The 72,089-nt window shown below is 44.2% G+C and overlaps 1 protein-coding gene and 1 long non-coding RNA gene across 9 annotated transcripts in view; both read right to left on the reverse strand.

Annotated features, from left to right (window-relative positions):
* LOC144143618 (uncharacterized) overlaps positions 1-2,464 on the reverse strand; it is a 5,628-nt gene extending 3,164 nt beyond the window's left edge. The window contains exon 1 of the long non-coding RNA XR_013317132.1: positions 2,119-2,464. This is a non-coding gene — a long non-coding RNA (uncharacterized LOC144143618). The remainder of the gene's footprint in view (positions 1-2,118) is intronic.
* A 2,386-nt stretch (positions 2,465-4,850) lies between these two features.
* Positions 4,851-45,395, reverse strand: LOC144143619 (uncharacterized). Of its 8 annotated transcripts, none has more exons than XM_077675457.1 (14): positions 45,262-45,395; positions 41,144-41,381; positions 34,318-34,422; positions 33,842-33,964; positions 32,173-32,235; positions 27,653-27,679; positions 27,516-27,572; positions 27,297-27,323; positions 27,162-27,218; positions 14,044-14,103; positions 13,908-13,964; positions 11,297-11,356; positions 8,641-8,736; positions 4,851-5,014 (listed from the first exon to the last, which is right to left on the reverse strand). In XM_077675457.1, the coding sequence occupies exons 2-13, from the start codon at positions 41,375-41,377 to the stop codon at positions 8,665-8,667; spliced, it is 942 nt and encodes a 313-aa protein (XP_077531583.1). In that variant the 5' UTR covers positions 41,378-41,381; positions 45,262-45,395; the 3' UTR covers positions 4,851-5,014; positions 8,641-8,664. The 8 variants fall into 8 exon arrangements, 7 of the variants coding, with proteins under 7 accessions (XP_077531583.1, XP_077531585.1, XP_077531588.1 ...); XM_077675459.1 differs by having other exon boundaries at positions 8,641-8,719; positions 45,262-45,394; XR_013317133.1 differs by having other exon boundaries at positions 4,867-5,014; positions 8,641-8,719; positions 13,908-13,987.
* Between the last annotated feature and the right edge of the window lie 26,694 nt (positions 45,396-72,089).

Consider the following 72,089-nt stretch of genomic DNA (forward strand, 5'->3'; position numbering starts at 1 on the left):
TCTCATCCTCGTGGTATACCACAATGCAACACCTAGCTTCCACGGGCGGCGCTGCATGTAGCGCAGGCCACGCGCTTGCAGTGTCGCGTTTCAATCCGTGAGCACTGTACATACATGACAATCCTTACAAGGCTTTCAGCCATACTTTAAAGGAACGGAAGCATCCTTACACTGAATTAATGTTAAACTAAGCCTATTAAATATCCCTAGGTGGTAGAAATCTGTGGCCCCAGATTCCACTGTGCAAGCATATTCTCTGGTCCAGAGGGTGCGAAACGTGGTTACGGCTTTTAAAGGAGCCATGAAGAGAAAACACAAGTTTGGTTCATTCAAAGGATTCCGTTGCTAGAATCACGCTGACACCATTTTTAACATAAACTCCACTCAAATAAGCTACAAATTAGGAACAAAGGAAATGGCCATGCGACCCACTAGTTCATTTCCCGCAACAGAACCTATGTCATACCAGCCAGCTCTGCTGTTAGCGGAGGGCAGCAACAGCAAACGCGAATTAGGCAGAGGCTATAAGCTTGCCGAACGAACCATTTGCGCTTAAATTTAGGGCACATTCTTTTTACAGTAGTAAGAATGGTGGGACCAACAGTAAAGGTTAGGAAAGCACACGTAAGCATAGAAGTACCGATGCGTACTGCTGTTGGTAGTGCGCGCACTATGCTTGGTTTAGCTGCACAGGACTGCGGGGCTTTGGGGTTGTCTCGGACAACAATGGCCGATTGACACAAGCAACGGTGTCTTACGTGACCATATTTGTGGAGCGAGCACTATGTTTCACGAAACGATTATTTTCTCGCTGAACAAAAATAAGCCACGTTTAAATACGGTAAAAACAAAACAAAAGCAGAAAGCGGCTTGCCACGGTATGGTGGCACCATCTAGGTTAACTAACGGTAAAGAAGGTTTCCCGATCGGCTGCAGAGCGGTCGGTTCCTCTGATGTCATTGCAGACCCTGAAAATGCACGATTTAGCGGGAAAACCAAAATTTTAGCTTAAATTAATGAATTTCTCAGTGAATAAAGCATCGTTTGCATTTGGACAAGTGCTGGGGGCACCATACCACACGAAATCTTTCGAATAACACACACTTGTATTTTGTCTTCATGGCGCCATTAAAATTCTCTCTGGGGCACATGGTGAACGTCTCAGCGTGCCAATACCTCCAAGGGGTAGGCAAGTTGAAATGCTGACGAAACGAAAAAACAGGATGGTGAAGGAGCACGGTGGCAAGCCCACGCCCTGTTGAATCTTTTTCGCACCGTGATTGTATCCCCATCACATGCATATTTGTAAGAATCAACATGTTTAACCCATGCTCAACATGTTACGGTCAACACAATTTATGCAATCCAGCTACAAATAATGTCACACCACACAAGAATTTCTGTCTGATCATGACGATGCTGGATGAGCTTAGGAAGGTGGAAAAATTTCTTGCATTAAAACAGTGAAAGCTGCCCTGTGACTGCACCAGCAATGCAGGCTGGAACAGCATGTTTTCAAGCTGCGACGTCTAAACAATTATCTGGTCAAATGTTCACTGCCTAAAGACCTTGTGCATGTGGTACTACTTATAAAGTTGCTAGCAATGCTTAAATGTTGAAAATTCAACGTATATGCAACTCTTACGTATTATAACTACAAATGTAATGCAGCCTCCTTGCTTTTCTTTACCCGTAAACGAAAACTACCCGTTAGAACAATGCTAAGCTGCCTACGTCCTGTAAAAAAATATACTGTGGGTCAACTGCCTCCTAAAAAAAAAAATCGGTGAGTGGGCGTTTCGTTTTACAACCATTAACGCAGTTTTTTTTTTATGCAACAAGCTTTAGCGTCGAATCCACCCAAGCCAAGCGGCGGCCGCTGGGCCGTCAGCATAATGTTTTCGTTGCCGGCAATGGCAAGGGGGTCGATCACTCACACAGCATACTGGCCGCCGCTCCTGGAAGCTCATTATGACCGCGCCGACGCAGCCGGTAATTTACAATAAAAGAAGCGCGGCGAGCCGAACACCAAGGAATATACTCAACACGTTTCACAAAACAGCACTGCGGCAACGCGTAATAAAATTTTAACATGCACCACGATAAACAATCACTTACGGCAGAACACGCAGCATTTTTCACACGTCGCGTCGACAGACTGGAACTTGCAGTAGAGACTCTTGATTCACGTAGGCACGCACAACTTGTCAGGTATTTTGTCAAATGGCGACCTCGATGTGCGTTTGCTACAGCAGCGCAGTACGGCGACGACACAGACGCTTTGCCAGCACTCACGATGTTTCAGGTGGCACAAGAGCACTAACACGTAATATTACGGCAGGAGGAGCACGTAGTAATTCACGTAACACCAGCAAATCGAAAACAAACCACCAAAACCACGCACAACGAACAAACCACGTCTTTTCTTGCGCACCGATAACAATGACTGCATATATGCTAGCCTAGACTAGACTTATTACTACAGTTGGCTATCTAGCAGTCATAGAGTTTTAGCAGTTACTTTCTTCCTTCATCATCACCCCTGAAGCAAACTGGGCAGACGCCATTAAAGTATTTTGTTAAAGTTGATAATAGCAAACATATATATAATGGCAGTATATTTTCTTGATGCGAGCAACGTCTTTTGTTGTCGTAAGTTGTTGCTACTCAAAAGCGAATAAAAATGGATTAACAAACGAAGTTAATATCATCGTCATCTACATCTAGATTGACTGTTTTGTGTTTTGTTCAGCGTCCAAGCATTCACCATTCACTGTTTGTGGGCTTTTCGCAAACAGAACGGCCGGATAAAAAAATTATTCCCCGCAGACATACGCAAACACACGCGCACACGCATACGCACACACACACACACACACACACACACACACACACACACACACACACACACACACACACACACACACACACACACACACACACACACACACACGCTTGCGCGCGCGCGCACACACACGCACGCACGCACACAAAAGCACCGTGCGTCAAATCCACGCAGGCAAACAATTCACTCAACTGGAAGCTTAGCAAGACTATGGGAGCTCAAGTATTTATACCTAGGTTTACGACCTGATCGTGTACTGTTTTGGTGGCTTGGAGGTTAATTACTCGCATACTGATTCAAAGGGCGGAGGTTCGAAATCCGCTCAGTGACCTTTTTTTTTTTTTTTAACCTTGCCTTAATAAAGTTTTTCTGCCTTAGGTTATATTTTGACATTGTTGTTGCTCTTGGTGCTCTCGTCTGGCTGTGTCCCTTTTTTTTCTGTCGCAATATATTTCTACCGCAAGCTCTGCTCCAAAAACAGTACACCGCTCAGCATTTAGTTGCAAGGATAAGCCATTTTACAACGACCCTGAAGGAAAGCACAGACTAGGACAATCGGAAGCCACTTTTTAGATTGTTTTTGTTTTCATTGCTTCGTTTTCTATACGGCTTTTTGTGTTCTTTTTACTTTTTCTGGTCTGTATATTCTTCTCCCTCCCACTTTTTTTTCGTAATGGGAGGGACGAGGCACTTCGAACAGCCTCGTTCAATATGTATCCTTCTTACGCCACTGTTTCATACAAACGTACCAGTTGGTAATATTAATTCTGCGAATTTATCAGACCTCACTAGCACGAGATTACGTATACAGTGCTGCAGAATTTCCACAAACCATCGGCATTGTTTCTTACCATCTCTAGCCAAGCCAAAAAACTTAACCTTTCGAGTATAATTAAGGCTTACATGCTCGACTTTATGTTTACTAGAGGAAGCACAATCTTCAGAAAGAGAATGTAAGGCAACAAATAGTTATCCTTCCTCCCAGTGTCCTAGAGGCAACACAAAAGACATAAGTCAGTCTTTTGAGTTCATTTTGCCTTCAGTACATACATAAGCAACAGCATTACGGCACACAGAAGAATTAAGACAGCAAATTCAAGTTCTATCTTAAAGCCTTTGTCCTAGAGGCAACACAGGGGAAACAGGCCAAAGTCTTTTGACTTCATTTTGCTTTGAGTACACACATGGGCAATAGCATTGCGGAACTCAGAAAGAGAAGAAAGCAAGTCATTTTTAAAGTTTTATACCTCTCATCCGAAATAAAATTTTCGTATAGAAATTTAAACTTTGTCTTTACCATAGTACATATAAAGGTAAAACATCATGGCTGTTTATCCGGCAGTCTATAAAAAGTACACAGCCTGTTTATGTCCTAGAGGTAACACAAAGGAAAAGTCAAAAGAAAGGCCACACAGTCAACATGCAGGAGACACAAAGTAAACAGAAAGGAAAAGTTAATTTTCATAAGGGAATAGAAGTTTGTATTATTGGGAAGGTTGCTTTCTCCTGATAAAAATAATGACGATTTTATCGCAAACTTCGGAAAACTAACGCAGCTATTAAAGAAAACGTGTGCAACTGTAGCAAATCGCTTAGCAGTTTCTGGCAACGGTTCTATGACGTCACAGAATCTTGTTTCGACGATTGACGGCGGCCAAACTAATCAATCGCCAGCACACATGGCTGGATGATTGTAGTGGGGCCGCAACTTCTGTTTCATCAAATCACTTGAATGCTAACGCGCACCTACCCCACTAAAAACTGTGTTTTTTGTGCTGCCCCATATCACGTCACTCGCCCCGGTAAAACGCCACTGTGTCGGGAAATTTGGAAGTTCTTCAGTGTTTCTTGCGTTTTTGTCGGTTAAAAACGTCTTTTGTGACCGGAATGAAGCTGAGTGAGGTACTGAAGCTTAGCTCTTTAAAGTTACACAAAGTTGTATTTTCTCTTCGTGGACCTTCAAAGAAGTTCATTCTCTGTCTCAAAATTAGTTTTCAACAGAAAATTTTCGGAAGACCAGATTCTTGTGAAATTTATTTCAATAATCTGAATTGATCGGCGTGCGGTCCTCTCAATCGCACATGATTCCGACTGCAGGAGGTGTCACACGAAAGTTTCCGGTTTTTGCCCACGGTTTTTTCTCGTTACGGTCTTCCATCCACCTTTGTCCTGTAAATGAGAAAAGTTTTCACTTCCTTACGCTGGCAGGTTTACAAGTTATTATTAGGCACGTAAAAGCATTTTTGAACGAGCTAGGGAAAGAAAAGACACATGGTATTAACAATTTTTTTATTCATGAACTCAAGCCTATTGCACCGTAGTTTGTATTACCGTACTCTCTTCATGCCGGACGTTAGGAAGACATAAATGAGAGAAAAACTATGAATTTTGTATCCTAATGGACCTAGGCTTCACCAGTGCTTCGAAGCGCGCCATAGTGGTCAGGTGGGTAAAAAAAGACGCCGCTTGGGGATACATACATAGTCTCTCTACAACCAACACGCTTTATACTATACATCGCTTCATTAGTAGTAGCCCCTGATCCCGAATGCTGTTTATTGAGGGAAATCCACCTGAGTTATTGAAGAAGTTTTTATTATAAGGACGTTGACCTCTTGCACGCAGAAAATCCTTTCAAATATGGTGCATTTTAGTCAACGAGCCACGGAATAGCAACAAACCTGCCTTTTCCTTTGCCCTCGCCAGCCACCTTACTTCTCCCCCTCAAACCCAACTACTGCTGTGGCGTCCCGGACCATACCGTTCTCTTAGGTGCTGCATTAGAAAGCCTTGTTATCCTAATGAGCCAGACAAATAGTGTATCATGCTTTTTTCGAAAGTTATATGAATCTGAACGCTTTTAATATACCTGCCAAAGAACCCATGCCTTCCCACGCGGGAAAGACCGTGCGTGCGCCCCTAGACCCCTTTTGGTGAGTGCCATTCGAATGATTGAAAATTGACAAAAACAGCCATCTTCGCCTCTACTGGTGAATTTTTATTACCACAAACTGGAAATCACATCGTCCTAATATTATTTGCACGAAACGTTTATATATGTGGTGGAAAAATAAAATCAGATTGCAATTTTCTAGTGGCTATCTTTTGGTAATTTTTTTTTCTTTCCTTTGTTACTACTCTACCTTTATCATTCATTGTGTTCTCTATTTCAATGAATGCGCAGAAGCAGGAGCAAAAACGCTGCATGTGGCAGCTTAATAAAGCCTCAGCCACCTTTACAGAAGGTGACTGGGTTCTTATTCACATTCTAGATAACCGGAGAAGGGGGTGAGGCTTGCTTGGAATTTTTGACTTTTATTAATGGTGCTGTATTAGCCAATCTTTTACTTCTCGCTGCTCACTGGACTTTCAAATCCTCAGGGTTGTCTTTCTGACATGCAGGTAAAGTATTTGCTTTCAGGCTTTAAATGTACGTGATGAATTCGGAAACCACGAGAAACACAACCACTCGCTATTAAGAAGTCTACGACTGTGTAACTGCCCATTTTGTTTCGCATGAAAATATGCTGGGGTCTCCTTCTGATGGATGGATCGTGTGCATGTTCCGACGCACGCATTTTCCCTCATTTCGTCATGGTCTCAGAAAACTGTTCAGATTAATTTCCCCCAAAATATTTTATACATTAGGTCACAGTCCTCTAAAACAAGTAGAACTTCTCACAGTTCTGATGCCAGTATTATTCTATTAAACCTGTATTAAACGTAACAAATGCATTGCAGACAATTCCTCTAGGTACTTAAGTCCGCCTACTTAGTTAAAGCATTGTGGCTTCCCCTCGTGACATTTTTCAACAGCTTTACCCTTCTATGTTGTGCACACGTATTTTTGTTGTTGATTTGTTCTTTTGGCGACATTTACCTCTAAAGGCAGAATAACGACACTTTACAACGCGCCTTCAACAGAACCAGGTTGCACCGTGCTTGTTGTGCGGCTTTTCAATTATGTGCCGTCAAGTTCACCGGTCACGTGATATCATGTATTTGCAACACGCACTTGACAAACTATTTCTGCGGCTCTGGCAACCTGCTTAGGTAATGAGGTAGTAGCGCAATCGGCCTCTACTCTAAAGAAACAAGTTTAATTCCCATAGAAAGTCGTCTCGTTCTTATTACAACACTTCATTTTTTATTGGACAACGAGAATGCCAGGTATTTTCTCACTTACGCACGTTAGACTGGGACCCTGACACCATGAGGTCTTTAGCCACGTACACTGCAGGGAAGTTCTGCCAAGTATTCGACGTTACAGAACTTCTGCCACGGTTACATGTGCTTTATTGTGTAAGAGGATGTGTACATGCCTTCTTTTCAGAATTTTGCATTTAAAGTGGAAGCCAAACACTTGGTGTCTGTACCTGAACGCATTGTTAGCAATGGGCGGAAAATTGTAATTAACGCCTGTTGGGGTGGGAACACGTGAAATTTAGAGCTCGCGTGTTGCGCAAATACAGTGACGTTGCTGGTACTAGTGCTGGGATAAGTGAAGTTGGCCCGCGGCTGTGCTATTTGTTATGTAAGCGAGAAACCAGAATCTTCGTGAGGGTACATTTAAACACGGCAAACACGGCCTAAAAGAATGAATGTATTCGAACTCTTTTAACTAACCTGCGTCATGGCAAAGTTGTAGCTTGTAAGCCGAAAACCACAATTTCATAAAAAAGTATATAACTAGCAGAGTGGTAGAGCGATGGTGCCTGGTTATCTGTTTCAATACGGAACTAATTGTGAGCTAATATTGGCGGGCCTACCATAGAACAGCCAACGCATTGCAAACAGCAAATTACGTGAAATGATCGCTACACACCTAATCGATAGCGTTAAAAATGGCCTGATAAAATTTTAAAATCTTGCTAGAAGAGCGGTATTTCCAAGCCTGCTTAAAAGATAACAGCGAACAGGGAACACAAAGGAATATTGCTGAGAATCAGCATGCAACAGGACATTTGCTCATCTTCCTTGCAATATTTTTCTACTTAAGATCCAAATAGATACTTTCTTTCCGTACGTTGAGCTTCTTAGGTGTTTTTCCTGCATGATGCCAAATGTTTTTACCGAAGCACATTGTACCAAACGAATTTCTAAGAAACCATCAAAAAAAGGAACAGATCCGCCGCAGGCCCAGCAGGTTTATTTTCCTAAGCTTTCCCCTACACCTTCGCTTATTATGTAGTGTAAGCTTATAATATGTGTTTTGATTAGCGCAAAATTCCCGCCTTTGTTTCTACATAAATTTGTAGAATATCAAACTAGCTCTCTTTCTAATCCAACTCCTCATTAAAGATATCACCTACAAGGAGTAAAAGACATAACTTTTTATTTTCTGAAAACGAACGGGTTGATATTTTTCCCCCACGCACTAAATCAGAATGCAACTGATCAACCCAACCACGGTATATATAGACACTGAGGGAGAACGGTTTGTTTTGTACGTGATATAATAGTGTTCTTCATCTTGTACCCTGCCCGCATGTTTGCCCTTTATTGTGCCCAGCAGTTTGTATTAACTAAAAAACTACTTGGCAAACGTTTATAACAAATATTTAGCATTACTATGTCTTTCGTTTCACACCGTTTTGTTAGTGGCTTCGCCAAAGATATCACTACAACCATATAAAATATAGGTAATCATCATAACTACCATCATTACTTATCTGTTTAATTTATTTGCTGTCGTTTTGCAACTGCGACAGTGCAGTCAGTGTATTTTTAAGTACGGTGCTGTTTTGAGCTGGGTAACAGGGCTGAACAAAAAAGAGTTCTACTTTTCCGGTTACCTGTCAATAACATTGTTGGAAGAGTTAGGGGGCTGTATCCTTGTCTTCACTGGACTGAGCAAGTGTTCGGGTGCAAGTGCTGCAAGCAAGGAAAGACTGCGGAAAATATCCTCTAACTGAACGAACAATTAGAGCTATGCGAAGTTTACACGAAAATCTGTAATACTAGCTCACTATCTTCAAAAAACGCCTCGTAAAGAACTAAATCACGTAATTTCAAGATTTGAGGAAAATATTTGTTTTTTGTGACCTTAGTCTGCCGCGTGTACATACTGTTCATGTGTTGCTGCCATAAAAACAACAGAGATAATACAAACATCGTAAAGGAAAACAAAGCTACGCACACAGAAGATATCCTGACCAAAGCATAAGTAGGGCTCGCACAAGCTTCAGGAATGCAAGCCATGGAGTTATGTCGGTGAATTTATTCTTAGTGCTGCTGCGCGTGTGCTGCCGAGTGTCGCATGGCTGTTTCACGAGCACCACATCATGGAGGCCAGCTTGGACATCTAGTGGATCGGCGTGGGGTCCGCGTCCAGTGACGTGCACAACACCATTAAAATGTCTAGGATAGTATATGCTTGACATTATAGCATCATGTTGGTCTATCTCCGGTTCAAAGTAAGCCGCCTACGCCAGCTGGCGCCATGTTGTAAAATTGCCTGCTTGTCTGAGTCCATTCGTGCTGCTGCCTCGTGTATAGTTTACTAGATGGTGACGTCATTATGTTCTGCCCTTTCCACCAGAAGTTTCTTATGTAACAGCAGTTTTTGCATACCATTAAAAAGTATTTATTTTTATTTATGGTAAAAATATTGCGGCTGCGGTTTTTTCTCGGTTTCACGATAATGTAATAGATAGTAGGGAAACTCCTCCCTAGAGTCATGATTATCAACGTCACTGGCATTGGCCGAATCATTGCGAGATCTAGTTGCGCTGGAAGACTTACACACATTATTTGTAAATGCCGCAGTTACAGCCTTCTTCACTTAAACTCACAATGCAAATGTTTTTGAGGAAGGAAGCTTTTGAATTTTCTGTATTTTGTGTGTAACAAAACGATCGACGAAGTTTTTAAATTAAACTTTGACTTTACACAGGCCAGCTGGCATCGACTTTTGCTTACTCTGGTTAAACAGTCTTTTATTTTTGAAATCAGCAAGAAATAATAGATACAAATTTAGGCACATACACACAACCTGTTGGTATAAAAATAGGTTTGTGAAACATTTGCAGAGTTTGTTGGAAGCATATATAATTTTCTTACAGTGTTCTGGTGTATTCAATGCCTTGAAAAGGTGTAGTTATTTTACATTGTTTCAGACTACAGTGCTTTTACTTTACGTTACAATTGCTTTTATCAGCTATTTCAGATGCTAAGCTACACAAAACACAAGAATTCCGAAGATAAACCCAAATTTTAGGAGCAGTCGTCATAGGGCTTGTTTTTTATCTGTAGCTTCAAGGCCTATAGAAACATGCCACCCGTCCAACAGCAGATGAGGAAATTCATCAATGGGGAGGATTATCCTAAATTTCTGTGTAAGGGTTTGCTGCGAAAAAGATTTCTGGCATTTATAGTTGTAAAGAAGTTCCTTGGAAGAACATTCGAATAACCTATCGGGTATTTGCAAACGTGTTAAGAGACTCTTTACTGCTTATTTATTCAGTATTGGTGAGGAGCTGCGAGTGACGGATGTAACCGAAATTGAGATCCATCAGCTGCAAAGCACTTTTTTTACTTATTACAAAGCACAACAGTACATTTTAAAATCAACGAAACAAGAAAGTTTCACTCACTGCACTTCGAATGCCATACCGGTTTTCCCGCTTTTAGGAATTCCAATCAAAACGCCACCAATAAAGCCATCAATGGTAACGTGGGCATCGGATCCCTCCAAAAAAAAAATTCCACTACGGCTGCTATGACACGGCATTTGTACAGTCTAACAAGTCTGAGTAAGACCAATTTCTCACTAAGCTGCAGAACGAGCAATCAAATTGGCCTAGTGCATACATTTGGCGAATAACGTTGCAGAGCTTTCAATTTAAAGAAAAAGGCCATCATCGCTAGCACATTGCACAAGAGAAAACACAAGTTACGCGTGGTGTGACGTCCCTGCGCCCACGCACTTCCTTTAGTCTAGTTATTTGTTGGGCTTCGTCATTAGCGAAATTTTACACTTGGTCACTTCAAGTGGTCATTGTGGAGTGCTGTGAAAAATGATGACCTAAGGACACTCCCAGTCTAGTCACGCTAGTGGGACAAAGTTGGGAGCGGCTTTTTGCGATACCACCAGGGTGATTAAAAATACTTTCTTTGAAAGCATATTCAATACAGCATCATTGTCCTCAGTAACACCCAGGAAGTTAAAATCCTGAGAATAGTGGCCTTAACGAAATCTCATATTGAATTAAGGTTTCCCTTTTCACGATTTCAAAAAAAAAAAAACAGAATTTATCGCACCTAAATTACTGTCCTTTCATTTCTCTCTTTTGGTAAGTCTGTTCTACATGCGGCGTGCTAAAAGCTAATGATAGCTGTTCTGTGTTCGTCGGAGCTAGAAGCCCTCTTGATAAAATTACGCGCGGAAGTTTTTTTTGCACTGCTTCAGAAACAGACCTAAAAAAGGCTGACTGCGCACAACGTACTTACCTCCATTTCAACGATCTTCGCTTGGAAAGAGGCGCGCATGTCATTCATCATGTCAAATAACTGAAAACAATATTCAGCATTACACATACGCCAACATCGAGTAGTTTTATGAGTTTTTTTTCAATTATCTAAAGCAAATGTCGAAATTGTGAGACAGGTTTTGAAATGGCAGTACGAAAGCTGTAAAACTGCATTTAAAGATAATATAAAAACTGTTCTGAAGTGGCAATAATCGAAGAATGACTTAATCCACCCTACTATGCAAACCCGCTTTAGAGTCAGCTGGAGTGCAGCCCCCCTCCTTTGCTAGCAATACTTTTCGGAGGCGCCATTTAGGAACTCTTACGTCCTCTCCCTTGTCTTTCTTCGCTCCTCCTGCCTCCCTCTAGTCCTAGTACTCGATTTCGAGCAGTTTTACTTTTTGTTAAATCAAAGTTACAATTCCTTGGGGTCTTTTTAATATTTTCAGTAACACCACGTAAGCTTATAAAACACATATAATGGGCCAATATAAATTGGCCCTTCCAACTGCACACAAAAGAATTGCTGCAAAGACCTTTTATGAGGATGAAATGTTCTTGGCGCTTTGAAATTACTAGTGCCTTGTAATGATTGTCAGCCTAATAAATCTCGCGGTCCCAAGAGGCCGCATATACGCAGCCCTACTATATTCGGCTTCAGTGCAACGCAAAATTTATTGTGAGGAAGTCATTATCATGTGAAAAAAGTGTCATAAAGTATGTTGACCCAAGGTCCCTCTATGAAAGCCTTTTCTAGCAGATGAAAATTATATACACGAAATGTTGCCGACTCAGGGCTAGTTGCTCAAGTTGTGCCGACGTAAAATTTATAAGCGTTTCTGAAGCGACTTTATGGAGAATATCAGAAACAATAAAAAGTGGCCAGGGAAGATGACACTACTAAGAAGGAGTAGGCAACCAGGGGCAAACGGCTGCGAAGGTAGATATTTCTGCCAATAAAATTCAGTCATTTAAATGCAAAAGCGGGGCACAGCTTGTTTACATAAGCAGGAATTATTAGAGGAAATGGTTCATGATTAAAAAAATTCACAGCATATCCACGGGGTGAATGATGAGGAGTGGGCGAAGTTCCTAAGGGGAAATCATCGGTAAAACCCGCCGCGGTGGCTCAGTGGCTAAGGCGTTGCGCTGCTGAGCACGAGGTCGCGGGTTCGATTCCCGCCGCGGCGGCCGCTTTTCTGATGGAGGCGAAAAGCAAAAACGCCCGTGTGTTCGAGATTTCGGCACACGTTAAAGATCCCCAGGTGGTCAAAATTAATCCGGAGCCCTCCACTACGGCGCGCCTCATCGCCTGCGTTGCGTCGGCGCGTTAAACCCCCACAATCAATCAATCAAGAAATCATCGGTAAAACCGTGACTCTTCAGTGAATGTTCGCCCACTACATCTGTGTCCGAACGTAACGTCTAGAAAGTCTCGCGTCTCGCTTAAACCGCGCGTCGGCACCTTGGGGCTGAGCTCGCCTGGTGCGTGTTGCAGACGCCTCAGGAGCTCTCACTGCATCGGGGTCTGCCTGCCGATAGGCGCGCTTTCTCGCCGCTTCCCGTTCTCTGACGTTTTGGAGATCCTCTTCGCGCCGCAGCCATGCCGCTTCGCGTACGGCAGGGTCCTCGCGCCGTTGCCGTGACGCTTGGACATCTCGTTCTCGAACGCTGGGATCTTGGCGGCGTCGTCGCGCAGCCAGACGACACGCTTCGGCCTCCCGCTCTCGTACGGCAGGATCTTGGCGGCGGCGTCGCGCAGCTTCACGGAGCGCTTCTGCCTCGCGGGCTCGCACATCTGCAGCCTTATCCATCGGGCGACTCCGAGCGCGCGCCAACAGCGAACGGATTTTATTACAACGCTACCCGCCATCTAGTAAACAATCCAAGCGCATCTTTTCATCATATACAAGTACCGCCATCTAGTAAACAATCCAAGAACTAAACTAGAGGTAGCCACGCCATCTAGTAAACAATCCAAGAACTAAACTAGAGGTGGCTACATACATACGTCGAGGATGGACATACCCACGCCCTAAGGAGCTTCGCCCCTAAAAAAAATATTGTCCCACTTGGCGTTGGTGGAAAACTGAGAAATTTAGAACTAAGAAATATAACATAGTTTATATAATGCTACTCATGCACATTCTTGAGTAATAAGTTGCTAATCTCATTTTGTCTGCCTTAATGGTACGTTTGGATGGGATGATCCCACTCTCAGCAACACAAAGGAGCACATTTTCGGTTCAATGAAGTGTCGATCCCTGTGCTGCCGGAAGAATGAAATAGATTTTCTGAATGTACAAAACAACTAAAGCAGACCAAATCACCTATACGACATTTGGTTGAACTCTTTCACATTTTTCGTCTTCCTCATTACCGCGAGTACAAAGCATCAGCGTACAAAAAATCAACGTACTAGGCGAATATACAGATGCTTCACGAGAGCTGGAAAACGTGCCCCTTAGCTGCTTCCTTCGAGCAAAAATACTTCTAAATGTCGCAGCCAGTTTTTCACCCTACCGCGCAACTCCCCCTTTCTATTTAATCTCCTTCTATTCCCGACCTTTCTCTCCGGATTCCTCTCTCACCTTTTTTCGGTCTTCGTCGTTGATAGCGACAACCTGTTGCAGGTAGTCACATTGTTCCTAAAAACAGAATAAAAGAAGGTCTGTGGCAGCTGAAAACCGCGGTAGCTATCATTTTATATTGCGTCGTTGTTTTTACCTTCAATTCCGAAATATTTTTTTCTGCTGTCGCGATGCGGGTTTCACACCGAATTTGCACCTGTAAAGAGAAGAAAACAATTTATTGCTGTTTGCATACCTAGCAATTGCAAATTCCAGAGCGCTTGAGTACCCAATGTGGCAGTGCCCTTTGCGGGTTTGCTGGCGTTTATGGTTTGCTGGCGTTTATGGTAAGTCCTTAACATTATTCCCGAACCATGAAAATTCGGCATCCCAATGGTAAGGAGGCTCGCAAGGTCCCTTTAGTTCTGTTAACGTTGGAAACTTATTTTGTTTATTTCTAATACTTATAACCTTGCGTGCTGTTCCAGTCATAAAAAATGGCTACCTGCAGAACTTTCTTTCCAGTTCCCTTTAACAAAACGATGCTTGCGACAAACTCATAATGAGATTATCGGTTAATGAATCAGTTTTCTGTGCGTTGGTAATTCCACTTACGTCGAAGCTGTTCCAGTAGACAACGGTATCATGTGGCACATAGGTAATTACAGCCTGAAGTGACCTGTTACGTGGGGACACTTCTCCTATGGGGTGCAAGTACAGTCTAGACTCGAATTCAAATTTTGAGTTATACCAATGGGAGAAGTTGAACCTGACATTTTCCCTTGATGTTGAAAGGGCGGGGGAACCCTCACGAGGAAATAAGGCAGGTACAGACCATTCTGATTGGTAATCAGTAAGCGTAAACTATTCAGGTATTTATTCTAAATACGTTCTATTTGATACAAAAAATCGACTCGATGCGGATCCCACACTATACCGGCGTACTACACTCTCGGCCGTGTGATTATTTTTACCCATGAGGATTTGCCTCGGATGTAGCATATTTCAACATTGACTATCACAATCAAAATTTCAGTAGAACTGTCTTACGAAGGCTAGCAATGAGTTATGTTTTTTAAGTATTAAAGTTTGCGTGATTTTGACCACCTATTACTTAAGAACATTCTTGAAGTAGGGTGATTGAACATTTATTTATTTATTGATTGGCCCAAGCCTCTGAAGACATTCTACGCTCCAATCCTGAACAAAACATCCTAATCATGAGTACGCTGGTGCTTGCTGGAGCGGGAAAATATGCAAAGATCTCCGAGGTGAGAATAGGAGAAGCCCAGTACGCTGCTGTGGCTTATACCACGTCACTCGATGATTCAGTAAAAGGAGACATCCATAACGTACAAAGCTACGACTCGACAGAAGACATAGCGAGAAGCCTAATCTACTCGAGGAACCCCGCAGCGTTGCACGCAAGAAGAATGGTGAAGACGAACTCGGTGATTATAGCATTTGCGGGTGCAAAAGGGCCGTGCGGGTACAAGGGCCATACCAAATAATATTATCTTGATAATGACAATATCATCTGTATCTACAGATTGCTACGGGTTCCAATCGAAGTTATTTGGCGCGAGTAACTTCTAGGTGCAAATAATGAGTTGAACGAGCTGTTTATACAAATCTGCAATGCCGAAATTTTCATCGCCCTGAACCTATTCCATGTGAGGCTAAAACAAAGATCTATGGGGCCTGAAATTCGTTTTGAGGGTATGGGCACTGCTGGGTGCGGCTCGGGCACCCGATAGTACTCTGTGTAACATTTACACTAAATAGAATCAGGCCATTTTTGTTGCTATTGTAATGAACTTTTCCGCTGAGTTTCAAGCTGAGATGCTAATGCTTTTGGTAGAAAATTTTATCTTTTAAAATAGACGCTCCGTTTATACTCTATGACTGCGAGCTCAGCTGCACATGACTTCTAGGCAGCGTCTCTGCCTCGAATACATTAAAAGATAGGCGAAGGGTAATGCTAGTAATGTTGTGGTGGCAGCCGTACGCTATAAAAGTAAAGCATTATACGCCTTCATTAAATGGGATCACAATAAAAAACTAGCGCCCTTCCACTCTTCGAAAAAGGATGCCTTGCAAAGCTGGACGCAGTCCACGGAATAAAAAAAAAAATACGTTCATCGTAATTTGCGATAAAGCATTCGTCCTACCTAAGTAGCTCAATGGACATCTGAAGGATTCAAGCTTTGTTCTTGTAGAGAAACATATAACTGGCTGTGTCCCTCCCCCGTCGTAAGCGTCTTACTGTTCGTGTAAGGCCTGAGTGAGGCTCTTGCCGCAAGTCCCGTAATAACTTTAAAGAATGACGTCATTTCACGCCTTAGGCAACCCAACTGATTGACATGGCATTTCTTTACGCCCACAGATCACGATACGGCTTTTGTGACGGTTGTGTGAACATAGCATAACACACAAACCCAATCCGCTCTACCACTGAGACTCCGGACAGGTCCCTTCGGGAGTATAACATACGTGTCTAAACCTCCCACCCAAAGAACACACACGCCATCCTTCAGTACCGGCATGAAACCTTTACCTGCACGTGTGTGCCCTTCCCCTCCCTCTAACTATTCTACACTTCAAACCTACGCACGCATAAACCGGCAACCGGTCACATGGGCGTGTATAGAAGGGACAGACGCGGTAGAAAATATCCCCTGAAAGCCCTCTGAAGAAGTTATATTGGCTCATCCCGGTGTTCCAAGCCGGCAACGTGTTGTTCACCCGGGAGGAATTCGCCGCTAATCGATGAGCTGAACTTGAGGTGGGAATGACGGTGCCAGTAGCTTTGCGTTGTTTTTGCGCCCATTCGCGCTGGTGTTCTGGCCAACGCTTCAACTCTTGCTCTTCTTCATCCAATCGAACTGCATGCATTCTCCCCTAACGATTTAAAACCTAGACGCCCTTGACCTCTATTGTATCTTAGCAACATGTGGCTGGCCGTTTTTTTTCTCGTATGCTTAATACTGCTTGCGTGGATGTCTGTAAAACACATCAACCCCCACCAGAACATCTAAAATAGGGAGGACAGTGGACTAACCGCATGAAGCCATGCAACTTCGATATCTCAATCTCTCAACAGCACAACGAGCATTTCATCGGTAGCGGCATAGATGCTAGGTGTGCGTCCACTCCCCCTTTTTTGTACCCGAAAATCGTCTTCGCATAAACAGGCAACCGATGATGGCGCATACTTAGGCGTGAAAAACACCGGCGAAAATGTCGCTGGGAAGGCCTTCCAAGCTGAAAATAATGGTCTTATACCGGCGTTCAAACTGGGGAAGATTCTCTTCTACTTGGAGGGCTTTGCAGCTACTTGGCGAAGTAGATTTTGAGCGGATACAGCGACGGCGGGTTTTGGTCGTTTGATGGGCTGCCCTTTGGCAGCCGTTACCTGGGCTTTGTGGGAGCGGCTTCTGTATATGCCCGCGTAACCAAGTGAGCAAACGCAGCAGCGATAAAATAAAGAAAACAGAGAAGAGCGTCTAGCGAAGGATGAGGTGGACTACGACACGTGCGGCTACGGCGTCATGCCTTTCACTACCCTTCCCTGACACGTCTCATGCGTCATCGCCAAGGAGCGCCTTCTCTCTGACACTTTCTCCATACGCTGTTCTATTATCCGCTAATCCAAACCACGTAACGTTTGTGCGGGAGGTTCAAGCATGATATGCTACAAATGCTCACTGCTGCCTTGTGCGGGGCCAAGCCGAACCTGGCTACATTTGCGTGGGAGGTTCAAACAGTATTTGAAACATGCTGGCCGCCGGCGGCGGCGCACTTCGAGGTGGCAGGAGAGTGCCGCACGGTGCCGTGCGTTCACTGATCACCCGAACACTTCTTGCGACGCAGCAAAAATGCGCCGTGACCGAGAAGACTCCAGCTGACGGTGAGCACAAAGTTTTTATTAGGGAGTGTAGTAATGGTCAGTGGATTTTTTACACCCGTCGTTGCTTCTGTTTATTATTCGCTGTCATCTGATAACCTCACTACCGCCGTTAGCTGCCGATTGCGCAACTTTTCAAAGGGCCATCGGCGGAGGCGAAGGGGGAAATACTTGTGAAATAGTTGTCAGCGGGGGTGAATAGGAGCCCTGGAGTGGCGCCAAGTAACTCGATGACACAGCAAGGAAAACTGGGGGGTTAGACATGTACTGTTTTGCGTTAAAAGCAATATCGCGCCATGCGGTAACAATTCAGCATTATTCATTTGACGTCTAGTAACCCCACCCTAGTTTTCCCCTAAAACAAAATATCTGGCGCAATGTCGCGAAAATACTAGCACTAGTTTTTATTTGAAATTATTCCGCCATAACGCAGCCACGGCGGAGTGATAAAGGTGCTGAGACCAAGAATTATTAGCTAAGGCCCACCATCCTTCTTAATTGGTTATGTCTTTAACGACTCCTTTATGTTTACACAGACTTTTATTTTTTTATGGGGGGGGAGCATTCACCACGCCTCTCATGAAGGCAAGAAGCGAAAGAAATTACAAATACAATTGTTGCAATTACCATGAAACTGACTTTTTCTGTAACCTCAGCTATAAAAATAACGAGTCTATACAAGAGTAAGCACGGACATAATTTTTCATTCGGAGAGACATATTCCTACGGTAACAGTAGCTGCACCTTTTACAAAGAAAGAATTGATTTATATAGTGGATCAGTACGAAAATGATAGGGATATGCTAAAAGTAAGTAGAATTCATTTTGCACACACTGTAGAAAAAGAGGATGAAGTAATACGAGAGAAAGATCCCCCCTCCCCAGTGGGTACACGCCAATAAGTTTTGGTACCAACCAACTAATCAAGAAGCAGCAGCTTTGAACGGTGGCCTCCGGTCTCTATCTTGTCTTCCCCGTTCCTTTCAATATATTTGATGCTGAAATCCCGCGCGGCAACGATTTAATTCTAAGCACGCAGCGATGGGTCCTTTCTTTGATCTGCTCGGCCACTTGGCACTGCGAGAGTGCGAGGCAAGGTTTAACGGAGTGGCCCTGGAACGTCACGGGCGGGAGGACCATTTGCTGCAGTGTGCCAGGCAATGGAGCGCCTCAAGAGCAAGTTGTCTCCATGGAGATCCAAGAACACGAGGCTCATAAATGATGCTCGCTCGCTCCACGAAGCCGGATGCGACGGTATTGTCAAGCTTACTGGCTTGCAAGATCACCCCGTGGCCATTCACGCGAAGCTTTTGAACATCAGCGAGGAGCTGGAGAACGTTCCTACGGCGGAGGAACTCGACATCAAATTTGAGGCGACCGATGAATACAACGATCGCATCCCTAACACCTTGGCGCAAATTCGCTGCAGGATTGACCTCCGGGAAGAGGCCGCTCAGAATGGCCCGCAAGCGCCAACCGCCCGCGAAGTAGTCCCGTTCAGACAGAACAGCACGGCCACAACAATACAACCTCGGCTTCCACAGCTGGAGATACCGCTTTTTTGAGGAGAGCTCCAGCGTTGGACGGGGTTTTGGGAGCAGTTTGAACAGACCATCCACAACAACAGCACTCTTACTCCCACGTCGTAGTTCTATTATCTACGCCTTCACGTGCCGGCGGAGGTGGCTGTACCAATCGCAGGCTTAACAACCACAGATTTCTGCCATGCGGACGCTTTGGAAACCCTCAAGCAGCGGTACGAAGATAAGAAAAAGATCAAGCAGCATCATCTTTCCGCGCTGAGGAATCTTAGTCCAGTAAGATCGTCTGCTGACATGAGGGGGCTCAGAAGGCTTTACGCTGCGTCTCAATTGAACATCCGCTGTTTGAGCGCACTGAACGCGCCAACTTCTAGCTTATCGGCCCTTCTCGTTGAAATGCTGCAGCACACGCTCCAACAGGACATCTTGCTGAGCTCCACCAAAGAGAAGCGGCGTGGAGCGCTGAACGCCTCTTCAGCCGATGACTCGCATCCAGCTAATCTACTGGTGAGCTCCTCCCAGCGAACGACTCACTCCCAGTCAATTCATTGGCAGCGTCGACTGAGTCGGACGATTAGTTAAAGGAACTGCTCACCTTCGTGAGGATTGAGCTAGATAATCGCAAGCAGTGCTGCGGGTTGCCCCAACGACAGTTGGCTGACAACCGCTCCGAGAAGGAGCTTGCTCAAGCGCTATCCTCCGCTCTCTATCTTGTTTTCGCCCGTCCCTTTCTTTACACCCACTAGAGAGGACATGCTGCTGGAGCCTAATGCACGCGCCCGGCTATGAATGAAAAGGATAAAAGTATGCCTCGAAGAAAACAACGTTAAACCAGCCACGGCACTTGTCCAGGAAGACGACCGCCACGTGGAGGAGAAAGGACTCAATGAGAGCGGCTCTGGGGTGTTCGTTTTTGTTAGGCAGATGTAAACCTTTCAATAAATTTACTGATTCTTTCACCGCATTTACCGTCTCTTTAAATGTGTGCATCGCTACACAGCGGGAATTGCGGAGTAATATTACCGTAATTATACAAATACACCTGCTCCGCGAGCATCAGACTCCAGGAGGCCGGCTCCCGTCTACACCGCGGTTCATCGCAGCAGGAGCGACTGGTTGTCCTCGCTCCTAAGTTTGCTGCTCTTCCCGGCTTACCCGCCATGGTGGCTCAGTGGCTAAGACGTTGCGCTGCTGAGCACGAGGTCGCGGGTTGAATACCCGGCCGCGGCGGCCGCTTTTCTGTCGGAAGCGAAACGCCAAAATACCGATGTCTACGAGATTTCGGCGCACTTTAAAGATCCCCCCGTGGTCAAAATTAACCCGGAACCCTCCCCTACGGCGCGCCTCCTCGCCTGCGCTGCGTCGGCGCGTTAAACCCTACAACCAAATCAATCTTCCTGGCTTGTCTTTCTTCAGAACCACAAATAGAACAAGCTCATGGTTGGCATGTAACTTTCCCACGTTCTTGAGTACCTGATGGCTTACATGCGAACTCTTCGAAGACGTGAAACGATGTATCAATCAATTTGAACGCATCGGTTCATTTATTAAGTGGAATGCGAATCAAGATCTACGGAACGTATACTTGTCATTATAGGGCATAACGAGGACGGGGCGAGAACCTCTACAAAAGTGTTTGCGAACATGAGCCGAAGTTTGCGAGCTGCTACAGCACACTTTATTTAGCCCTAACCGCCAAGATCACGCAGAGTGCCTTCTTGAAATCGGACCTAGAGGCCAAATGAAAGTTTAACCATGTACCCGGAGGACATGGCGCGTGCCATTCGCTGGGTCGACACCGAAGTTTCTGAATCCCGGAAATTACTATAGCTTATGAAGAGCATGAAGAAACAACAATTCGCCGGGCTTGTGCGGAACCCGCCGCGGACAGTCAGTGAATTTATCAAGGAGGCTACAGCCACTTAGCGAGCCAGTTAAGACAGACGATACCAAAACAATCGTTCGAATAACGCAATGTCGATAAGTATTGCAGCGATTTCTGCAGTCAACGAGAGCTGTTAGCGTGAATGTTTCTGCTCAATTTTGCGAGAGGAACTCCAAAAAATCTTTGCCTTTTTTAACCAGACAGCAGGAGGTTGCATTGAGGAGGTCCTGCGGGGGGACCTCCGGAAAGCGATTACACTACCTGATCATCATCATGAAGAGCCCCAAATGAGCAACGTAAAAGTCCTGGCTCGCTAGCAGTTCACGAGGTCGAGGGCTCAGCGTCGACAGCCAGCGCCCGGGCCCGTGGCTTGGCCTGTATCTGGGCTTCATACCCAGGCACGCAACATGGTCCTATGGCGTACTTCTGACCACCGCCCGCTGTGTGTCCAGTGCGACAAAGCAGGTAACCTTCATTGCCACTGCCCATATCGCAAGACTAAGAGTCCCGGTTTCCGCAACCTGCTCCCACCCTCGTTTTGATGAACGACCCCCTGAAATTGCTGAGTATGTAGCAATGAAATCTACCTCAAAGCTTCAGCCGTGTTCATCGTCACCAGGTCGTGTTTGCATACCGCCAGACAATCATCAAAGCCGTCACGACGTGACTTGAGGAAAGTCCTCAGCCCTTCGCAGGGAGACTGAAAGCAACCACCCCTGGATGAATGGTTGCTAATGACGAGTGCATTTAGTTGTGTGCATTCAGAACGAAAAGTGTATGGACATTCGGAGGTGCACGTATCGAGGACGAGGTTAGGTTGCCACTTCGATCAGGTATTCTTGTATCTGCAAAAGTTACTCTTTGTGGTGAGCCGCGCTTTTTTTTACCTTGGTGGCGGCAATTCTCGTAGAAAAGTGCACCTAAAAGATGGTGCACTCACCCTAACTAAAAGCTTGGACATGAGCGTCAGCAAATCCCGAAATATACCGAAGTGGCAAGAATTGATAACATCGCAGACGACGCCGAGTGTCTTCGTGTTGCACAAAGAAATTTCAGACGACTAATGCCTGGCCCCCATCCTCGATATTTGTCCGGACTGGCCACCGGACTTGCAACTTGCAACAAAGGCTTCGCTAGTCATTGCACAAATTTTATGATGGCGTTTTTCAATCACGACGCTCAGCTAGAGAGCGTTAAGGAAGCGACAACCAAACCACAACCAAAAGCCTATTTATCAAAATTTTTACCGTATTTCAAAAAGAGCGTGATGTCATACATCAGCGAGTGCAACACAAAGCTCGAAGAAGATGTTAGTCAGCTATCTCAAAGCCTATATTCGTCTTCCTTGGTCTTAATAAAGAAGAAAGATGGCAGTCTACGCTTTTGCGTAACTACCGAAGGCTAAATCAAGTCAGACAAAAGAATCCGTGGCCGCTCCCGTGAGACGGACTGCGAAGCGCCGGGTACTTTTCGTCAATGGACTTAAGTGAATCACTGCAGACGGAAGACAGTGAGGGCGATGGTGGAAAAGTTTCTTCGTGACATTGGACTGACGTCCCGAGTTAAAAGTTCTACGATTTGCAGTGAGCTTCGCTATTGTAACTTTGCAGATGATGACGGACAGTGTTTTTATCGGCTTCTTTTGACAAGCGTGCTTAGCCTACTTCGACGACATTTCCGTGTTTTCCAAACATTTTGATCAGCACTTCAAACCACTGACACTTGTTCTCCTTCGCATTCGTGTCGCTGGACTAATCCTAAAGCCGGAGAAACGCCATTTTGTTGAGGAGCTCCGGTTTCTGGGATTTCTAGGCCTCGTCTTCCGCCCCCGAGGAGACCAACCTGATCAAGACCAAATGGCAGCCTTCGCTGACTTCCGCGCTCCTGCAGATAAGAAGTGCGTTCTGCGCTTCTTGGCCTGTGTTTTTACTACCCGCACGCTATGCTGGCCTTCTCGCATACCGAAGCTTACCTGACTGAACTAACGCAAAATTACTCCAGTTTTGTTTGGGTCGAACAGCACCAAGAGGCTTTCGAAGAGCTCAAGCAACGCCTGCAAGCTCCACCTGTTCAATCGCATTTATATGAACATGCCTACACAATTATTCACAGAGATGCAAGCAAAGTTGGACTTGTAGCCATGTCGTACAAATGCAAGACAGCGCTGAAAGAGTACTTTCTGTCGCGAGCAGGGCTCTTTCTCGCGCGGAGTCCAACTACTCCGCTACTAAAAAGAATGCCTTTCTGTTTTGTTGGTTGTAATGATGTTCCAGCCTTTCCTTTAGGGCCAGCCACTTCAGGCCATAACGGCCACGACTCTCTGTGCTGGTCGACAAGCCTCAGGAATTCATCGGGCTGTCTTGAAGTCTGCAGCTCACGCATCAAAACGTATGAAATGACTGCCTTATGCCAGGCTGGACGGCTACTCGGATGTGGACTGGCTTTCCCAGGCTGCTGTGGAGTAAGCGGACACTAACTACGAGGACGATTACATGTTCGTCGTGGTCGTAAACACCGTCATAATGTCCGAACAGCACTGGAAACACCCGGAATGGTTGCTATTCAGGGACTATCTGGGAGGACACACTTCAGTCGTACCAAATTATTTAGAAGGAATCCTGTGGCTGTTTTTTTACGCGCTGGTGTTCGGTACAATGGCCACAAGTCTCCGCGACGAAGTACTACTGACCTGCTATGAAGAGGGGACTTATAGTCACCTTGGCTGCGCGCCACAATGGCCAAGGCTAAAAAAAGTTTCTAGTCATAGCTTGCAGCGGTGGTTCCGCACTACGTACAGACGTGTCGCGTCAACCCGCGTCGGAAAGTGCGCCTTATCCGCGCCCCTGGTTTGCTACAAGCAATCAGATTCCGGCCAGGCTATTCGAGCACATTAGCACCGACATTTTGGGTTCTTCCTTCCGTTTTTCGTTTGGAAACGTGTGGATTACGTCGCAACCGACTACCTTACCCGTTATGCAGGACGAGAGCTCTACCTCGAGGGAAGGCGGCAGGGGTAGGCAACCTCTTCCTAGAGAATATATTCCTGGTTATCCCTAATAGTGGAACAGCATTTATATAGCTGTGAGCGGCTGCAGAATTAAAAAAAAACAAAGAACGTTAAAAAAAGCAGATTTTTTCTTGCTTTCACCAGGATAGCAGACAAAATAGAGCGTCTCCTGGGGAATATTGTTGTAGTGCTACAAATCTTGAGTGAGAAAAACGCTTTTAAAATCAGTGCTTTGACGCGAAGTCGTGCGCAGATTTTGGCAGTGGAAGCTTCCATTAGTCTTCTGTGATGGACCATGAAACAATTATATTGCTTTCAGCGTGAACGCGAGAATTCATCCGGCACTGAGTCTTACGGCGAAAGCCAATGGTTATCAGACTTCCTTTTCGCTGCATCGTTCTGGCGGTGCCGTTACGTTCACTTCTCAAGTGGCACGCATCCGGATTATTGCTGTTCTAATCTGGAAAGGTTTCGGGTTTAGAATATGCGTTTTATAGTCAGCACAGCCAGCCGTAATCTGAGCTTGCTTTATGGTGATATCAAAGCAGAACCGTGCCTTAAGCACCCAAAACCATTCGAACTGATATAAATACCCGCAAAAAGGACCTAAAGTGAATGAAAAAACGCAATTTAGAGAATAGCGGAGGTCAATGCTTGCAGCAGCTAACTCACCAGCCTTTTGTGAAACTATATGAAGAGGGGAAACCAAGGTAAAGAGAACAAAAGGGCTCAAATTGAAAATAAATCGCACCGACATCTACCCAACACTGATATCATCAGAGTGTTCATAAATATTTACAAAAATAACCAAAACCGGCAATAAAGAGTCGAAACCACAAAAACGCACAGTAAACAGCAGCTGAAACAGACATAGAAGTAATGAATCTGCACAAAAGACCATTTTTATGCATAAACCTGTCATGATTAAGGTATATGCACGAAAAAAAACAATCTTGAATGATTAAAAACAATTAAAAATGAACAAAGACAGCGCTTACGGATTTCGAGCTTGGTTGAGATGGTCGCTACACCAGAGCGGAACCAATACTCTGCAAGACCAAACAATTCTGACCGATTAAACTGACAGCCACAAGAACGTGGATTACCTTCAAACATGCCTCAAGACACAGCCATGAGTCAGTTGGCTATGCTATGCTTACTATATAACGCCTATACACTACCAGGTTAGCGCTGTTGTTACCCAATTTGGCTGCGGCTCGCCCGAACCAGTTCAAACCCCAATTGAACCCAAGTAAGTTGCAGTGTATGCTTTATTTGCTTTTACTGTGGCCCTAATTGGGCGTATTTCGTGTAGTGGCCAGCAACTGCGGTCACTTTCCACGCATTTGGGTAATCATCTAAAGCTTTCTCCTTAAAAACTGTGTCAATTTTTATACATCAGGAAGGAATTGTTTTTTCTAAAGTTGTCATATTTTTCTGGAGACAAAAAATAAAAGAACCTGTTTTTAGTCACCCTAACATTTTGTAGGGCGCTATGTCGGACGAGGGGAAGGAGTCTCAGGCAGGACGACCGTTCGTCGCAAGCAAACCCAGATTCTATTTTGTGAGCACCTACGAGACCCCCGTGTCCTCGCGCGCCCGCGCGGGCGCGCAGCCTGTGACCATGTCGATCGGGCTGCTGCGCGAGGAGCGGCGCTCGATCCAGCGATGTCGGTGGAGCTGGTGCGAGAATTTTATGAAAACTTGTATTCGTAAGTATTCCTGGCCTACTTGTCCAAACGGTGGTAAAAATCTGTGCCACACCTCACATGAAACCTACTGCATAAAACCACGAGAAAATGCACCACCCAGCGCATGAAAAGCAACCGCCAATGTTTGATGCATATATGTAGACGTCGAGACAAGTCATGGGACGCCATGTATCAGTATGTAACGTCTGCAGGCAAAACCGCACCACAGGAAACGACGCGAATAACACCATTTCGTTTTTTCTACGGTCGTGGTATAGCGACAATGCTGGACACGTTGCTGCGCCACGTTGAAAAATGAGGACGATTGTTGCGCGGAAGACTTCATTCGGCCCGCTGAAGAGGTGAGACAGCCAGCCCGAGTCCGCATCGGAAAGCTGCAGCACCGCGAAGCAGCCCCTTCCAAACTTTGCCAGAAGCACCCAGAATTCCATCAAGGTGATGAAGTCTGGGTATAAGGCACGGGCTCTCCGAAAAGCTTACGAGATGATACTTCGGAATATGGAAAGTTTTGAGATGACTAATCCGCGTTATGATGTGTTACCATCCAAAAATGTTTTTTTAGCATGTCGCCAACTTCAACCAGAAGCGGTTCATGTAGTTCCCGAGCAGCCTCAGTGTACAAGATAACATTCTGTAGTTACGCTCAAGTACCTCGCATAAAGCCACATTTTCGCGCATAGGGACGGTGCGACTTCGGGTAGGGGGCTGATGTCATGACAGGACTAATGCGCGCGCCCTGCCACGAATACCAAAATCATGAAGGAATGCGTCGTGGGGAACAACGCCAAACCAGACACAGTACGGGCGCAGGAAGAACGGCACACGGCAGGAGGAAGCAGGACTCGGTGGCAACGGCGCTACAGCGTTCGTTCACGTGAGGCACAAGTTTGACTTTAAATCAATCAATCATTTATTCTTTCACCGCAATTATCGTTTCTTACGGTTTGGGCCTAGCTACACTATACAAGTGTGCAATGCCCCTGACACCGGCGAAACTTTTTAGACAACAATTTTGTGTGAACACAACAGTTTACCTTCATTGTATGGTGCGTCCAGCGTAGGAGGAAAAATTGTAAGTCTGAACCCCGCAAGGTATTTTATAGAGCGCCCTCATCTAGCACACTGCCCCACCTATTCGAAGAACTTAAAGTAGTTGGCAGTAGCACCAGGCGCAGGCGCCACAGCCGCCCAATCTGATAAGACGAAAGTTGAATATTTCTTACGCTTTTAATGTCATCTTGTTGGGTAGACACGGTTGTTTTTAGAAACTCGATGTCACCCTGGAAAATAAAAAGAAGTATGAGCCAGCCAAAGTCATAGGTAGAGGGCATGAACAATTCTATAAAAGAAAGGCTTACGTCTTTCTGGGTGATTGTTTCTTTCAGCTAAAAAAACAAAAACAAATGTCGTTATACATTGTGGTAAAAACCTAAAAAAGGAAATTCAAGTTAATAATTTCTTTTCCATCATAAACACTACTCAAGACAAAGGAGTCTAACTTCGTGCAGTCACTTTGTAATAAAAGTAGCACCTCTAAGCCACATGAGCAAAACCACCGACATTTGCATGTTTCTTACACTTTTTATGTCCTCTTGAAGGGCCAACACGGTCGCATTAAGTTGTTGCTTCTCAGTCTGCAAAAAAAAACAAATATTCCTATGCAAAACTTTCAGCAGTTGGCCAAACGCACCGAAGTAAAAAAGAGATCGCTTACTTGCGCCTGGCTGATAGTTTCTGTTAGCTGAAGAAAAATAAGAAGAAACAAACGTCATTGTACGCTACTGCGTAAAAAATTCCCAATAAGACTAAAAGATGGTAAAGTCCTTTTCATTATAGCAAGACTCAGAGAAAAAGAAGCCTAAATTTTTAAGGCGCTTTGGAGATTCAAATCGCACACTAAACCACCCCAGTAAAACAAACCAGCTTTACATGCTTCTTACGCTTTTTATGTCCTCCTGCAGGGCGAAATTGGTCGCATTACAGAGTTCGATGGCAATCGGAGGAACAAGAAAATTATGAATCAGCAAAAATAATGGCCAAAAGCCGAATGCCCGTACGTGTAAAGGAGAGGCATACATCCTCCTTGTTCATTGTTTGTTTAAGCTGAAGAACAAAGAAATAGAAAAGTCATTTCATTTCACTGCGGGGCGATTTCAGAACAAATCGAACAAAGTGTGGGTGGTCGACATCTTCAATTTGCTGAAAAACGTTTGTCATTCCTTGAGTATTTAATTCTCGAGAATCAGCATTATTTTTCCCGGGAAAAATGTATGTGTGTGTGTGTAAAGAAATTTGGAAAAATACAAGGTGCAATGCCACCGCTACATGCCCATGCGCCTCGAACAAATTTAGCGACGTCGGGCTAGGAAAATGTTTATGAATGGCGAATTGCTTTAAATTCATGTAAAAAGCTTTGATGCTCTGAAAAATATAACTTTTTTGCAATAAAATGTCAAATTCGGATCAGAGCGCAATTTGGTTGAACTGTCCACCAAAATATTACAAAATAAGCATGATTTACAAACTCCACATTTTACGGTATGGTGATTCATAAAGTTCTAAATGAAGACAACGAATATTGTACGTGTATACTGTATGGTTAAAATGCAACGGGCACGGAAGTTTGAAGAAAAAAAAAGAAAAACGTATTTCAGAAGTTAATACCAAAAAAAGCTCTCTGATTGTTCTCGAAGTAACCCTAAATGTAGGATTTTACAAGTACTTCTATTATTATCAAAAACATGTTGCGTCATTTTGCTCTTGAAACGTATACAGTGCGTGAGAGAAGCCCTGTCCGCCCGGCCCTCCACGAGGCACTGCAGTGTTGGCGTCTTCCCTTACATCTGTGTACCACATTCGTTTTTTTTAAGAAAGGCAAGTGATCCCTTTACGGATACAATATGCGGGAATGCTACAAGAAGAATTGCATATTTATTGCCGACGTGGGCACCATAACAACCAATCTGCGCCATATTTCAATATCACAGAATGGGAGGAAAACGACAAAACTTTTAGGGTCAGCGTAATATATAAAAAGCGCTGTTCCTATTTTGGGGATATTTTCCCGACCGGTTTACCGCTAAATTTAATCTAGTTAGAAGTAAAACCTTGCTCTTCACATTGATGCCAGTGCGTGTACAGTGCAAAAATGGCGCCCTGTCAGCCATGCTCATCGCGGGGTGCTGAAAGTGTAATTACCATTCTAGCCACGTCCTTATTATGCATCTTATTCTTCTCAACTATAGGTATAATATCACAGCTGACATAAAATTAGGCAGAATACAGCATCAGAATGTGAGTTTCACACTTACATTTGACGGCATCAACAATCCTCACTCTAACAGAAGTGTATACAGCTGTGTAGCATCGGTCTAGCTAAAGTTTCCACCCATATAGGCATTGATGTTTTCTAAAAAAGGTACACGAAGCCGTTGCCCTGGTAGATCCCATGTTCCTGCTTCTTAACTCTTATATTTACAGGGCATGTTTAAGTACTCAATGCCACTGTTTTATTTTCTGCCACGACACATGAAAAATTCATTTCAGATTTCAGTCCGCGTATGGGAAGTGTGCGCACCCGACGTATTTGGACAACATTCGCTATGTCTCTGAAAGTATAAATGCTGTTTGAGAGATTTTGCTTTTTTGTAAAATGCAGTCTGGTGCATTCTTTGAAAATGCTATCCACATTCCCTTTACGGTAAAGTGCCTTCTATACAAAGTCGCCTGGCAAAGTCTATACATGACAGCAACAATTCCGCCACCCCCCCCCCTACCTTCTGCAGGAATATCCAGTCTTCCAAGCATGAGAGACTGTTCTTTTGTGTACTTCTGATTCTCCCCTAATAACATTTACTTGGTGGAGTGCTGTAAATGAATGTCCAGTTCAATTCCCTGGCATCTATAGTTAGGTTGCTTCAATTTCCTGTGGATGGAACATAAATGGGCTAGTTGGTATATTACGCAAAAAAGCACATTTCTTCCTGTCGATTACATTTGACTTATGCAGGTTGCATGGAGTAGCCATCGAACTTGGTTAGCCGAACACTGTAGTAAGATAGTTTTGCTTCTACGTGCGGCAATCCTGCCGAGTTGACTTTATCATGAAATGTTTCTTCAAAAGTTTTATCGTATCATGAACAGCCCAGGTGATCTTTTCTGTGGATTTGCGTGGAGTACTTCAGCTTATTTATCTGTGAACCATTCCCGTGCAATCCGATTAGCAGCCCCCAATCACTCTCAGTGCATCAGTAGTCTGCATGCGTGCGAATAAACAAAAGACGGTTTGCAACGGTCAGGCAAGCACATGGTATGTGGGGCAGAATCAAAAGCCAAAATGTGTGAATCTTCTGCTGCGGTAAAATATTTGATTTTATCAAGCGAATAGAGCCCATTTATATTTGCGGTGTGTACGAAATCACTGTGTGGGCGATATAAATAGGTTCGGTAATTAAAAATAGCCTATCAAAAGGAGCAGTGTCATTGTTTTATTCAGTCCAGAGGTCTAAAAATTGAACCTGAAGAACATTGCTCCCCTTTGTTAACTGAGAGAATTTCCGGAGTATGTTCCAGCGCTGCAGACTTCATAGAAATTGGGCGCTCTACACGTTCTAGTTTCAATAAGAAGCAGGGTGTTTCTACTTATAACCAACGTAACTTTAGCGGTCAAAATGTTGGAAGAGTTTGACAGAAACTTAAAGAGCGCTTTATTCAAATATGGGACTGAACCTAACAGTATAGTCATTTTTCCCACAATTCACAGACTCTAAATTGAGCACACATTGGTTCTTATAGTGCCGATGTTTATATTAGGCATTTACTTTTTTTTCTGTTACATTCTCTCTTATTGTATATGTGAAGCGATCGTTTGTCTTTTGCACAAAATATATACGTTATACAAATGTGGGGCAAGTCTCTAGGACTACAGCACGTCGTAAAGTACCGGGCAGATAAGGGTTCTCGCTCGCACAGTGCATGCTCAAGGAACAAAACGAAGCAACATGTTTGTATTGATACGGATGTACATGTGAAGGCCTAGATTTGGGGATAATTTGAAAAAAATGGGACATGTGTTTTCTTAGGTTACCTCACTAAATTCGTTTTTAAGTAATTTTCTTCAAACCGGCCTTCCCGTTGCATTTTAATCGTAAAGTATATAATTATGTTATTCGTTGCGCATGTTTACAAACGTAAGGAGCGCACGCGAGTAAAGTTAAAAGGTTTTAACTTTAGTACTTGTTTCAATATGTAAGCTCAAATGTCGAGCAAAATTGCGCTTTGAGCCGAGTTTGACATTTTATTGCAGGGACGTTATGTTTTAAACAGCAGCCACACTTTTCCATAAATAATGTAGACCAGAAGTAAAGCGAGAAGGGAGTTTACAAATTGCTCTTGATGAATATTTTCGCACCTAGACTTCGCTAAATTTGGCCAAGGCGCACGGGCATGTAGCGGCGGGGCTCCACCTGGTCGCCTTCTGAAATATTTTACAGTTGTACTGAATCTTTCCCGCGGAAATTATTGCTGAATGTTGAGAATAGAATAATCAGGCAATGATATAAAAATTTTAAGCAAATTGAGAAGTTCGACCAGCCACACTTTGTTCGATCCTATCTAAAAGAACCCTACGGAAAAAAGAGAAAACAAAGTAATTCTTAACAGTCAAAACACTTTTTCTACTATATTATACAGCGAGAAAAGAAGAACCTTAATTTCGCAGAATCATTGTGCAATGATTAGCACCATTGTGCACTCAGGTCTCACAACTTCCGGCACTACTGTAGAATCTCAGCTTCAACTTTCCCCTTCTTAAAGTGTATAAATGTATAGAACAGTACTGATACCTTGTAATACGTCGTAAAGGCCTTCGTCTTTACAACCAATATTGAGATTCAGCGTGTCAACAGGGAAACGGGTGCAGTTTTGAACTCAAAAGGGGTAGGTTTTACCCCAAAACGTTATATATAAAGCATTTTCGCTGTCCTAAATGCGCACTTTGTGCAATGATACCTTTTTAGTGTGAAACGATATTACCGTCAATGCGACATGCAGAAAATGTAGGCTTGGAAGAAACATTGCCTCGAAAGAGCTTCTAGAGTAATCTATTTCAAGGCTACGGTACACGTTTTCTGGATGTGATATTTTCTTGGTGAAGTAACATACACGCAATCGTAGTTGTATTAGTCACATTTCGAGAACAAATGCATGATAAAAACGCCGATGTGGTGGTGTTACCTCTCGTATTTCCCTTTGCAGGTCATCGTTCGTCTGGTGCGTCAAAACTTGAGGGGAAGCGACCTGTGTGAAAAAACATTGAACTTAGTTTGTCGATTGAAGAGCCTTTCCCTCCGGACATTTAACAAAACTTGCCCAAAGTACAGCTCGCGGGCATTTCCTAGAATCCGTCCATTCCCAGCACAATTGTAGTTGGCTGGACATAGGAATGTTTCGGTACAAAGGCTGTACGAGGCGTATGGCGCCCCAGGCTGTTAATAATATTAAGGATTTCTTTACTGCGACATCGCCAGTAACGTTGATCAGTTACAAATTCAGTTCATAAATTCCCGGTGTTCCTGTTTTAAAGGAGGATACAGTTTATGTTGGTATTCTGCAAATATGCACGAAGTCCTGATGTTGTTGTGGCATAAATAGCTCTCATCGGGTGATAGAGCACTGGGATGGCAACAACTTGAGGCCAAACAATTATCCTCTGATAACGAAAACATCAAATATCCTTAGTGGATGTATATAAAAAACAGACGAATGACGGAAATGAGGCAGAAGGACAAAGCGCTAGCTAGAAACTACTGGTTTATTGAGTTTATTGAAGGAAGCACTCATTTGCAGCAACGGAGTACATCAAACATGCAACCTACGCGACACAAACCAAAAACAAAGAAAACAAATCTGATATCCCACTACACGTTGTTATCCCCCCTTTTCCGAGCCATGGGATCTTAAATAGGAAATTTCTTTTGAGCTTAATGACAATAATGTGTTTATAATGCCTACGTCTAAAGTATCCAAAGCTTGAATAAAGAATTAATTGCTTTATGGTCAAAAGATATTGCTTCTTTGGAATCCCTTGGCTCGCGAAGGTGGCGACAAGAATGTGTAGAAGGATATAAAATTTATTTTTTCCTGTCTTTGGTGTATGTCACGTATGTTGCCTGTTTTTAAATATTTCGTTGTTAGAAATGAGTGCTTCCTTAAATTAATCAGTAGTTGCAAGTAAGCGCCTTGCCCATGGGGTCTCCTTTCAATCCTTCGTCTTGTTGCTATACACCTCCTAAGTATGATCTACCAACTAGCCCAACCACGCACCTTCTTGAAATTTTCACTTTACGCTATACGCGCATTGGCTAGACGACGGATTTGAGGGTGCATTTAGTTATGAACAGCGGGTAATGTGGGCCGCTGGGAGGTCCTTCACATGTTCTAATATCGCAAACCAGATTATAATATATTGCAAGGTGAGCAGTTCCCTTCTGTGGCCACGAAAGCGTAGTGCAACCACAAAGTCGCAGCGCCAAATTTAACAGTTGCAACTTGAAAGTTGTACATGGCACACCGCTCCTCATTCTCATATTTAGAGATATTTACCAATGGCTATCGAAAATTATGTAACAATTCTTCTGCTACCCACTCATTTCTAATAAACAATTGGCCCTCAAAAAGCCCGCCTACTGACTCGCAGAAAATTGGAGGAATGGCGTAATATTTCGTCCGACCTATATTCAAAATGATAATTCAGCATCACATATTTGTTTGTAACACCACGGGCATAGTACTCCACCAAACCTAGCCGCATTGTTTAATAATTCAAGAGCAAAGCAGGATGGTGCTAAAAGCTGCGCTCCCACTTCCAACCTATTCGGTGAGAATCAGCTGGCATTACGGTTACCGGAAGAGCGGAAGAACGAGCAGGTTCGTCTGACTTGACTGCTTTGGGCTTGGTGAATTGGAATTGTTCGCCAAGGTGTAAACCTGGGTCGGCAGAGTCACAACAGCAGCCTCTCAGGTGAGCCTGGAAAGGAGGAGAGTGAACTAGTAGCTAGAAACCTTTTCTATGGTAAAGTTGAGTTCATTGTTATTTCCCACATATTTTATTTTATTTATAAAATCATTGCATAAAAATTCTGATTGTTAACCCATCGGGTGTGCTTAAGATGTACCACATGAGTGGAAAAACGTTTGCACGGCGGAACCGTTTTCAATTGACAAAACCGTTCCCGCTTTCCTGTAGACAACAAAGCTTTAGCGGAGGGATTGGTCATTATTTTCTACCCCAATCAAAACACCTTTCTCTATAGGAATATCAAAACAGCCAGGCCATACGTATTGATGCAAATATTTTGAAGGAATCTGAAAGTTCTGTACCTTGAGTGCCGAGAAGGGTATTTCTATCGCGGCAGGTTGGGCAGTCCGGGGGCAGAAAACCTTTTCTGTCATTATTTCGCTTCGTATGGTCTCATCTAAAACAAGCTGGCGGGAACAACGCAAAACACAATGCCCATAAAACTTCATTTTTCAAAAACTGCGTGTGTGGCAAATGCAAAACACTGAAAAAACAAACCATACTTCATTTTTTATTGGCGGATTTTCTGCCACTTGGTGAGAGAATTTATATTAGGATAGATATATTTACACGTACGCAACCACCTTTTTAAAGTGGGAAAAATTGGGATGTGAAATAGCAAAATGTTCTTAAGAACCATAAAGCCAGGATACAAAATTGAAACTTAATTTGAAGTCAAAATGTATGGTACATGCAGATGGAAATTCTGTAAGAGTTCCTTCAGGTTTTAAAACAATTACTTGGAGAAATATTAAAAAGGTCAAGTATATTGAACATCTCCGGCATGAAGTATGCACACTCATGCCCAACAGAAGTAATTACTGCAGTACTACTTGTATTGTTTAAATCTGTTATATGTGTATTTACTTTTATAAGAAGTCGCAATTATTTCGTACATTAGAGTTGGGTTGATACATTTCTTTATGCTTAGCCAACTCGTTCACTGGCTTATGTATAACTGCAGCCAATCTTCGACCTCGAAACACTCTGGCGTAACGTCTGACAGTGCAAGAATTGGTAACATTAGGTGCGGAGTACCTTAGGGCCGCACAATGTCCGTCCGCTTCCGTGCGCATGGAATTTACAATCGCAAAAATTCACGCAAGCACCGGCAGGATTCGAGCCTGTGTCGGGTACACCAAACAGAGTTGGGGTCAGTCGTCTTTCCCAATAGGCTACGACTTCTTGTTTTTAATAATAAAGGGCTACGACTGCGAGTTAGTGCCTGAGAGTCAAACGGCTTACTCCCTAGCCTGTAACGGTGCGGAGTACCTTTGCACCACCCAATGTCCGTCCGCATCCCACCGTGCGCACAACACCGTAAAGCGAAAATCAAGCGAAATTTGATTTGAGCCATTAGGTGCAGTTTCATTTAGGGAATATTCAAGCTGCAGCTCACGGCTCAAATCGAATGAGGGTCGGGGCGCAAACCGAATGTCACTCGGGGCGCAACTTGGATGTAACCTCGTGTCCCCGCTCTCCGCATCCTCACCATCATCCACGGAGTGGAGAGGCTGCAATTTTTATTTCTCACAAGTTGTTCAACAAGCAGTGCCTAAGATTGTCGACTGATTGTGAGTGACTTCTTTAGGAGACGTGTCGCCATTAAAAAAAATCACGCCATATCCACGGAATGAATGATGATAAGTGGGGCGAAGCTCGAGAGGGGGAGATCATCGGTAACCGTAACTCTCCCGTGAAAGTTCGCCCATTATATCATTAAGAAAGACGTAAGACTGTGTGCGTACATTGTACAAATGAACTTTTATTTTCGGAGTCAATGCTCCCAGGCACAGACCTGGTGAAAGACCCCGCGCCGTCTCCGAAAGCATGCGGCGGTCACGTACCACGAGACACAAGGGATGGACAGACCCATGACGTAAGGAGCTTCGCCCCTAAAACGCATTGTTTGAATTACCCATGGCTGGATTGGCCACAATACAAATTGCACCCCTTTTTGATTCTCCTACAAAGCACTAGGGCCCAATCGTGAAGCTAGATTATGCTTTACGTCACTGGGTTTGTATTGTTCCGACCTGTTTTCAATTACCGCATTCATGTTGGCGGGGATGCGGTTTTCTAATAGGAAGACCATCGGCACGAAAGATGGAATCGAATTACACCAAAATATGTAGTCTACAAGATTATTACGGCAGGACGCTTCTTTGGCATAACTCAGATCACTTTCGAAGCCGCCATAGCAATTTTACTACGCATAAATTAAGATTTATGGCGCCACCAGAGCAGAAGTTTGTGAAGTAATGTCTGCGGCGGGTAATCGAAAGGTGTAGATGGAGTTGGGCCCAGTCGGGTAAAGGTAAAAACCTTAATACGCCCTTACGCGAACTCATTTTGAGCAATTTGGATAAATTGTCGACTTCAACGCGTAGAAGCTGCAACTGGGCTGTGGGAGCACCGTAGTAAAGGCATCCTGATTAATTTTGATCACCTGTGAGTCCTTAACATACCCTTAAATCTATACACAAGTTTGGTTTCGCTTCTCGCATCTATCCGAAAAGCAGCCACCACTCCCGGCTTTGAACCGGCGATCTTGGGCTGAGGAGTAAAACTCCGTTGGAACTCAGCCACGACGGCGAGTGTTTAAGCAATGTAAGAGCGTGAAGTGAGTAAAGCGATAGTAAATTTTGCGACGCTGTCCAGCCCGGCATTATCGTGCGTATGCACATGAACAAATAACTTTAGGGTCCACCACAAAAACCAACATCCTGCTCCAGCACCAAACAGATATAGTCTTAATTGTGAAATCCATAAAGAATTTCTTGTTAAAAAGACTTTTACCGGATTTTGTGGTAAACAGTTTTAATCTACCCAAAACGACAAATATTGACGCCTTCCGTCCGGAACCGTCAATGGTACCTAATATTTATGGCGATACCCTTCACTCTTAGCGAAAATGGGAGAATATAAGACGCACTTCTGCGGAATCATGCCTCGCGAAGAACACTTAATCCCCTAAAGACCAAACGCACCAAGATTACGGCCGTGTGCAAAATGATGGGACCAAGCGTTGCATCCTCGAGGCGAATGGGACCAACGGAAAGAAATAACAGCACCTTTTGGCTCCGCAACGTTGCTGTTGCTCCCCCTGGCGGGGGCCCTCCGACTTGTTTCTACTTGTTGGCGGACAGCGGGGACGGACGTGCGAAATGTGCGCTGCGGCGGCGGCGGCTTTTCCCTATTCGCCCTTTTTTTAAGTGCGAATGCACTTTATAAGCGACCCCAAACCATTCACCGCCGGCGGCGGCGGCGGCGGCGTCCGCAGTGCTCCTCTATATTTAAAAAAGAAACAGCATCCGGCGCCAGGTTTCGATCCGAGGACTTTGCGGCCGCAGCGCGACGGTCTACCGACTAAGCCACGGACGCCACGCTGATATCAGTGTTAGTGACGCGCCTTATATCTTTAACGCATTCAAACTACGTCGTCAGCGGCGTGCGTTGGCGACTCAGCGGCGTTATAGCGGCTTGATAACTGCGTGGTGTACACGTGATACTACAAACCCGATGGAAGAGATGGAAGAGAAGGCGGCGAGGCGGTGGGCTGCGGGGGCCGAGCGCAAGCGCCGCAAGCGGGCCGACAACCGTGCATTCGCACTTTCACATTCTCCCCCTCGGGGAAATGCGGGGGAATTTTGAAGTTTGTGAGCCTGCACCTTAACCTCATAGTGTCAGTTATTTTTAAAACCAACGTCGGTCGATTTACTGTGCGTTACTGCCGAGGAAGACCTAAATTTTATTTGTTTCGGTCAATATTTACCTAAGTTTTTGCTTAACTCTACAATAGCAAAAACGCAATTTTTCTTCAAACGACTAGCCCAACCGCATAAATAACCGCCCCAGAAGGAGCAGCGTACCAAAAGGAACCTAAACCGCTAACCTTTGTTTCTTTTGATATTGCAGTTTTAATAAATTTATAGCCGAAATGTCAAAGCGTGGTTAAGACGTGGTCGAGACTCTTGAAAGACTAACTTTTTAGGCAAACATATGAACACTAAAATAACAACATAATGCAGTTAGGACACCAGAACTACTAGCAGAAATATTGCATTTTAAATGAGAACGTGGTATTTTAAGCGGAAAAATTACAAAACGTCTGGCAAAACGCCGCATCTGCAATGGACGCTTACACTCTCAGGCATAGTAGGGCAAAAATATTTGCACCCTCGTAACCGCAACTACGTCCAGAATAAAACTAGACAATCACGGTAAAAATCTGATGCAAATTGGCTGAATAAGGCATTTTTCTCTATATTTTGCGCAACCCAAACTTGTAATCTGCCGGATATCAGCAAAATTTCAAAATGAAGTTTTCCTCGAAGGCGCGGTCTGACCGCCGTATTAAAAGCCCTCTAACAGAACCGTAGTACCTTTCTGTTCCTCACGCCGAGTTTTCTTTTTTTTTCATGATACAGTGTTATCTAATGGCCTGTTTTCCAGTACCGGTACTACTAGTGGCTGCCACGGCGAACCTAACCTGGCAGTATGGCTCCACCCCAAATTTTTTTGCTTCTCGGAAAACACGTGCACAAAACATTCTCTTCATGCAGTCCTTGTCGCACCCACCCGTCACGCGTGCCTTTCACATGGATTTCACAGTAGCAGGCGCACGCTCGCGTGAATCATCTACAGTGGCCGAAAGCTACCTTCACTTATTTTCGTTTTCGTTTCTCCCTCAGTGGTAGCCAAGCACTCGCAGCGTGGTCAGCCTCGAACATTTTGTTGCCTTTCCATTGAAAGCCTTTTTTGTGTCCACGTACGAACTCACTGTCAACTGTCCGCAGAGAGGAAATAAAAACGTGCTGACACAGCCACTCCCCATGCAGCAAGCTGAGGGGACTCCCTTTTGTTTGTTTCGCCCAAGGTTATTTGATAAACATTGAGGAAATTTGGCTCTTATTACATTTCTAATAAAAACACATTCTTCGACACCGACACCATAGCCAGAAATCAATAATGACCTTGTTCTACAAACCCGCATCATAACCGCAGGAAAGCAGGTTTTCTTCCAGTAATTCAATATTTCTTCTTGTTTTTTTATTGCAGTCAAACCTTTTTGATTTAGAGCTGGTGCTGACAGGAAGCGTCTTTGTCCTCACATGTCTCGCGAAACGCAGGGAAGAGGCCCTTGTTTCGTGCTACGTAAACCTCTAAGCATGATAGCGAACCTGCATGCGAATAGTAAGAAATATTTATGTTTTCTGTTGCCCTGATTCAGTGCTTTAGTGGGTTGGGCTGGTGAGCATGAGTCCGCAGGTTTATTGGTGGTTTGAGTGGCGTCTTTTCTGCTGGAGTCAGAAAAACAACAATGCCTGAGTTTCGCATGTTAACTACCGTGGCCATGACCTCAATTAATCCGTAGTCTTGTACTCAGGGAACGTCACAGACCACGTTTGGCTGCAGTTCATAAAGCGTTAGCTTTGCATCTATCTTTTTGCTTTCTGGGTATTTTTTACGGATTCTTGTTAGGGCTGCTGGAAACGGAGTTTTTCTCAGTTTTGCGTCCTACCAAGGGTGTTATCCTACCACGAATAACACTTTTAGGTTGCCCTATTTATTTCCAGCAGGAGCGTGACGACATGCGCGCATTGCCGACAGCGGCACGGAGGATGGTTGTCTCCTCTCAACGGAGGAGTACTTCGTGCACGTGGATCATGCTTGCGCCAAGGACAGCAGCCATGTATACCCAGAATAGCCCAATACAGGGCGCATCGCTCTGACGACGTGTGCAAACAGGCCTTCGAAATAGAGGCTCTTACATTAAGAGTAGAGTACGGTTTACTTGTGTTGTGTATGTTGCTCACAAAGTGTTGCAATAAAAGCTTGAAAGTGACACTTTTGTCGTGAATATTTCAAGCGGCCAAGAAATACTGTTTCTATTTTTTTGTGTTCACTCCTGCTTTCTGAATTGTCGGTCTAATGGAACGACAGTCACTCATGGGGTATTTGCACGGTCAATCCAGAGGGGAGCATTTGCAGGGATGAACGTTTAGTCTTGAAAGCATCAATTGGTTTAGGGGGAGTAATCGGAAAGAGTAACGATTGATACTGAATGGACCAAAGGTTGGTCTCCAGTGTTCTAACAGAGGAGACTAACAGTTGGCCTGCAAGGGATCAACAGTTAGTCTTTATGGCGGACCGGGAGTTGAACCATCAAGGGACGTAGTGTAAAGGGACTGACATTTGGTACCCTTCCCGTTAGTCCCAAAAAAGACTAAAATAGTGGCAACGCAGTTAGTCCCCAAAAGGGATAACGCCGATACCACGTTAGTTCTTTTTGGATAAGAGTGTTTGGTAGGTGGCTAATAAAAATATACATCACAAAGCAGACCATGTTAAAAAGCCAGAGGTGCTGCAGGCCTTGCTCTCTGCCCACGTGTCTTGTGAAACCCTCGAAAAAACATTCGCTAATGAAATTAGACACTGCTTCTTGCAGAACGGGTGGCCGTTATGAACTATTCGCATGTTGCGTAAGAGGCCCGTGACCTGCTCGATTGGCTGCCGGTGAGGCATTCATTCGGTGGAGGGTGTGGGCGAACCTGCTTTATTAAACATCCGCTCGTAAAGTAGGATTCGTATTTCTTCAACCCAATGCATGTTCGAAATTATCGCAGTATTTGTTAATACTAGGTATTCTCCAACATCTTAGCGCTAATATTTAAATCTGTTTATTATAGACTGTGACTTTTACACGGACTTTTTTGATCTAATGAAACAATGGCAAGCATTTCTAACCAGGTAAAATTTCTATGCGTGAACGTCACCAAGGTGAAAATTGTAAACAAAAAATACCTAGGTTTCATTGCGTCGTCTACGCTTCAAAAGTGTTTTGTATTTGGTATCTTTTCAGCAGTACAATTGTTGGACACTCAAATTAGAGCAATGTGCCAAGAATAAATTCTATTTTTTCGGGAATATACGTAATAAGATCGCAATCTTAGCAGTAATTGTGGTTTCAATGTTGTATGACCTCAGTGCTGAAATTTTTGCGATTTTAAATACTCCTCTATCCGCGCAGTCGCTATAGAACCTTCATTATCATTCTTTAAAAATGACTTCATGGATTTTTTTTCCGCAGTAGACGAATCAGGATGTCGCAAAGGCATCTCTTACCTCTTCAACGCTGAATTGTTCGTCGCACGTAGAGCATTCGAAGCGGTTATCAGTTGTGCACATGAGTTTGCAACCGCTGCAGTAACCATGCCCTTGTTTGTCCTTATAAAGCTTCGAGGATACGTTTGTGCACTGAATGCAAAGTAAAGACTCTGGCAAGTCGTTCCTGAAGGTCACCAGCTGATCTTCGGGGATGTCTGGTTCGAACCCTTTGAGGAGAACTTTGACCGGCATTTCCCTGCGCAGTTTTTATGCACCATATTGAAAGGTGAGACAACTCGTACAGTAAATGCGGACATTCGGATACTCGGTTTCACCAGAAATACTTTTTGAACTGTTTGCGACATTTTCAATGTGTGCCCTATTTTTTGTTATATTCAGTTTTCTTTAGGCGCTTCACATGTTCATTGTATACCCAAACTATGTAATTCAGTTACACGTTTTCTCTTCCTAAATTTTACTGCAAGCTTTGTATGTCTTCTGTGATTTGATTTGTCTGTATAGATCCACGAAGTATCTTTGCGTTATTTTCGCACAGTGTGCCTACTTGGTTTCTTTCTGTTTTAGTTAATTTGTGTGTATCGAAGTTCTCAGTCTTTTGAATATTTGTTATGCCTTGCGTGGGCTGCTTGCTCTTTTTGTTTTTAATGTTACCCACCTCCCCCAATGCCCTCGGGCCTGTGAGGTATTTTTTAATAAATAAATAAATAAATAGAAATAAATAAATAAATAAATAAACACAGCTTAAAATATTTTGCACATGGGTAAGTGCTTTTTACAATATTTGTACATAAATGGGGCAAAAAGATTCGTCTTATTGAAGGAACCATGTTACGTGGGTGTCTGCTGAGCCATTAGGCATTTCCGAACTTGTATGTCGTGCAATAAAATCCTATCATAGCAGGATAGAGACAAAAAAAAGACTCCGTGTACTCTCACGTTTCTACCAAGGTGTTAAAATTTCGAAGTAGAGACGTGGAGTCAAATGTAGCGTGCGCCTCCTCTATCCCGGGTTGTTAGGCGCCAGTTTTAAACGTTTCAAAGCGCGATCGTTCAGGTGCTTACACGCTTTTCTAACATTCGGTATTTTCGCGATAGCTGCGCCGACGACGTTTCAGAAGAACTGCAAAACGTATATAACATGTTGCGGGGCGGGGGTGGGCGACCGAAGCACGATGTTTTTTTCCCGACCCCACTATCTTTCTACAACAAATCCAGTAGCATCAAAGTACTAAAAAACGTACAGTCACAGAAAGAACGTCCTCGCTGCCACACTTGAAGCTGGTGGGCAGCTTAGTATGCTAATTGCTGCCTTGAGGAGCCATGCTTCTTACCAAGAATGGCCAATCTACCTAGGCTTTATAAATTACATCTTCCTACTATTGAGTTTATGACCCGACAATGTGATTTGACGGATCGTTGTCACTGCGACCATTAAAGGGCTACCTATGTGTCACAGGAGTGACTCGTACATATTGCCCGCTAGAAACTGCCAAAGCAACAAAGCGATCGGCACCGCGCATGAGACTGTGATTGAGTTTAGGATCAAGGCTAGGTAGGCCGTGAATTGATACCGAAGAACGTTTACCTAAATAAAACGCGTCGCTTTTGGCGTTCACTCGATGAGCCACAATTAACCCGTCTCAGTTATTCCTTTCTGGTATCTTCCTCATAACATCACCCTCAGTAAGTTTCGCTAGCCCTGCCCATAGGCACGTTGCACCGGACAGACGCCGCTGTGAGCGCAGAACGTTTCCTACTAAAGTTGTGTGTAGCGCACGGTAGGCCATCGGTAAAGTAGGGGCAATTCCTCAACCCGTTATCACCCACTGCCTCAGGCATGTCTTGCCAACGATTCATTGGATTGACACTAAGATTCGCTGTAAAGAAAGACGGCCGTGATGAATGCATCGGTTCCTCTCTGTCATTTGTTTTATCTGCAATCTTACTGGTCGGCTACATTATCAACAGCTAAGGTATTTTCGTCTGCACCACTTAAAGTGTTTGTTCTTCTCAGGCTTGATGTTATGATTTTACCTTAGATGAATTCTGTGTGTGGGTGTCCGTGTGTGACTCTTGATAATCCCGGCTGCTGGTGTCTAAGACAGGGCACCAACACTTAAGTAATATGAATCCTACGAACCGAGGCCGCGGTATGCGTGGCGGCTTTCCTACAAGAAATGAACCCCCGAAACGCCAGGATATAGAAAACGACGCTGCTTCTTGCTAGGCAAACATCAGCTCAACGTGCCTCTAAAGCAACCACGATAGAGACTCCAGTCGCTGGCTGCGGCTAAAACAGGGCGTCGGACCAAGCAGCCTGCGTTCGCGCCAGGGAAGAAAACGCGTGGTCCCCGGATTACGAGAACGCCTAGCCCGGTACACAACGGTTTGAAGCACTCCCTCAAGCTAGTCCCGCAAGCTAGTTCGGGTCTCTATATCTTGCCGGACAACGTCTATTCCTCGGTGGATTTGTGCGATGTTGCGATGATAGCTGATGACAAGCTGCTGAGGCTTCTTACGTGTCAACAACCGCATTGGACGCTAGATCACCTCCGGAAATGCTCCCAGCGGCTATAAAGTCTTCATCACCAAGTCTCCCGTTACGGGAAAGCCGTATCAAGTCTCGATGCAGCTTATTGCGTATGCGAGTGACAGTAAAGACGCTGGCTGTGTCTAAAACTTGCCGTCAGAACTAGCAGCCCGCTCACACTCTTGGCATGTCAGCGCCAGAAGCCCGGGCTACCTTAATCGAAAACGCCTAGCCTGGTACACAGCGGTATGTAGCGGTTGATAATTCAAATATTTCGAACGGATTCTGGTTAGGTGATTACTTATAATGAAGTGGATCGACTTATAAACCTTTGCACGCGTTGTTTTTGGCAAATAAACAATTTCACCAATGGTACAAGCTCAAAGCATTCCTCCAAACGTGCTTAATATTACGTTGTATCTTCCAGGTTGGACTCCATGAAAGTGAGCCTGTGGAGTTGTCTTTAGGCTGCACTAGGCCCTTTTATGCAGACAAGATAAAAAATAACCGTTTATTACAATTGTACTGCCACTTTTGTAAAATGTCTTCTAAAACATCTGACAAGGTCATTTTCCCAAAATTTAAATTATTATCAACGTATTTTTAGAGTTTTCTGTGAAAGGCCGGCGGAGACTTAAGTGAAAATGAATGAGATGCTTTTCTGGTAAGGCATTGTCACCAAAGTAGGTCACATTGCATTTTTAGCACAGACAGGCCCTACCAATACCTGACAATCATCGAGGTAGACTCAGCCAATGTAGAAACCCGGTAATAATAAAATACTTCGCAGAGAGGCAGTGAACAGTGATATGGGTCACCCAACCACTGCTTCCCAATTAATTTCGTCCATTAGCACTACAGGAAGCGTACAATCTTTCCTGTATAATAACAATATGGGTTTTGTTATTTATCTTTGAGACAAGTACATCTAGACAGCACTTTCACATAAAACTGCATAATGCTTTCCGGAATACGTACACGCTTTGCCGAAACAACCTCAAAACTATCGTACTTTGCATAGTAAAATCTTTTAGGCCAAAAATAACTTCAACTGTATTATCAGCAACCGTAATACACTGTTTCACTAGAACACCAGCAAATCAAAATTCGTGGCGTACAGAAAGCAACGTTTCGTTAGGAAGAGCTTACTGGGGCTTAACCAACTTGGCCAAACGCAGCTAAAGAGGGTTTTCACGTTTTTTTAGAAATGACGTGCTTTTTTATGTACATGAGTAGTTTGACGCACTCTGTACGAAAATAGGTATAAAGATAGGCCTCATCCGCGAAGAATTCACAAAATCTGCTTGACATCGCATCCTATAAATGGCAGTGCCAACAGGACTTATCCTCACAGTTGGGACAAATATATTTCCTTCAACTTTGAGTTGCGGTTCTGCGTTCTTCAATTTACTGTGCAAACAGTAAACAACAAAGTCGAGAACGGGAGTGAGGTACAAGGATTTTTCCCTCCCATACTTCTTGTTTTTGCTTTGCGCCTAGACACAATAATTATCCGCATTTTGCCAAGTGAGCAGAAGCTAGTGCCACCATCTACAATCGCAATTGGAGCTGAAAACGCCCTTACCTCCGTGCTGCGCGCGCCGCTGATTCACAGCCTCAGGCCGTTTCAGTAAAGAGCGGATACTATCTGATAATATGTTGCCTAGGCAACAAGTGATAAGCGTCACATTGCTCTACAGCTGGCGTTTAGCACAAACTAAAAAAAACACGTGCTGGGTAAAGAGCGTGCCTATCAGTTCCGCTGCCAGCTCAGCGAACCGGACGCCTCCCGAAGCGGAACTAAGGCTTCGGTGTCCTCGACTGTTTCCTTTAACCACCCCATGCGCTATGCAAACGCGTTCTTGATACAAAAAAAGCGTTCTGTACCCAGCTTGCTTTCCTCATCTTCACAGTTGCTTTAGGCTACTGCGGAGTCGTTGTTCGTAACCAACTCAGGGACAACTCAAAGGCGCATAGTTTATCTGGCTTCACATGATATGGAACGGCGGCCTTCGGACTATACAAAAGGTACCCCGGGATACATTAATAACACGGACCGAAAGAGGCACTGGAATATCAAGCAACTGGGGTATTCATGGCTCTCCTTGCAGCGGGGAAAAAAAAAAAAAAAAGGTTTCGCGTTTTCTCTGAAGCTCTCTTAACAATTTTCGCAAGTTCCGCATTCTGCAATGAAATAATTGTTCATCTTAATCTTCCCTTATTGCAATTAGGTTGGAAAAGAATGAGCGGAATGAACGCCTCCAGGAGTTGATTACCACTTGGCCAGAGTAGCGGATTCTTTGCGTCAGTGAATCAAACTTCCTCGAAAATGTCATCGTTTTTTGGGATGTTTGGTTTCCAATAGCCCTGAAAGTTGTATTATAGGGGCATGCCATGCCAAACGTTGCAGAGTGTGCTCTCGGCCATCGCAGACTACACAATAAAATTCGCGGTTAATGACTTTTCTACAGTGACAGTTCTCATGGCTGACCTTTCGGCAAAAGAAACATTTGTGTCTCTTGCAGATATTTAAAAAGCGCGGCGGTGACAAAAACCTTCGTTGCGAAAAACATTTCCGAAAATCCCATAAAAAACGCAGATCATTTCAATAATTTCAGTATATGGAAAAAAAGAGCGCCTGCTTGCTAGAATTCATTGATAGGATCTAGTATGCTTTAAAATGGGCTTTGCGGTGAAGCAATGCGGTGTTTCTGAGCGGATTTTACGCATTTTTATGACTCCTATATCAATTTTACAGACAATGAAGTCCCAAACTTTGCTTATATTGCTGACGTTTAGTCTCTAAAAAATTATGGTGCCCGAAAACCCCGTAGTTTTAACGCGGTGTTGGCATAAACTTTGAAAATTTTGCAATGTTTTTCAAGGTGAGACGATGTACGGGCTGTGGGACGGTTTATGTAAAAATACAGGCTTAGACTCCTTCGAAAGGGCATACAAAGGGCATCGAGTTTGCAAGTTTTATTAGAGTACATTTTATATTAAGTGAGAAAGTAAATTTTATATTGAGCACTCACCAGGGCCACTGAAGGCGGGCCTAAGTTCGCTTCATTGCAACGACGGTCCTGCGCCAGCGGAGAGGTGCTGGTGCAGCGCAGGGGGATATACCGCATGTTTTGTTGGTTTCATAAGTTGCAGTAAGGGCTAAAGATGCACGTAGAATCACATTTACGAAGCCTATAGGCTTCGTAAATGTGATTCTACATGCATCTTCAGGCCTTCAGAAGTGCCACATCCCCACGGTGTTATTCTTTTTAAAGCCAAGCTTTAGTGTTCTCACGAATAGCATCTGTAACGCGAAAGCGCCCTGCAGGAAGTCAAGGTTTCTACAACGATGATGATGAATCATCATGACTGAAGTGAAGACAAAGAACGTTTCAGTAGCCGGAATCGATACTGGGTATCTGTCAGTATGTAGCCGGCGCCTATACAATTGCTCCATTTAAACTTGTTCAAAACTCAGTCCAAATTCAGAAAACAACCTAAGAATCCGTCATGAGAAGGCTTCGCGGTGAACCGTCGTCGTCGTTACGCGGAGGGGTGCACGATTGTTTGTAGTTGTGGCACTTAGTTCTTTGAATTCCTAGGGTATAGAGAACTGGTTTGGGGTATACGGTTTTTGCAAATAAGCTATGCTGCACGATTCGAAGGGGCAGGCGAGCGAAGCTATGCGGATCACAAGCAATGACTTACTTTGCGCGGAAAAAAGGACAGAATACGCATTCCCCAAAGGCAATCGACCTTTTTAAATCTGAGATGGGTGTACACTGAAGCGAAGAAAATCTGCACTCTAGAGCACGAATTAGCTTCGATTCGCAGCTCTTGGTGCGCCGCACTGCATTTTTGCCCGCGGTGGTTGCACCCACGCAGCTCGCACGTGCAGTGCACATGCGAACTGCGTGGTTTATGGCTACGGAAGAACTGATGTCCGTAATTGTATGCAACATTGACCATGAGGGCTGCATGTACAGAAGTTGCATGGCCTGTCTAGGCAAAGATGCCCATCTGAGCATTTTGGAGAACACACTATATATGGGCAAAGTTGAAGACCTCCATTTTGTACACCGTCTCTCAGGTGTTCTCTTCAGACACCAGAAAATAATTTTAAATTCTGCGAAATTTTCAGGCAAGTCTGTAGCGGCTGTAGAAAATCTAAAGATGTACCACTTCCTCTCAAGCAGCAAGTACCTGCAAGAGTCAAAACGGACCCTAAAGATGTGGAGATGATTCTTTTTTTAGCACTTCGCCTACAATTTTACCCCCTTGTGCAAGGTGCTCCACACTCGCACCACTAGAATAAATGATCAAGCCACGATACACCTCCCTTGTGGCGCGAATTGTTCAGAAGAGACTGTAGGCCTCTGTACTAAATCGCTTGTCGTCATTTCTGATTGTATTGACCGAGCACACGACAGCGGCAGTTGATATTTTTAAAGGTGATGAGTAAAAAGATTTGAAAAGAATTTCCCTACTGCGAAAAAAATGTACTATTTTGGAAACGTAGCATGATCAAAGTGCAAGAAAAAAGTTTATTTTGAGGTGCCATAAAAATTACTTTATTTTTTTTTGCTGAGTGGAACTTTCTGCAACGTCACCTAAGTAAAGGCGGCAGAACCATTTGGCGATTTGTCGCCAGCTACCTTACCAGAGGCAATTACTTACACCCTATCTTCTTTATGCATTGGGGAAAGAAATAATGAAGGTATATTTCTGCTCTTAGTTCATAAATAATGGTTGTGAGGATAGAGAGAGTCTCTCAAAAAGGTTTCATTCGACAATTCTTGGGGGAGAAGCAGCTAGCAGCTGAGCGTGTCCGATGGCGCGGCGGGAGTGTAGCCACTGCGCTCGCCTGAGCTTTACTCGGAACACGTTAAAAACGGCAATAGCTCATGTAGGTACTATTGCGCCTAAGCGACAAAGCCGGATGTCAACAAGTGGGCGCATTTTGAAAGGAGATTGTAATGAATGCGTTATATCGACTGTCTTTTCTCAAGCAGTTTGTTTGTCGTCGCTGCAGTCATTTACAAGCATATTAAGTACACTCTTAAGAAAAGGTCGGGGCATTCACTAATGGAACACTAACAAGTTACTTCTCCCAGTATACACTAGGCTATTAGTAACTGCAGGTAGTAAATTTAGTACTAGATAGGGTTACTAACTGAAGTAGGCAGTAAGTACCACTACCTCCCCGAGTGAAGTCCTAGCGATAACACTCTTCTGAGCTACATGCGTTTACTAACTGGCCATGCATAACTTAGTCATAAGCACGACCTTAATCTAGTGCATACTACTGTCTACACTCAGTTAATTTACTAACCATGCAGTTGTCAGTGGCTGAGGCTACGTACAAAACCTCGGGGTAGTACGGTTTGTAAGGAGTTAGTACTACGGCCGTTACTACCTTTTTACGACCTTTGTATTAGGAGTGTAACATAATCAAGGAAACGATTCACGGCATGTTTCAAATATTCTCAGTAATGCGCTACTTGCACCGTGCGGAGCAACACCTGGCTGCGCTTATACTGACTTCCGTTGCCGTTCTTAACTTTTACCCGAGTATAGTGAACGTTATGATTCTAAGCATGGCTGACAGTCATATCTCACTTATGATGCTGCCGACAATGATAGCCGACCGGCCTTAACTTCGGTAGACAAGCACGTTGTTGCGGGAACCAAAACCGAAACTTGTTAGTACTCCCCATGTAGCCTCATACACATGATCTTGGGGTGCGCACACAACCTAGCCCTCCCTCCTTTACCCACTTCCCTTCCCCTTCCTGAGCTGTGGGAGAACCTGACGACCAGCGCCAGCTTGGATGCACAGCAACTCCTGGTGTCCTGGGCTGAGACAGCAAGGTCGTCCCATGGTCTCCTGGACTGAGGAGCCACTCCCACATCACCTGGCTCACAATAAAGTTTTTCCTCCTCCTCCCTCCAGAAATAAACTGCATTTCGGCACAGGTGCTCTTAGTAAACATTATCAAAATTTTTTTTTAGAAAATAACATTGACGAAAAGTCAAGTCCGTATAGATGACGTTTAGAACCTTGGGCATCATCCATGAACATCGGAAGAGGTATCCTCGCTAGTGGTGTAGTTTCTACAGCCGCCGCTAATTCCGGATGGCTATTGTTTTATCTTTTGAATTTTATAAAAAAATACTGTTTTATCGACCGCATTAACGATGAGTCTTTGCAATGGAGACACAAACAGAAGTCCGAAGAAGTCACTTCTGGGACCCTATAAAAATACAGAAGTGATTTAAAAATTTTGACAGTACTTGTGCAGATGCTACGGGGTAAATTTCCACTAGTCTGAGTGCGTTTACGTGAACTTTTTGAGTAGAAAAATGAATTGCAATGTGGTGTTCCTTTTGCATGCTCCTTACCATTTTCCGTAACATTTCCTACAAAACTAACTTGTCTTGGCTTACGATGGGACGATGCTTAAAGTTCTAAATCCCATGCTTACGCCATTGTGTTTTTGTCAATGCTACTTTTTCTTTGGGAAAAACTATACTGCTCATAGCATGAATTAAAATTGCAAGAATATACTGTTTGGGATTATTTTTGGAAATTTCAAAGCAGTTTTGGTTTCAGTTCCGCCATGCAATGCGTATGTCTATGGTTTCCGAGGTGATCTGTAATCCCGCATACGTCATTCTTCTGAAATCGTAATGAACCGGTATTGGCATGTTGTTGTCTGCAGAAATATGCCGGGTCAACGTACTTCCGCCGCTTCAAGATAACAGGTATTATTCTATGCAGTGAGAAAGCCCGAGCCGAGGTGGACAACGTAACTGGTGCTCCAGTTCATCGGAGATGGTGAACCGTGCGTCACGTCTTCCGCGCCTACGGATCTCACCTACATGTCTTTTCTCCGTTGTATCCGCCGCGTCGTCAGACCATCAGCCAATTAAACACAGTCGGCGAATAAAAAAAAATTTCCTTACTCTTGGATTCTAACCAACACTATGAATGCCACTGGCTTAGTGCTTCATCAAAGTAGCCAACATGAACGTGTAACGAGGCTGACAAATAACAAACAGATATGCTGAGGCCCACCTCCGTCATAACGGACATAGATCTTTACATGTTGAATTGCAGTACTTTAAGCTCCTAAGCTGAACATTTCTTGAATAACGTTTGGGCAGTAAGCTTTACCTTAGACCGCACAAATAATAAAACCTGCAGCAACTACGTTTCTCGTGTCAGTATTATCGACGGCAATGTGTTGTCGCGTTGAAGACAGGTCTGCCGTTTAACCTATGGGAAGGTTTCATGGTTTGCGATTAAATGTTTAGTTTGTTTCATTTTTTTTATTTCCAAGGAAAGTTTGACATCCAACTCAATGCAGCCATGCAACGAAAACTCTAGTAGTTGCAGAAAAATTTAACCAGGTCCAGAATTCCAATGCGGGGCCACCCTAAAATCGGGGCGGTCGCTCTACAAACTCGGCTAATCAGGAGGCTAGCCGTTTGTAAGGCGAGAATGAATTGATCAACAACTCGAATTGATGAACAGGGGCTAATTCCCCTATTAGGTACATAAATGTGATTTTTTTTCTACTTTTGATTTTCTTTTGATTTTCTGCTGTCATACCCATCGCACAGGCATATGCAGCTTACGGTGAAGCGTCGCATGTCAATTGTATTGTTAAGTTGCGGCGCACAACGATGACGCGAACCATGGGCGATGGTGAAGTGATGCATTTACATGATGGTGCGCAGAACGATGCGATCTATTTACAAGCGGCCATTATCGCTCGAGCAACGAGCCAGTGCCATCTACTGTTTCGTCACCGTCAGCGATGGGTCCCATGGAGCTATGCACCAGCGTACACTTTCGGTTCACGTAACATTACCCCCTTCTCAAAGGTGACCGTCCCGGTCGAGGTACTTGGAAGGGTGCAGTTGTGAGACGAGATGACAATATACAGTGAAGTCCTTGCCGCCGTGGGTGATGGTGAGATTGACGAACATAGGCCCCGGAACAGATGTGCCCGAAGACAGGATAAAGGAATGTCCAAAGCCCCCGTAGACACCCCGGAGAACGGGGCAGGGGAACGGCATCGTCGTCTTGTGTAGTCACGGCTAATCGCGTCTCATCTGGGCTCGGCTGGTCGTGGCTGGGTACACGGGGCTGAGTGAAGAATGGGCGCATTCGTGTCTCAGCGGGGCTGGGGCAGCCAACGCGACCAAAGAGCTTCGAGGCTATGTCTCCAGAAGCCGAGACGGGGTAAGGCTGGGGCCAAGATAGGGGCGAATCCGCACCCTCCACCAAAAGGTTACATGGAGGCAGGAAAATGATGACACCAACCATGGGCGATGGCGAAGTGATGTATTTACAAAATGTTGCCACAGAGCGATGCGATCTATTTCAAGACGCCTTCATCGCTCGAGCAAAGAGCCCGGCCATTTACTGTTTCGTCGTTGTCACCGACATCTCCTATGGAGCTATGCGCCTGCGTCCACTTGCGCTTGCCGTAACAATATGAATGAATATATGTTCGTTAACAAGGGTTATCATCAGCCTGTTCAGGTACGCTGCAGGACGAAGACCTCTCCCATTGGCTTCCAACCGCTCGTGTCCTGCGCTGCTAAACTGCCACCGAATTTCTTGATTTCATGTCTTCTACTTTATCTGGTACGTCTCTGTAGTAAACATCATGTGACCAGGGGTTACGTTGACTGCTGGAGAGTATGGCTAAAGCACGATCACAGATATCGTTTTAAGCCATGGGCGTGTTGCACGGAAAAATCAAAACCATAACTAGTCCGAACTCTCGAAAAATAAAACAGCTATATTGCTACATATAATGTTTTGAATTGCAATAATGTGTTTCCGAAAAAACATCCTTTCAGAAACACAGGTGCACATGCATGGACTGCAAAATCTCGGCCGTCGTCCATGACATCACAAGATGAGATTGCTCCATTTCGCATCACTGCTCCTGTTGTTGCACCCGCCGCAAACCCCGCATGGTATTTTTTTGTTCTTTGGGGCTTTGGATCGTAAACACGGCATTATCGGCTGCATATACGACGCAAACGATATTCAGTTGCACTGGTCTAAGCAATGTAAATACTAACGGAAGGTTAAAAATGTATAAAATCGGTTCGTTACGAATTAGCAACCCACAAACTAGGTTGATCAGAATTCTTCAAATTCAAACTCGTTTTTTCCCCCTTGGCGTGTCCAATGTTCACGTGAGTCTTCATGGGCTCCACTGTCACCAAGCAGCTTAATGATTTTCATGAAATGAAGAAAGTCAGATTGGTGTGACTCTTCGGAGGGGAGCTCAGATTAGCGTAACTGTATTGCTGGCTTTCCAAACATTGCTATTATAAATTCATTTATATAACAATCACCAGCGAAGTCGCCCAGTTTCTAAGGCGTTGCGCAGCTGAGCGCAAAGACGCGGGTAGAATCCCCGGCCGCTGCAGCGCCTTTTAATTGGGGGCGAAAAAAAAAACGCTCATGTGTTGGAGATCTCGGCGCATGTTAAAACCCCCAGGTGGTCACAGTTTTATCCCGAGCCCTCTACTAGGGCGCGCGCCATCGCGTTTGTAGCGTAGGTGCCCTACGTGTCATAAGCATTCAATCCGTCATATAGCAATCCTATTTTGCACTATTTTATCTCCTGAATATGGCCGCTCACTGCATTAATACGGTAGTGCGCTAGGGAAAAAAAGTTTTGACTTGATTCCTGCAACGAAAGTCGCTATTTCAATCAAGTAAATACAAGGCTGCAAAACAATAAAGTAGCATAAGCAAAAATGTCTATGTCGTTCGAAGGTTGCGCACGTCCATTTCATTAGGGCGTCACATTTTGGCCCATTTCCTTCTCGTATCACCTCTGTCCTTAAAGCCTGGGACATTTCACTGGAACAATTCCAGTTTCAGCTGAATTTTAACGCTTCGAGATTGTCATCCTCGGATCACTTTCGCCTTCCGCCCACTTATTACACTATGTCTGCACAACAATGAACAGCAAAAAAGTGGCAGGGCTGGTTTCCGATGCTTCACTGATTCAATTAAATATTCTGCTAACTCTCGAGCTACTTTTTTTCTGCACGTTCATTCCTGTCCAGCTTAACTTGAATCAAGTTTTAGTAGTGCGCCGCTAATTCATTAGCAATGATCATGCGTTCATTTATAAAATACAAGAAAGTTTGCTTTTCTAGCCAACGGGTAATTATCGAAATATGCCTTTCTGACGCCAGTGTTCACGTGTATGTAGTGAAGCGACCACAGTGTGCGTGAGAAACACCACGCTTCGAATTAGACACTGACGAATGGCAGTTCTCAATATAAAATTTTATTTGTTTTCGTGACAAACAATATTGCTAGCACTGATCATAACATCGCCGGACAATACCCTCACGTGGAACAGGTTAGAAAGACGCACAACTGAGTCCTACGTGCATACGACTAACAAAATTGTCACTACGGTCTGGTAAGTTTGATCACGTACAATACTACACCAGTGATTACAACCTATCGCTATCCGCTTTATCTGATTGAGCACAATAAACCTGCCTTGTTGTGGGACCTTTCGTCTCGATGGATCTTTCAATTCGATGGACATTCAGGCTCGATAGGATATTCTGTCTCTGTGGACGTTTCGTCTAGGTGGACATTTATGCTTGATTGGCTCTTCCGTCTCAGTAGATCTTTTGTCTCGGTGGAAATTCAGGCTCGAATGGATCTTACGTCTTAGTGGATCTTGCGTCTCGCCGATCACGGGAGGGATTGGACCTTCCTACTGGGTGGATGTTACGTCTGTTTGGACATTGAGGCCACAAGCGGTAGCGGGATACAACCTTTCGACTGTCAGCGGCGGCAAGCCCGCGGCGGTGCCACTGTTCGTGACGGTTGCAGACAGTGAAAAAAAAAACCACGAAAGCGCTTCAGAATCTTCAATTATGCCAAGCCAGCAGATATGATCTTCCTAAAAGGCCGTAATCACTTCCTGCCGGCAAAAATTCCCACGCGTAGTTTTATCTCTAGTATTTTTTCAAAGAAACAGTGCCTGTGAAGAAGGTAATTGTTTCCGCATGCGTGCGCACTGACCGTGACTGACCGGCTCCAGGTGGAGATGTCTTGTTATGAAAGGCTTCGGCTTGTTTATTTTTTGGAAAACATCTCGGCCACACGGTTTGAAAATGCGGAAATTTACAAAGAAGGAGGGGAAACTGAGCGGTCATGAGAAATACAGTGCGTCACGGTGGACCCAAGGTGTAAGAGGGCACATAAAAAATGAAAGAGAGAGAACAAATGGGGTTAAAGTCGGAGGAGAGCGAAAACTGAAGCCGAGGAAGACGAGGATAAAAGAGATTAAAAGGATAAAAGAGAACCCCGAACGAGACATGGGTGACATTTTGGCGTGTACAAGCAACAGGTGTCCATAAGGCAGTCGCAGAAGGGATATGCAATGTACTGCAGCAGACATTAAGGCCGGATCACGCATATACAGAGAAAAAATGTATATAACGCTGTAGCACACATAGAAAAAGACGAAAAGTGCAACATTATGCTCTGGAAGAGCGTTCGTGGAAGAGCATATGCGTTTGCATACATCAAGAAAGTAACAAAAAAAGAGACAGAAATGAGAAAAGAGGGAGAAAGACGAAAAGGGAAGGGTTTAATGCAACGCTATATCACTTGTTCAGTTCATCGCGATGAAAAGAAAGTATGATGGTAAAAAATATGTATCTTTGTACATATAGGGTACGAGAAATATACAGAAAAGGTACTTTTTTCTTGTAAAATTCTATTCAATTCCATTTTTTCTCAACCCGGGCATAGCGCATGGTAAACACTGCTGTGACAATTGGAGACAATGGTTGTTTGCGCATGAAACAACTGATGTCGTACCATCGCTCATATAGGGCCCGGCGTACAATGCGGTAGTGGTATCCGCGTGTGAAAACTGTAAAACTGTAGCAGTTTTTTATTTCGTGCAATAGAGCGTAAGATTGTGCTTTATTTGAGCGCACGTTATCTATTTATTTTCTGGCCCTACAGAAAACATAGAAACCCGATAATTATAGGCTTACGGAGATACCAGTGGCAGTGCGGATAACGCTAGCTATATTCAATCCGATCGTCTACGTCACCGGCGTTTGTACAGCTACGGCTGCTGTACAGAAAATAAAAGCAACAGATTTCCCATGTTTACGGATCTACAAAGTGAAGTTCAGTCCAGCGCCTATCAGACAGAGTTCCCGAGATTCGAATTCGGGAACAATGGAGCGTTAGTTACGTGTTTTGCATGAATGCAAGCTGATCCATAGTACTCCTGTAGATTATTTTCAATTTCCCAGGGACCTTGTTGCTATTTACATGCAAGAAACTTCAAACAGGGTAATGCACTGCACCTTTGTTTTGCGAGAGTTTTCATTACGGCATAACAGTTATATGTACAACATCATAACTGTGTCACGCAGGAACGTCAGCAGAGACCGGTACTGAGGGCACCCTATCGACCGTGTAGATTAGGGGGTCTCCCAGGATGGAGCCCTGTGCCCCGGCAGTGTCGCAGGCGCGAGGTTTGAAGGGCATGGCAGGTCCACAGAAGGTGGATGTTTCTGCTTCGGCCGCAAGGACCATACAAAAGGCACAGAAGTCCGCAACCGGTGCGTAATAGCGGGATGGCAAAGAGTGGGACACTGCTGGGGATAAGGCCACCCCAACTCGAAGCCTCCACAGCAGGACCTCCTACCAACGAGCCAGCCCACTGGGAAGGTCAGTTCGACGCAGTGGAACTAAAGCACGCGTGGCGCGGCGGAGGTTCTCCTTTTCCACCAGCAGTTCTTCTAGAGCGGACACCGGAAGAAGTGGTGGTGGCCGTAGAAGGTTCTTACGGCGACAGCCGCGATCCGCCGCTATGTGGGCAGTTAGCATGTCCCGGTAAATCCATTAAAAAGCAACAGGGCATGGGTATGTGTCCACAATCGCGTGAATACGTGCTGATATGCTGTTGCTACGCTCAACGCGAAGTAGATCACGTATGGCTCTCGTTGAGTCCGTGTAAATGTCCAGTTTTACGCCGGTAGTCACTCTCGATGCAAGCGCTTGGAAACCATCCCGAATAGCAGTAAGTTCTGCCAACATGATTGGTATAGGGCGGAGGGTCTCGTAGGCGCAGCACTTGTTTACGTTTGGGTGATAGAGACAAGCCAAGCCTGTGGTTACGATGCAGTCGTGTGCCCCGGCGTCCAGCAAAGCTTGCATGACTCATGCATTTGCCCAGTGACGGTCAGGCATTTGCCCAGTGACGGTCATGAAGGAGAGCTGCATCCGGAGGTTGATGAGTGAGAGGTTCAGACAGGTAGCCTTGCCAGAGGCTTGTTGTTGCGGAAGTGCGTGACCACAATCTTACGCAGCCACTCAAGGGCACATGCGAAGCTCTTGTTTCTGAATGTGTTGCGCACTCAGAAATGTGTCACCTTCTCAGTAATGTGCTACAACCACTTCGATTTTGCATGTATACTAGGCGTGTATCTATAACCGACTGTGCTTGCAAGGTTTCGTTCTACAAAGACAGTAGCGGACACACTTTATCAAATGAAGCGAAGCCGTTTGTTAACGTCCCAAAGCTAAAAAAACAAGCACAGATGTTTTTCAGCATATAGCTCCAGCACTGACGATTTATTTTGTAGCCTAATTAAAATGGGTCTGCAAACAAAAAACATTGTTAATTTCAGACACTTCGAAGAGCCTAAGAACTACGCTGAGAAGCAGCTTATGTTTAGCATGCTGTAAAGACAGAGCGTCACTTTCTTTAACCCAAATCGTCGCTTAGAAGAACCTCTGTGCCGTCCAATTTCTTAAACACAAGTGAGTCAAAGGATCAGCCGCCAAATTAATGAAATGGTATTGCATTCCTACAATTCTCGCTCTTATCGGCATTAATCGGCGAACAAGATGAGGAGTACTTTTCGCCCATACCGCTGTAATTGCAACAACATTCCTCTACGCAGCCAGTACTTTACTGCATATGCGATCAAAAGTCACATTTACGAAATATTTAAACTTACGAAGACAAACTGCCCATGCCGCCTTATTCTCTAGGAGTGTAGCTCTCGCGACGTTGCATACAGGTCTTGTTTCTGCCAGAACTTGCTCCTAGTGCCACCATCCGCTAGGTGTGGCAACATATCAGTTGCTCTCATAGCGTTACAACAGTGTTGTTACCAGAGAAGCATTGAAGGCCTCTGTTATAGCCTTCCATGCATGCATAAAAATTACCCTAGAAGATTCTGGAATGTGGTTTTCCGGAAACCAATTCTGACGTTGTTGTATATCGTACCAAACATTTTGTTCGCAAAAAAGCAATGCGCGTCACATTTCAACTATAATTTGGCAATCGTATTCACTTAAGAGGATATTACCACGCAAACAATGACCGTTTCTATGACTAACTGCATTATACTTCAACTGACGAAGTAGTTTCCGTGCGCTACGTGGGGCGAAACAAGATGTCTCTACTCCCCATGTGGCGGCCACCTGCTCCACTGGATAATATGGGTCTCCTGCGCTGGTATGGCGGCGCCAGTGATGATGATGATTATTCCTGGCCCTCCTGCTTCAATTAGTTTCGTCGGTTGTCAGCAATGAACTTGCCTGATTCATACCCCTTACTCGTCCGGCTCTTAGCTAAGCTAACAGAAAAGGCTCCCCTTCATTGCTTCATGCTTCATGAAGGTTTATTGACAATATTTTTCCCTTTTGGCGCCACGGGGAAGAGGAACTTTTAAAATCTATCACTGGTTTCAACAACGCCCACTTCATCATTTCATTTTCCCACTGAAAATTCACATCTGGCATGAACTTTTTCTGTTTAAGTAAACATATCAGACAACAAGCTTGTCACCTCAGTGTGCAGGAAGCGAACGGAAGAGTTCAATGCTTCCTTTTTAACAGCGACCACGTTAAACACTGTAAACGGGCCATACCATACAGTCTGTCTCTGCGTTTTCGAAGGATACGTTTTGGCACAGCGGATTGTGCTTCGAACTGTCAATGACTAACTAATGACCTAACGCGATAACAATACCCAAGGTGTGTCATCAATGATGTCATTAGGTAGTCTGAACAACAGGACCACCACTACCTGATAACCAACTCAAAAGCCAAATCGGAATATGACTCCCAACCTTATTCTAACATATGCCGCTTCGTCCTCCAGCGTAAACTGCATACTCTCAAAGCACCACAACAATTTACTTCAAAGCGAAAGGTTGCGAAGTGTTTTCCCTGAGCCTCCTCGTGTCGTGTACCGACGTGCGAAGAAATTCAGAGATTTTGTAACGTCGCCTTAGACCAACATCTACAGTTTCACCAGCAACGGACCCTGCAATAAGCCTAAATGCAAACAATTCTTCATGATTGCTAGGGCCCCTGTCACCAAAAGCACCTAGTCTTCATTCTCTGTCAAGATAAAATGAAATTTTGAATGTGGCAACGCAAACATTATCTACCTTCTTTAATGCACCATATGCCACGCCCAGTACCTTGGTCAAACTGAGAATACGTTAAGTATGTGAAATAACAACCACAGAGCACACATAGAGTGCTTAACATACCTTCCCCTATCTAAACATGTAAATAATCTGGCCAACCACTTCCACAAATTCAGAGCATTGGTGCTTCAGTCCAAGTTCAAAACATATTGTGACCCTAAAGCCCGTGAATCTTACCTCATTTACAAGTTTAGCACTGTCTTGGGAGGTATAAATGAAAACAGAGGCCGATTGTGTTGCATGCCCAGTCATGAACCCCAGAAGGCCAATGACACGAGACACTGAGAAAGTTTGTTCTAAAAAAAAGTGTTTTCTTCTAATTTTTTTATTTTCTTTTTTAAGATCAGTGTGTATTGTACCATGTATCTTCGTTTCCCTACCATATAGGTACCAATGTATGTAGATTGAACCATTTGAACCCCCCTTTGTTTCTGAATCTTTTTGGACTGAACAATTGCTATCGGGCAGGAGAAACCGATTCTCGATTTTTTCCTCTATTTCGATTCTTTATTGTTTACTGCTTTCTTTGTGTGTCTGTATGCGTATATGAGAACGGATAAGATGTTCCGCATTGATGATGTCTTTTCCGATTCATGTATGTGTTATTTAGCTTTATGTACATTTATTTCTCTGTATTTGTGTGATCTGCCTTAAATTTGCGTTACATTGCATTGCATTACCGTTGCATGGTAAGGCAGTGCCCTTCTGCGTCCGCGTCGTGGAAGACTAGCTTTTTTCGCAGAAAAATGTCTCTTCCATTTCACTTGTGAAACCACCTGTCGTCTGAGATTCACCTCGACCCGTTTTTATTGTGCACTCCAGCGGTGTGTTTCTCGCTCCCTCCCTCTTTAAACTCCCGTCCTTTTCCTCTACCGCTCTTCTTTTTCTCTCTCCCTTATGTTCTAGTTTAACTCTTGCACTTCGCGTCTTTGAGTTACACTTGACTTCGCCACCCCCTTCTTTTATTTCCCCTCACCCCTCAATTTCTTGTAGTTCTTTTATATATATCCGTATTTTTGAAACTCCCTTACCTTGCGACCTGCGTGTGGCAGCAATGTTTTCTAAAAAAATTAGCAATGGTCGTAACAGGCTGCCACCGCACGGAGAAGGTCATTGCGCATGCACGCGCAAGAAACTCGCTGCTCCACAGACCCCCACCTTCTTTGTTTCACGTGGTGCCTCCAGGGAAATGCAACACTTTCATGTCATCAAAAAACCCTCACCTGTCTTGCATACACCCCTTTTCTACTCTCTTTCTCGGCACCAATCCAACCTCTTCCTCCTTCCTTTTCTCCCCACCTGTGCGTTTTAGTGCTTTCTATGCGTATGGGTCGCGTAGAGCCGAGTTTTTTTTTGCTTACATTTTTTCCACCACCCACAATAGAAATGTATCTAAAGACAACTGATCTGCACTTTCTTGCATCTCTCAAAAGACCGGTTTCCGGTCCAAACGTTAGAATAAATGTTGTTTTCACTGTGACCACTCAATCATACAGTCAACGTCATAGCCTAGAACCTTTTCTATCAACTATATTTATACATGCATGCATACCCCCCTCCCTTCTTCTAGTCTCATCTCTCAGTATGTGCTCCTTTGGATGGTACGCATCATCCGCACCCAATAGGAGTTTCGGGCGTAATTGCTCAAGGATAGAGGATTTAGGCACCTCTTCTTTAAAATAAACCAAGAACGCTGTGACATTGAAAACTCCCGAGCCGTTTTTCTTTTAGCAGTGAGGTTGAGAACCGAGTACTCCTATTCCGAAATCAAAAAAGCGAACAGAAGTTTGGTAACGGCATATTAGAACGCATATAAACCGTCTCTTCTCGAGCTGGTGCACTGATAGGTTGTGCAACGGCAGCTGCTACGTGTCATTCCGTGATCAAGCGTGGCAATAAAATACTAGCGCGTACAATGGAATTTTACAATGGCTGATGATTTGCTTATACACATTGATGTTAGAAGTCCTTCTTCAAGAGCTGATCTTTATTTTGTTTTTTACACGTGGGCACAACCCCGATCTATTGGGGAACTCTACATATCTCTCGTACTTGTCCGGCACATCTCCACTAGTAGGGGGGTGGATTGTGCCTTTATTGTTGTAACATTTTTTTAAAAACGCCCAAGCTGTTGATGAGACATTGCTTCGTGTTTTACGACCATCCTTCAGTTTTTGCGGTTTATCGTATTGCACAGGAAATATTGCACGGCTTCGTTTTACCTAACCAGCCCACAAGTACGCTTCCATGACCAGGAGACCAACGAAATTTACGACATGTGTTTATTTATTTACTTATAATGATACCTGCAAGCTAAATGAGAGCAGTGGATACTGGGGTAAAAACTTCAATATGTAACAGGGTGGTCATCAACAACAGCAAGCAATACACAGAAACTAATACAGAATCGTAACAAAAATGACAAAACATGTGAAGTACCTTGCACTCAAAACAAGTGTAACAAGGCGAAGGTTTGGCGATATGCAGAAAAGAGGGATAACAAGAACTTCAGGTTACATAAGAGAAACATAGTAAACCATTCTGAGGCCAAGGTATATAATTGAAGTGAGCGGCAACACTCAGTGCGTCTCAGCAGCAAAAACTGGTACAACGATAACTAAGTTACATCTGAGGTAAAACACAATAAAAAGGTGAATCGGGAGGCCTAGGTGCACAACTCACGCACGCATTCACCACAAGCACATATTGCCAGTCAAAATGAGGCCCGAACCGCTTAAAATTTATTATTTAACCATTTTGTCTAACTTCACGCTTATTACTGCCGCCAAAGGGTACGATAGACACTTTTGTCTGCTCCAACAGTACGTAAAAACGTGTTACTTTTAACCGCAGTGGGAAGTGATGTGACACTGTACTCTTTATTTAAACCACTTAATTTCCACAGAATACGCTTCTTTTGCACGTTCACAACAAGAGCTCGCAAGACCTGTTTTAGCAAACATCAATGTAGTTGACAACAAACTTTCAGTTTTGATTCCTGCAATTCGTCATTGATCTGCAATGATTGTTCAAACACTAATAAACAATTCCTTGCAGTTTCAGCGATGGGCAACTACATAGTTTTTCAGTGCAGCTGTGAAAACGTTTTCAGAAGGTTGTTAGCGCAACATTTTGATTACAGTCAAACAAACGTATTTATACGTGTCGAAAATCGCCATTGTAACAGTTACTTTCGAATAGCAAGAAGTAAATTTTTCTGGCTAAACACATTAAATGTGCATGTATCATTCACTACCGCAAAATAAGAAGCCGCTTTTTTCATTCTCCGTGTTCAAAAAATCAAACGAAGAATTTTTTAGCCGTCCTGAACAAATAGGACAGGTAGACAGTGCTTTTTAAATATAATGTAATCGCAAGGTGTCCAAGCAACTCCTCTTCGGCCACTCACTTGCACAGATTAGCCGTTCTCATTTAGCCTGAAAGGCACAAAGAACATTTTTAGAACACCTGAAAGATCGTTCACTGCTACACCCTTCAATAAAATACAAGTGCTGTCTATACACCAAACTATCATAGCATAACGGTTTAGTTGATACAGGCAGCAGTAGTGTGGCGAAAGATCACAAAAGGGCCCATAAAAACGGCACAACAAAAATGCGCACCAATGCATTCTGTGAAGATGGTTGGAAGGCCAAGCTGTAAATGACACCCGCAACGATTGCCCATGTGCCTCAACATTAATTCATGCACGTAGCTCTACGATGAGTAATATCAGAGACAAGCAAATGCAATTAAACACAGCCTTTAATACTGCAAAGAGATATTCTTCGGCAAGGTAAATCTATGGATGATTTATTAAGGGTGGTTGGTTGAGTTGTCTTGGTCGAGCACATGATGGGAAATTCTTGTTTTATAAGAAAAAAGGCAGCTTAAATCCGGGACTTGCTGCTTTTCCTCCGTCTCTGCCACCACCGACAGAGGCGACAAGATCGACGGAGCAGACGCAGGAGATGTGAGGTGGCATGCGTTGGTGTGAGCTTCCGTTATTTTTATAACTGCTACGGCATGCGCAAGGTGCGCACACGGCAGTTACACGTGCAGTGGGCGGAGCGCACAGCGTCGCGAGAGGTCGCGTGGCCCTATCACTGGTCGGCGACTTTGGCTAGTTTCGGTTTCCGAAATTGTCGCGATCCTAGCAGCACGGTGCTGCGGCGTGGCCCTTCCCTTTCCCTCGGCGTTTCTTTCTTTCCACGCCGTCAACGCTTCCTTGCCTCCTCACGCATGCGCAACAGCTCACCGGCACCAATATTTTTTTTCTTTCTCTCGGCGCGCACGGCGGGTCAGTTCGGTGCGTGCGTGAGCGAGCCGGCGTGCCAAAGGTTGCGCGGGTTGCCTAAACGCCTCCACGGGCTGAAAGTTTCGCTGCATTATAAAATACATTCGAATGTATTCTAAATATGGGGTAGCGGAGGAAGGAGCGTTACCACTCCTGCGCAGCTCTGTGGTGCAGCAACACAGGGCGGTGAAGTTCGGCCAAGTTTCTCGCCTTCTACAAAGACGACAGGTAAGCAAATTAGCTTTGTACAAGTTATAGTGAATTCCTTAAAAGCCGACCGATTGCACTCTTCTGTTTTCAAATTAATTCGCGCATGTAACGTGAACTTAATGAGACATGTCACTCGTCTTGGAGTGGAAACTAATGTGCAAATATATTCCAGCTGTGCAAGTACGCAAAGTTTTGGTAGAAGTAAACGCGTCTTTGGCCCGCACACTCTTGCTCGCCAGACCAATTTGTGGTGGCATTGCCGCCTTTTGATTGCCTTAGTAACTGCTGGAATGTCGATTCAGTATACTTATCAAGGTATTTTTTGTTCTTTCGTGCAGCAGGTATGAGTACAGGTTTGGGCCCCAAGTCGAGGACGGTTTGCGACTTCATTGGACGTTTCCTCCGGTGACTCTCCTCAATCCATCCAATGTCATCACGACGCACCTGCTCACAAATAAGGCAAGCTCAACTGTACGCGCTTCTTGCCTTTCACGGCGTACCTACTACCACAGCGATTGGTGGCATGGAGGTGCTGCGCCCTAAGCATTTTTTAACTCCGCCGTCTTGCTCCAAAACGTATATTTGCGGCGAAACTACTGCCAAGCGTTGCTTCAGTGCTCCGAAAAACCTGACGTAACACCGCGGTGTTCAATGCAAGTCGATTTTCACATAAAGCAGTGGAAGGCCGAACCGAAATACACGCGTTGTCCGCAGCTGCCATTTCAAGCATTTCGCTCATTAAAATATAAATAAATAAAACCAAGTAGCATTGCCGGCTTTGCTGTTCAATCTAAACTGCGCGCCCGCGCCTTGTCATCTTATCGCGAGGGGGGTTGGTGTTCCATAGTTCTGAAGTTAGAATGGTCATGCCGTATCGGATAAGATAAGAGGCGCTGACCGAGCTAGAGGGTAGCTTGTAACAACCTGGCCGATATCTGCGGCTTACAATATAGGAAAGCTTTTATTTCTGGGTGTCTTCTCCCGCGGTAAGCAGGCTGTTCATTCACGCGCCATTAAAAGAAAAGATGGGTGCGTTCGATTTGTGTTCTGTGTTCTACGACGTGCACATATATGTTGCGCATTGTTTTTGTGCCTAGATTTAATCCAGCAATGAGTGTCTACAGTGCGGTCATTGTGTTGCAACAGTTTTTTATGGCTGCATTTTGTTGGTGTGAAGATGATTTCTCCGAAGTGTATGCAGGTTAATGGGCTGTTCAACGCTTTCTTTCAGAGTGCGTTAATCACCCGAAAGGCAGGGCTTGAAGCATACGTGTGCGTGCTTTCGTTTAACATATAGGTTCCCAATTATTGTGTCTCTGAACTGAAACGAATTTTTGTAATGTCTAAGGAACATTCCTGTCTCGAGGTGAGCCCAAGAAATAAGTACACACTGAGTGGAACTTTCAAGTTCTTTTCTTCTCCTGCCGAGGTGTGCGCGAAAAAAAATCTCTGTAGGGACTAGAACTTTCGGAGTTTTTCTTTCGTAATCAAGTATTGTGTACCTAAATTTGTATTCATGGCTGTTACTTTTGCGCAACTTTAGACGGAGTCAGATATAAAAAGGAACACGAAGACCTGTATCTGTGTCCGTCTAAAGTTGCGCAAAAGTTACAGCCATGAATTCAGAATACCAACTAGCCCGCCTAACCATGTTATTGTAAATGTGTATGTAGCACGTTTTTTTTCCTATTGTACAATATTTTATCCCCAAATTTGCATATGTCATATTTTCGCTTAATCCTATACTGTGTACAAAAGTATGTGAAATATATGATTGTAGTACATTCGTTTTCATGACTTCGAATCAAAGAAGTCCTCATATAAATTTTGAATAAATGCAAAGAAAAAGAATGTTTGTGTAACACTCCAATTAATATCGCCACAAAGACAACAATTCGACACCAGAAAACATACTATAACCTACATGTTTTCTTCGTTCAATTATCAAACACGTTAGTTCACACATAACAAACGGCGGGCAGCGGCCATTTGGAGACATCGCCGCCGCTCGTCCAACTTTCGCGCCTAGTATCATTGCCGAGCGGCCCATGAGGCAGCGACCGGCGGCAGGCGCGATAGTTGGGCCAGCGTCGGTTTCAAGGGCCGGCGCGCAGCATCCCGGCCTGGCTCCCACGGGAAAAATGACGTCAGCAGCGTCCGCGACGTCACCACGGCTAGGTCAGCTGGTATACCCCCCAGGTAACCGATAATTGCGCCACTAGCGCCAATTTGTCCCCTGGTGCTTGGTAGGCCACAGTGTCTAACTAAAAGACAACAAAAAAATTACTGATGCTGCTATGGCAACGCTTTCGTTGATGCGCGAGGAGGAAACGCCGTGCCGCTTATCGTCTGCTATGGTCTGAACGGGCGCGCCTGTCTTTGTGTGCCGCAAGCGTGAACAAACACCGCTTGCATTTTGCTTTTCAGATAGGGTTGCTGCCGCACATCTTGTTTTCGACAGCTTTCAGTTGCTAATTTGCTTGGACTCTCAGCACGTGCAGAAAACATTTGTTTGGATATATTTCTTAGCTGAATACGCGTGTGGCAGCACGCCCTGAAGCGTGGCAATTTTGTTTGGGGCACAAAAAGTAGTAGGCGGGAAATGTGGTTTATTCACTGATTTTATTAGCAACGTATGGCAAGCGAAGTTCAATACATGCCACAAAAGCACATAGCTGTGTATCTCGTATAGTAAGTACAAATGTCCGCATTCTCTGTCGGTTACACAAACATAACAGCAATCTTCGTACAATTCGTCGTATACAGAAAATTTCTGCAGAGGTCACCGCGTTCATTTGCTGTACACAATACAATTCTACAGAAACGATATTTCATAAAAACACACGTTTGTGAATAATAAAACGATTATTACGTGAGATGACCAGCTCATTTCGCCACCATTAACAACCGCTCCATATTCTTATTCTCGCAAACTTGCTAACCCAAAAAACCCTTTATAGGTCGCGAATTTTCTGCGCAATTTCGCCATACATCACACTTGGTAAATGGAACAAATACCACCATGGATATCAATAAACACGTAAAAGCGAAACGAATATTGAGAGTGCAAACAAGGTACAAAAAATGTGTCCTAGCACAGGTTGAAAAGCGAAGCGCCGCTCGGCCGTCGCGCAGGTAACTCGAACTTCTCGTAACACGGAATGCCAGCGGTCAGCTGCCACGTAAATAATTTTTTGGGCTTCTTTCGTGCTAATAAGCATTCAGAGAAACTGATCGTCGGAACGCTCTAAAGCCAAACCAGTTCGTCGAAGAAGCATTTAGGCACATTAGGCGAACATAATTTCCAAGTTTTTCTCTGGTGGAAAGAAAATGAAGAGCAACCACTCACCAAACCGATACCGAAGCGAAATTTCCGTCTGCGTGTCCGCTGGCATCAATCGGCTCATGAGAAACTGTCGACAAGTAGCTTCACATGCTTACAACAGTACGGACAAAGCGTTGTACCAAACAAAAAGAAATTCACTGTAAAGCAACAGCAGAAGATATTTCGGTCCACCCTGCAGCTTTTTTGATAAGGATAGCGCTTGCTTCTTCATAACTTTCTGCTGACCTGCATGCCGTCCGCTGGGAAGCGGAAAGTTTTCGATGTGTTTTTCCTTCCCGAGTTGTCGCACCGCACAGCATCGAAGCACGCGTTGTGTCCTTTTCTCAGTTTCTCTGACATTTTGAGCCCGTTCGCACTCGTAGACACCAAAATTTTCACCTTCAAGGCATACTACAAAACTTCTACACGTGTACACAGTGAAAGCGGTAGGAGCAGACGGACAGGACGACAGGATGGCAGCAGAAGAGATAAGAGCGAAAGCGCCGCCCGTCGGCGCAACGAATGAAGCGACTAAATAAATAAATAGGGTGCCAAAAAAGTAAACAGCCAAGAACACATTTTATTTCCACACACAATGGAATCACTTTACTTTATTGCTGGGTATGTTGAAAAGATAAAGCCACATATGCAAAGTTGCTGAATTTTCGCTTGGCTACCAGCGTCATGGCGGCACTTAATTTTGCGATACCGAAACTAGCCGAAGTTTCCGGCCCCTGACGTCACCAACCTCCTTTCTCCCCTCGCCACTCGTTGCCATGACGATAAGTACAACGTTTTTCAGACGCCACGTACTACTAGGGGAGGATTTGGCGCTGTTGTTGCGAATTACGCGGGACCACGGTGGATGCTAAAGAGGCCGCCCTGTGGCCCTATCACGAGGCATTCAGTGAGAACAGATGTGTTTGGTGTGTGCACCATCTGTCTCTTCTGTCTATCCGTGGGATTCAAGATCATTCGGTAAGCCGACGGCCCTTCGCTCCGTGTCTCTATTCGTTCTAGGTTCAATTACTGGTGATTTCAGTAACTTCTTTTATTTTTTCGGGGGAGTTTTCTGCTCACAGCAACGGTGAAGAAAGAACCCTGTGAGGGTAGATGTAAAAAGCTCCGCTTTAAATAATAACCCCCCCCCCCCCCCCCCCCGACATTCTTTGGGTTCAAAGTCATGTCTTTAAAATAAAGAAGGTCTAGGAGTCCTATATCGGCCAAACTTCATTAAATGTGAATGGTTGCCCCGAAAACCCGAAAAAGGTAACAGGCCCAACATCGTGGCCCTAAATAGGTGGTGGTGAAATGTAACATCCGGGTTTTGTTTTGAGCTCCATATCATTTAAAACGGATGTAAAAACTTCGCCAACAAGGCCATGATTCAATAACCTGAAAATGTCACGCCACTCGGCTTGGCGCAACATCAGGGCGTTAAACAAACAGAAACAGAACAAAATAATGCGCCGTTCTGATCGCTTTACTGTGTTTACTGTGCCTATTTGCACATGTCTCAGTTAAAAGTATTTAGGTGTAATATTTTGAGGTAATAGAATATGACCTGCGGTTTTTATTTCTTTTGTGTCTGTAGTCTTTTTTTTTAATATTGTCACCATGGCGACGTTAAGAACTTATCCATAAGCCAAACCTTTAACACCAGCCCCACTTCTTTCTTACTGCATAGTCACATTTTTTTCTTTCGCAATGTTAATCCAGCACCACACCAACCCTAATAAAATAACAACGGACCGAGTTACGTCGTTCAGTTTTGCTTTCAACAAATATCTGGCTGCCTGTAACGCAGCAGCAATTGGCACCCCCGGTGAGCGTACTCTGTCCCCCGAGGAAAATCACAAGCAGCGTTCCCGTAGAAGAGGTCAAGTACATCACGTGCTTTTGTGCCTTTCTGCTACCACGGCGCCTCAAGAAAACTGTGTGACATTCATCTTATGCTGAGAGCTAGAATCAGAAAATTTACTAAAGCCACGTGATAATTATTCGCAAGGTTTTCACCTTTTTTTTGCTTATAGCACAAAATTTTCATGCCCCCCAAATTTACTGAAAGCCAGCAAACTGACCTCGGGCAGGCAAATTGCTCTGATGAACTACATTACCTTAAAATACCTGCAACGTTTTTGTTCCCAAGCACTTACTGTGTGACCATCTTGTAATGACTGGAGAGGTATCCGCTACATTTAATGAGTAAGCTCACACCGTAATAATTGTTCTTTACTGGCCATACCTGATTGAGGGAGTATCATGATGACTAAGGTGATAGCGTGTCGTGAGACGTGAATTGTTTTTTTTTTTTTTGCCCATTGCTCAGGGCGGTCGTTTAGAACTATGCTTTGGCCTTGCTTATTACGACTGAGAATGATGTTTCTATCTGCATCAACGTAAAATACTTATAGAGGAACATTTAGGACTACTCCATCTTCTGGAAATAAATGCCCTCTTTTTCCCATCTGAAAATATTGGATCCTCCAGAACTTTGATAATTTCTTAGATATGCTGCAAGAGACGTAGTGGGCTTCCTTTTTTGTTCAAAACGCTAAAAAAGACGACCGAACAATTATTTATTTATTTATTTATTTACCCTAAAGGCCCTTACGGGCGTTACATAGGGGTCGCAATGAAAAAAAGAACACATTGCAACATTAAAAACAGCAACACCCAAAAAAATGCGAATACAAATACATTCATGACGAAATGCATAGTTTCAAAAAAAGGGTACACAAAAGGCGCACAAAAGTTATCCAATTCCTAAAATGGGAGGGTTAAAAAATGACCCAGGTTCAAAATAACACAAACATCGAACATTGAACCAATCTAAGAGGTTAAAAAATGACACAAACACTGAAAAATGATTTATACATTGAGGAATAACTGCAACTCTTTGATAAATGAGTCGGGATTACTGAGGGGGACGATGTTACCTGGGAGCTGATTCCAGTGACGAATAGCAAGTAAGAGTGGCGAAAAGAAAAATAGGTTGGTACGCGCGAATATTGGTTGAACTTTGAATGCATGATCTAAACGGGAAAAAACGCGACCAGCGGGTCTTATGTGCGAGGCAGCGAAAGAAGACTGGCTGTGGTATAGCCTATGAAAAACCGATAAAAGACTATAAAGCCGGCGTTGTTGTAGAGGTGGTAAGTTCAGGGATTGTTTCATTCCTGTTATACTTGATGTTCGTGAGTAGTTCCTGAGAATGAATCGGGCAGCTTTATTTTGGAGTGCCTCAAGTTTATTTACGAGATACGACTGATGGGGGTTCCAGATTAGCGCTGCATATTCAATCTTTGATCGAACAAGTGTTTGGTAGGCCAGAAGCTTTGTGGATGTGTTAGCTGAATGCAGATTGCGCCTAATGAATCCGAGTGATTTAGAAGCTTTGCTGGTTATTGTATTGATATGGTGATTCCAGGTTAGATCAGACGTTATGTGGACCCCCAAGTGTTTTACCATGGTTACGGTTTGTACAGGCATACTATTGAGAAAATAGTGACAGGGCTCAGACGCGCTAGTTTTGGTAAATGTTATGGCGTTAGTTTTGGGCACATTTACTTCCATCTGCCAATCCCTACACCATTTCTTCAGTTGATTAAGGTCTGCTTGCAAAAGTGGTTACTGACAGGTATTCCGCGCGATGCATGTCTTCTGCGTTTCTGGAGAAAAGTGATTACTGTATCGTATTTACTTTTGGAAGGGACAATTTTCAAGATAATAGCGATTGCAAATGCCACACCTATTTTATAACATTGTTAGTGTTTTTTGTTACATGAGCACAGGGTTTCTTCTTTCTATTTCCTAGAGAAAGCTGGCTTTTTTCTCGAAACAATACATTGATATCTTTGAAACAGTGGCTTTTCAGAACTATTCACTTTTACCCGGCGACAGCTTCTATTTCTGAGTTTTTTATAATTCTTATTTTCTTAATTGCGACAACACAAATTGTATACAAAAAATAGCGTGTGTTGGTTTATGTATCGCTATGTCTGTAGCTGAACCGCGAGTGCTTTCATTGGACAAACGCTTTGCTGCTTGCAGAAGCACCGCCATTTCCTTAACTTGTTCAAAATATTGGCAATTTTTTGTTCTTCGTTGAAGAAGGAGTTGCCTGAAGGTGATTGCGGGATTTTACCTGTCAAGTACACCAGGGATATGAGGGCCGCCATTGTGGAAAGCTCCAGATTAAGCGTGATTATCAGAGCAGTTAAAAACGGTCGCCTAAATCTGGGCACATGGGCGTTTGGTGCCTGATGGTAGGCCAGGCATTTTAAAACCGTCTTCGATCTTTCACAAACGCAGATTCGAAGGTACTTCCTTCTTTCGTAAGTTCCCAGAAGGAGAACAATTGAAGCTTTCTAATATAAGTACCTTCGCTAGATGAAACTGGTGCATAATTGTGTTAAGCTTATGAACCTGTTAAAACACGGCTAACTAGTAACCGTATACGTGCTGCTGTACATAAGTATTTTGAACACAGGGTACTTTTTAGGTGAAAAATGCAAGTTTGGCAGCGGTAGTGTGGTGGTTTTCAGAACTGATGGTTGTGTCGAACGAATATAATCAGATATGAGAATTCCTGTGAGCGGGTTCCCAGGATCAGCAACCCATGGAGGAAGCGCGTAGTGTGTGCGTGTGCGGCGGATCCGAGCCAGAAAGCGGGAACATCTCTAATGAGAGCAAGAGGTCACACTTACTCAGCGTAGCCGGGGTGCCGCGGCTTCTTGACTGCCACTAACCTGCTTACACCACCGCCTGCCCCGGTTTTATGAACAGGAGGGCTGTTTAAGGCATTCGTTGTGCCATGCACAAACAGAAAGAATAGCAGCGAAATCCATAGTCCACGTGAGTGTGCTTTGCGAGGAGCGGCCAGCGTCGTACCGGCTTTCGCGTAGGCTTGCGCCACATAACGGGATCGCAAAAAATACCGCCATTTCCACAAAGTGAATGATGATGAGTGGGGCGAAGCTCCAATGCTTATCGGTAACAGCGTGAAACATTCGCCCACACATTATAAAAACCC

The sequence above is a fragment of the Haemaphysalis longicornis genome, unplaced genomic scaffold, assembly GCF_048455015.1.
Source record: "Haemaphysalis longicornis isolate Haplotype H1 unplaced genomic scaffold, Haemaphysalis longicornis Haplotype H1 scaffold_6, whole genome shotgun sequence".
In the NCBI taxonomy this organism is placed as follows: Eukaryota; Metazoa; Arthropoda; class Arachnida; order Ixodida; family Ixodidae; genus Haemaphysalis; species Haemaphysalis longicornis.

Bases quoted from the DNA above. Each gene is read 5' to 3' on its own strand.
- LOC144143619 (XM_077675457.1), bottom strand. From the start codon at position 41,377: ATGCCGGTCAAAGTTCTCCTCAAAGGGTTCGAACCAGACATCCCCGAA. The intron at 27,219-27,296 runs GTAAGCCTTTCT...TTTATTTTCCAG, and splicing joins AAACAATCACCCAGAAAGAC to GGTGACATCGAGTTTCTAAA. The intron at 14,104-27,161 runs GTAAGAAATATT...TTCTCTTTACAG, and splicing joins AACAAGATGACATTAAAAGC to GTGCAAATTCGGTGTGAAAC.